Source organism: Mustela nivalis, assembly GCF_964662115.1.
Source record: "Mustela nivalis genome assembly, chromosome: 1".
In the NCBI taxonomy this organism is placed as follows: domain Eukaryota; kingdom Metazoa; phylum Chordata; class Mammalia; order Carnivora; family Mustelidae; genus Mustela; species Mustela nivalis.
The window spans coordinates 13,695,492-13,756,439 of record NC_139020.1 but is presented as its reverse complement, the minus strand read 5'-3'; the positions used below and the strand labels follow the sequence as shown (position 1 = coordinate 13,756,439).

The 60,948-nt window shown below is 35.2% G+C and overlaps 2 protein-coding genes across 2 annotated transcripts; both read right to left on the bottom strand.

Annotated features, from left to right (window-relative positions):
- Nucleotides 1-5,074: 5,074 nt before the first annotated feature.
- Nucleotides 5,075-21,438, bottom strand: LOC309847700 (keratin-associated protein 19-5-like; the record flags this gene model as incomplete). The annotated part of the gene is made up of 2 exons (XM_082698386.1): nt 5,075-5,309; nt 21,290-21,438. The coding sequence occupies 2 exons, from the start codon at nt 21,436-21,438 to the stop codon at nt 5,075-5,077; spliced, it is 384 nt and encodes a 127-aa protein (XP_082554512.1).
- A 6,378-nt stretch (nt 21,439-27,816) lies between these two features.
- LOC309845179 (keratin-associated protein 19-5-like) lies at nt 27,817-28,279 on the bottom strand. Its single transcript, XM_082692836.1, has one exon. It carries the CDS (start codon nt 28,134-28,136, stop codon nt 27,933-27,935), a length of 204 nt encoding a protein of 67 aa, XP_082548962.1. The 5' UTR covers nt 28,137-28,279; the 3' UTR covers nt 27,817-27,932.
- Between the last annotated feature and the right edge of the window lie 32,669 nt (nt 28,280-60,948).

The window sequence follows — 60,948 nt, the reverse complement described above, 5'->3', positions numbered from 1 at the left end:
AGGTGATGCAGGAGCTAGGATAAAGGCAAATAGTTGAGAAGAATTCTGGATTATTTAGGGAATGACACACACTAATACAGCCGATGTCTACTGAACTCCACATCTCGTGGACCAGTTCTCTGATCCAAGCTCTTTTGCAAGTTGACTTTTAGCTTAATTGTCTTAGATTTCCTTCCATTCTAGCACATTGAGAGCTGCATTGTTTTCTTCATAATAAAATTATGGCCATCCCAAGACACATAAGGAGCCATATCAAACAAAGAGCTTTTAACAAAGAGACTAAAGGGTGAAGGGAAGCTTGGCATCCTGGAAACCAATAGATGAGAAGGTATAGCCATGGTCCAAGAGACACATGGTTACCACAGACTTAAGAAAAATGGGTAAATAAGTCAAGCAGAGAGAGTCAATTATCATTTGGTCTCACTTATTTGTGGAGCCTAACAAATAGCATGGAGGACAAGGGGTGTTAGAGAGGAGAAGGGAGTTGGGAGAAATTGGAAGGGGAGATGAACCAGGAGAGACTATGGACTCTGAAAAACAATCGGAGGGGTGTGAAGTGGCGGGGGGGTGGGAGGTCCGGGTACAAGGTGGTGGGTGTTATAGAGGGCACGGATTGCATGGAGCACTGGGTGTGGTGCAAAAATAATGAATACTGTTTTCCTGAAAATAAATTCATTAATTTATTAAAAAAAAAAAAAGAAAATGGGTAAAATGCTGTAAGTATATTAAGGACGTCACACAAAAGTTACCAGTTGCTTGCAGAGATGAGAGAAGAGATACAGGAAGCCTCTACAAGTTCTGACCTAAGTGGCTGTATGGGTCACAATAACACTGTCAACCAATTGGACTATAAAACCTATAGATGTTTCCTATAGCCCATAGCAAGGTGCTTGGTGGATAGATACATAACCAAATGTATAACAATATTAAGCCTCAAAGTCTTCAAGTTCATAGTTAGAGCCATAGAGAGATCCATAGCTTCACCCTTGTCCTCCACATTCTGGAGACCAGCAATTATATTTCTTGAATTATAAATATAAAAAAAAAAACACTTTTATTCAGACTTAGAAAATTGACCAGTTATACTGTTTTTATTCTATTCAGATATATGATCAAGTATTTACTAAACTGTCCTTTAATATTAATAGAGCAGCTTTTATTGGTTAAAGAGTTTTTATATTGATTTTTTCTAAGATTTTATTTATTTATTTGACAGAGATCACAAGTAGGCTGAGAGGCAGGCAGAGTGAGGGGGATGCAGGTTCCCTGCTGAGCAGAGAGCCCGATGCAGGGCTTGATCCCAGGAACTGAGATCATGACCTGAGCCAAAGGCAGAGGCTTAACCCACTGAGCCACCCAGGCACCCCATTTATATTGATTTTTATTATTAGATTGCCTATAACCCATTTGAAGTCAGTAATGAGATGTGATTATGATTATTATGTCTAAAACTATTTTCAGTGGAGGTAATACATTTTACCTTTTGCATCTAAGTTTCAAGAAATTATTCTCTCTCTCATTCTATCCTTTAACATTAATCCTGGATCCTAAATTATGTGATTCCTATTCACTAGCACCCAAGGGGCACACCTAACACTGTCATGGCTTCTTTGAAATGAGGACATTTATCTTTAATCGAGATATTTTCCCCCTGCTCACACTCAGAAGAATGTAACATCTTACTGAGGTAAGAGATGTAAACAAAATTTCTCCCAGTAGAACTATTTAGTGACTGCAATTTAGAAATGTGTTTCGTGTTCCCAGCTTCCAAGTGTCTAACAATGTAACCCAGAACATCAACATAGCTTTTGCAATATGCTTCTAAAAGCCATGACATTCAGGAGAATCACTAATTATGTTTGGCCACAAATCAAATTTAATAGCATCTGGACAGTTCAGATCAAAAATCAAAAAGACCTTCAAATAAGGGCAGCATTTAAATCTAGTATGCATGATATATAAGGTCAAACTCAGTACAGTGTACTGTCCGTCTGGAGGTAATTATGTTGAGCAATCACATACTCTGTGTTCCAAGTAATGGTTCTTTAAAAGGCCTATAATTTCTTATGTATGTTTGTCAAGGCAAACTTTATATGTACCTACACCTCTTATAGAGCACACATAAGTGTGCAAACTAGTTCACATATTGTTACATTTTAGACAATGGAAAATAAACAACCAAATTTATAAATCATATAGAATAATAGCTATAGTTATCATTATTATTAATCTATACGGATCATGCATTGTACTTTTTGGTTAGAGCATAAACTAATCACCTGAAAATTTTTTCTATTTTATCACATAGATTTAGAACACACTGTTTTAGGTATGAACATACTAAGCTTTATGCATTAATAGTGAGATTAAATGAATGCAGAAGGGATCTTTTGGAGATCCTTTGAATTGACAACTTCTAGTTTCGCAGCTCTTGGGCAGGTAATCATCTGGTTCTCAGGTCATCCTCACATAAATATGGAAAGCATATTCTGTAAGTCACCAGACCCTGATCTATGAATTCTTCTCTTTTTTTTTTTTTTTTCTCTTACTTTCCTTGTTAGGTTTTTCTGATTTAAAATCTAAACTTTTCACCCAGGTAAAAAGGTATCAGTTCTTGCTGTGGCAAATTGTTCTTACAGTAATATTTTCCCTTTCAGTTTACAGAAGGATAAAAAGAATTTCTCAAGACATAAGTCATAGGGGTCCAAGTATGAATCTGAGTGGATTCAGACATGTCTGGTCATGTCAGACAAACTGGTGAAACAGGCTGTTCTGGGCACTTTAAAAGTTGGCTAAGAAACTTTCTAAAAGAGAATTCAATCTGTGCTCACTGTTGATGTACCAAGAGGCTTGTTCCAAAGGGTGAACTGATGTAAAAAGCCAAAAAGAAAGTTCCTCATGAGAGATTGAGGAATGACGAAAGAAAGAGCCAGGTTGTTTGGCCCTGATGGAGCAATGGGGCCAGAGTTTCCATCCATGGGAGACTCTTGTCAGTAAAGCATCTTGTATGTGCCTGAGGTTTGACTCTGTTCATTCATGAGAAGATCTACAAAATATTAAGAGCCTTCTGACAGAGTGTAAAGAGAAATCAGAAAAGAACCCTCCCATACACCTTTATTTCCATAGAACACGGTACCAGTGAGTTCCAGTGCACCATGACAATGCTAGATAGAGCAGCCTTATAAGGGACAATAGCCCTCAGTAGATACCAACTACAGAAATATAGTTCCTACCCAGGAAATGAGTGATACTTTCCAATCTCCTCCCTTGCTCATATACAAAGTTTATAAAAAAGCAAAGACATGTCTGGCCAGCCTGGTGGGACTAAGAAGGTATTCAGCAAGGGAAGGCATGGATAGGAAGACCACAGGAGGTAGGTATTAAGGATTACACTTAATGTGATCAATCACTACTTTGTACATTTGAAACTAACAATACAGTGTATGGTAACTTACTGAAATTTAAATAAAAACTTTAAAAAAGGAGATATCTAGGACAGTAAAAATATTATGCATGGTGGGCACCTGGGTGGCTCAGTGGGTTAAGCCGCTGCCTTCGGCTCAGGTCATGATCTCAGGGTCCTGGGATCGAGCCCCACATCGGGCTCTCTGCTCAGCAGGGAGTCTGCTTCCTCCTCTCTCTCTCTCTGCCTGCCTCTCTGCCTACTTGTGATCTCTCTATGTCAAATAAATAAATAAAATCTTTAAAAAAAATATTATGCATGGTATTATAATGATAGATTCATGTCATTATGTATTTGCCCAAACCATAGAATGTATTACACCAAGAATCAACCCTCATGTATGGGCTGGGTGATGGTAATGTGTCAATGCAGGTTTACAAGTTATAACCAATGTACCACTCTAGTAAGACATATTGATACTGGGGGATGTTTTGCAGGTGTGGAAGCAGAGGGTATGTAGGAAATCTCAGTACCTTCCTCTTGGTTACATTGTGAAACTAACACAATGCCTTAAAAAGAAATAAAATATTTAGCTAGTAGCAATGTCACACAGAAACATGTACTCCAGAGGAAATATGAGAATGACACAATCCTTAGTAGTTCCAGGAATACTTTTTCTCTTCTTTGAAGATTTTATCTATTTATTTGACAGAGAGAGAACAAGCTCAAGCAGGGGGAGAAAGAAAGGGAGAGCTCCATGTGGAACTCCAGCCCAGGACCTCGAGACCATGACATGAACTGAAGGCAGATGCTTAACTGACTGAGCACCCCAGGTGCCCTGTTCCAGAAACACTTACAGGACATTTTAGAGGAGTGATACACACACACACACACACACACACACACACACACACACACACATATGTTAAAGGAGAGATAGGGCAAGTCATTTTCATTAACTTACTATTATTCCCTATGTGTTCTCAAGCTTGTATAATGTGGTGGACTATAAACTGTTGCATCATACTCTGTATACCAATAGCCACAGATCTTAATGCTTCATAAGCAATTTTTTATATTAGTTGCAAAAGAAGCTGATACATAATAAAAATTAAAACATCAAACAAAACCAATTTAGATTTTGAGAAACCATTTTATTGGACAAAGCAAAATACAAAGTTTCTTTAAGACCTTCTAGAAAGATACCATTATGGTAATGGTGGCAAGAGAAGTAAACCAAATGAGGAGGGAAAACTCAGGTGGCTTTCTATATTGAATATTAATTTAAGGTGATGGGTTCTGGGGACACCTGGGTGACTCAGTCGGTTAAGCATCTGTCTTCAGCTCAGGTTGTGATCCTGGGGTCCTGGGATTGAGCCTCGCATTAGGCTCCCTGCTCCATGGGGAGCCTGCTTCTCTCTCTCCTTCTGCTTGCCATTCCCTCAGCTTGTTTTCTCTTTCTCTGTGTCAAATAAATAAATAAAATCTTCAGAAAAAAATATGTTGGGCTCTGGATGTAAAAGCACCAAATATTTGTAAAGCAGTTTAACCATTAAATAGCTATCAATTTGTTCTAGAGAATATAGGTTAGATGTTTTGGGAATTGAAGTACAAAAATAGGACCAAATAAATGTGGAGGCTTTCCCTTTGCATCCAGTTTCAACAATAGTTTTAGTAAAAGGTAGAGAATCCATATCCTCCATAGCACAGTGGGCGGCCACAGCCATATCTTCTGGCTCCCCAGCCCCAGCCCAGTGTGGGGAAGCTGCCACATCCCCAGCCACTGCCACAGCCCAGGCCACCAAAACCTCCACAGCCATAGCCCAGGCCACCGAAGCCTCCACAGCCATAGCCCAGGCCTCCGTAGTAGTTGCCGTAGTAGAAGCTCATGGTGTCAAGTGTGGTGAGTTGGTTTGTGGTTCAATGCAAGAGTCAGAGTGTGAATGTCGACCTCTTTACAAGGAGACTTATATACTCTGATCAGAGAACGTGGCAAAACATGTGCCCCTCCTTTGGTGTCATTCCATGAGTTATATTTGCCTGACACAATTAATTAATCTGTGGTCCCCCGACCACAGGCATAAGAATGTCTGAACCTGCTTGGCTACATAGTTAGGTTGTGGAGCAGAGCTTGCTGCTATAATCTTAGAATGATTTGTTATTTCTTCAAAGTATTGACATACCAAAGCCTAAATAAAATACATGATTGACAGTCACTTGACATCAGTCACATTAAATATTGTTGAATTTCTAATTAAATATCTTCTCCTCACTGACATTTGAGGGTTGTTGTAATTGGTTCTACAAAACATACACACAGAATAATAAAGTCAAGTCTCTTAAGTTTATCAATTTCTTTAAAAGGCATATGTACTTTGTATCATGAGAAACAAAGATGCACCGCTCTTTGGAATATAAAAGACACTTTCTGTCAAGACAGATTTCATTCACTTGCCATGTGTACCAGAAAACAACCACCACAAAAGGGCACCTGACTTCTAGAGTTTTAAATTTTGGGCCATGTACAATTAATAGATTTATTTTCAGCTTTAAATGCCAGCATACTTGTTTGGGTTTAAATATGGAATTGGAATCACTCATGGAAAGCTTATCACAACAATCAAAAATCCATCTTGTGGGAAGCCTTCCCACAGTACCTTTTCTTTCTTTCTTTCTTTTTTTTTTTTTTTTTAATCCTGGGCCCTTTCTCCAGAATATGTTCTAGTCTCCCGCTACCACAAGTGCAGATTATTTTTGCCTCCCTACATCATTTTCCTGTCTTTCTCTGCCCTTCATCATTTTTCTACGTATCTTAGATTTTTTTTTCAAATCTTACTCCAAACATCACCCAAATTTCTTCCTCCATGATTCACTGCTGCATTCAGGTATAAGTGTGAAGTGGGGAAAATGGTTTTGGCTCTAACTCTATGTTCAAAAGAATACAGCATCCTTCTTCCTAGATCTCCGTAGTCAATATCATGGATTTGCATCTGTCTTCACTTTGGTTAGTCTGGGCCCGTTTTTTCCTCTATAAGTAATTTCTAACTTGTCTTTCCTGAGATATCAACTAGAACCTTCTAGGATATTGACAATGTTGTTAAAACTCCTAAAATCATCTTAAATTTTAGAAGAATTTGTACAACCTGGAATACATAAGAAATTTCCTACATGTGTGGAACGATTTTAAAGAAAGACAAGAGGGGTGCCTGGGTGGCTAAATTGGTTGGGCATCTGCTTTCAGCTCAGGTCATGATCTCAGGGTCCTGGGATTGAGCCCCATTTTGGTGGAGGGGTCTCCACGCAGAAGGGAGTCTGCTTCTCCCTCTCCCTCTGCCCTTCTACCCTGCATGTGCTCTCTCTATCACGCATTCTCTCTCTGTCTCTCTCAAATAAATAAATAAACACTTTAAAAAAATAAAAAGAAGAAAATAAGGAATTACACTTTGGAAACAGATGGCCTGATATTCACAGAGTTCCTCACCTGAGCCCAGAGAGTTAGTCAGTGATACCTAAAGCCCTATGCAAACGTGCCCATACCTTGACACTTGGGACTCCCGAAACTTGTTTTCTATAACAATAACCATTTGCTAAGCTTTTGCTGAGATTTATAAGTAATATGACACAGTCTTTGGATGGATCTCTCCACTGACCTGACCTAGTATCTAAATAAAACCTGGTATCTAAATAAAACCTGGCACTCAGTATTTTTTGAAAGAGTTGTATGACTTTCACTGGTATTAAAGCAAGGATCATGCATATCATAACCAAAGCAACTGATCTGCTGTTGTAGGAAATGTTTTACAGCTGACATGAGTTCCAACAGGCTTTCTGGTTTCAGAGTGCCACTAACCCCAATATTAGCCTTTAATCTCCATGCTATTCTAACCCAACTGCATTCCATTTTTATTCCTCATTTTAGAAATCAGCTAATTGATAGAATGAATATTTTCATTTTTAATGAATCATTTAGAACTATGAATAAATTGTATAGCATTAAGGATTCCACAGTCTCCTTGTATAGCTCTGTCAGAGCATGTAACTATGATTGAAAGCTTTTAATTTTTTTTTTAACATTTAAGACTATCTCTACTTTATAAATGGAAACAATATGGGACACAAATGAAAAATCTCATTAACAATAAACGTTAAATGTATTTTCAAAAAAAATAACCACAAGACTTTGTTATTCATCACTTATAAATGTCCATCCATTATAAAAAAAAATAGAAGAAAAGAAAAAAGAATTTGAAAAATATGAAACAAATTTGTTTTTTCCCCATATGCATAAGTGAAAAATGTACTTTGGAAATTTCTTTGGGGGGTATTATTTTTCATCCATTCAGTGGATCAAAAGCAGATGTGGATCATCACTATTATTATTATCATTATTATTATTATTATCATTATTATTGTTGTTTTATGTTTTCATTCATTGCCCAAGTTGCTATTCGCCTTGTTGGATGGAGGATTGAAAAATGTTCTCACATTTCCCTAGCAGTGAAGAAGTCTTTTATAAATTCCAAACATTTTATCTCACCTCAGGTGCAGATTCATATAATCTAAGCAGAACAAAATTATAATATTGATTATACTAAAAATGTCAATAGCAGTAATAATTGTATTGATTACTGCTCGCAGGGCCCAAAGTGCCAGTCCTTAGAGGTAACTAACCAAATGGAAATGTCAAACTCCACAGAGTGATCCTTCAGTAGAGTAAGTGACTTGGCTCTGTTTCCCCTGCTCAACAACCCCTAGGCATCACAGACTGAAAGAAGAGGTCATCGTGGGTTTTTATGTTAGTTGGTTTTGTTACCTCAAGTTGAATTTTAGCACTGCTCATTGCTTAATTATATCCAAAGGCAGATAACCTACAAATTGACGGGTGACGTTCTCTATGTCAGAACAACAAAAGTGTTAAAGAAAATCTTAATCTAAGTAAAGAGATCAATTTCCATAAAATCAGTTGTGACAATTTAGCTTTTCTTATAAGCATGACCAGAACTTTCAAAATGGTTTATTTGACAACATTCAAGAAGAAAATAGATAAAAAGAGTAGAACCATAGTACAATCGAATTCTCTAGTCTTAAAATGGCTTATTCTGAGGTTCCCTGCCAGCAATAGCAGATATGGGATAGCATTACAGAGTTTAATGTCCCTTTCAAATCTGTAACTCTGTAGTTTCATTTTATCCCTTTTTTATTACATTGGCCCAGCTTATACTAAGTATCAATAGGTTCAGTTTTAGGAAAAATTTAGAAATTCTGAAGATGCTATTCAGTTTTAGGAAAAACTTAGAAATTCTGATATTTTACCTATTTTATTTCTTATTTCTCATACAGTAATCCCCTCTTATTCACAGGGCATATGTCCCAAGATTCTCAGTGGATGCCTGAAACCACAGATAGTACCAAATCTTACGTAGACTATGTTTGTTTCTATACATACATCCCTGTGATAGAGTTTAATTTATAAATTAGGTACAGAAAAGATTACCAGTAGTAACTAATAATTAAATAGAACAGTTGAAACAATATACTGTAATCAAAGTGATGTGAATGTGGTCTCTGTCTAAATATCTTTATTGTACTCATCCTACTTCTTGAGATAATAAAATGTCTACGTGATGAGATGACATGAGTTCAGTGCCATAGGCGTTGGAGGTAGCGTGAGGCTGCTTTTGATCTTCTGACCATGTGCCTAAAGGGGAATCCTTTGCTCCCACCTGTGGATGACCTCAGGTAACTGAAACCACAAAAAATAAAACCACTGATAATTAAGGGGGGGGGCGCGCTACTGTCCAATGTCCATAAGATGGTCATTTTTGAAGGGATGAATGGGATATAATTTTTAAAACAATTATTGAATGGTATTTGGGGTCAGTTGGAGCCACACAACATTTTGCCTCATAATGATATTTCTGTTTGTATATTATTCTTACTGGACTACAGATACTTCAGTGTGAAGATGATGATGATTATGATGATGATGATGAGCAGTGTCCCCATGAGACAAGTGAGATGAGTGAGATGAATGACCCAAGTTCATGTTTGATTATCCAGTTTATCATTAACTTTTATGTCTGTCTTATTTTTGCATGCATAACAAATAGATGAAAGCAGACCATGAATACTGGAAGATCATATATATTTCAAAGATTCATAGGAAAACAGAGCTTATTTTCTATGAAAATTTGGCAATGTAGATTATGAGATTTGTGGAAAGTTTGCTCTGATTGGGGTTGTAATGGTGTGGTTGTCGAGCAACTACAAATATCTAGATGGAACACCATTGTTTTTATAAGACAAAATAAAGGAAGACAATAGGCATGGAAGATTAGTTGCAAATTTTGAACTCCATTAAAAAATAGAAGTTAATAAATATGAAATATGTAAAACAACTCTATTTTTTTTAATACAGGAAGATTTAACACTCCACAGTTGATTTTTTGCTGCCAAATTCAATTTTGAAATATATACTAAAGTAAAGAAAAAGAATAACATTCTATTGTTTTGAATTAGTAATTCTCAAATCAGAGTTCTTTTTTATACATTAATATGTACACACACATCTGTAATTGTGTGTACTGTATTTCTAATTATTTTCTATTTCAGGTTAGGTCATTTATTGGTGTTCAACATAAATCACCTGTTAGTGCCCAAACTCGGGATGCCAGAGGACATTATGCAGATACCTTAAAATAATAAGTTCTCTGAAATTCTCAGATTTCTCTTGGCAAATAACCCAGGGTAATCTCAGTGTGTTGACTGAAGAATGTGTGGTCAATCTGCTCATGGCAACAGATTTCAGGTTATTAGGGTAGTAGTTTAGTAGAAGCTAGAGAATCCATATCCTCTATAGCATGATGGGCAGTGGCAACCATGTCTGTGGTCTCCCCAGCTCCAGCCCCATCTGTGAAAGCTGCCATGTCTCCAGCGGCAGCCACAGCCTGGACTACAAACCCCCAAGCCACAGCTCAGGCTTCCGTAGTAGCTGTCATAGAAAATCGTGGTGTCAGGAGTGGTGAGCTTGTTTGCTGTTTAAAGCAAAATACTGAGTGTGAATGTCATATAGCTGTGCTTATATCCCCTGAGCAGAAAGTGTGATAAAACATGGGGCCATTCCTTTGTATCATTACAAATTATTCATTCACTTGAGGCAACTCATTAATCTGTTTGCTGACACAAGGAGAGGTGCACACTCATTAAAATTTCTGAGCTTGCTTAGCTGCCTCGTTAGAACACCCTTGAACTCATTACATTCTTTCTGTTTTAATGAGAAAAGAAATCAGTCTTCAAAATCACAAAATAAAAATTCCCTGCATAGAATTCTTCATCACTAAACATATTGCATCATTCATATTTGATGGTGTTTTCTCATTATTTTCTCATCTCCCATTTTTGTAACACTCTCTAGGTACTTGTATCTTACTTCCATCTAGATTAAAATATACTGATCACATTTAAGATTCTTAAATATATCAAATTCTCCAAATGTCAAGTTTATTTCTCAAGTTGAATACACACACTCACATACACACACACACACACACACACACGAAAACTATTTTGACTTTATACATCAGTTTGTAAAACATACTTTTGGTTAATCAACATAGGAAAATGTATTTCAGAAACTGAGAGACCACCCAAGAGACTAAATTTACTTTTATAGTCAATCAATCAATCAATCAATTTGTAAGCAGTTCAAAAATATTTTCTTTATACACTACTCATTTTTCCAGATCAGGCCATCCCCAAAGTATTAGTTAAAAATGCAGATGACCTTGCCTCATGGTTTATATTAATCCTTTTTATCTTTACCTTTCTTCATAATCCATATGTCATATCTTTTATCCAACCTCTCCTTAAATCTCCTAATCTCATTCTACATTCCTCCCCAATACATACTTGCAGCAGTTAGGACTTTTGTTCTTACCCATGTGTTCCATTCAGTATTTCATCCCTCTATTCATATCCCTAATTTCATCATGGTATCTTTATTCTTATATTTTCTTTACAATTATGTGTGTGTCCACCTTTTTATTTTTCTCTCAGGCAATATGCAAACTTTTTTATGCTATTACTTATTTATTAAGGCTTTAGTTAGTTGGTTTTTTTTAACATATATACTCTTAAAATCGTATAACATTTTTAACAGAGTCTCTTAACTTGAAAATCCCCAAGAATGAATGGGCAATCAGGAAATAACTGAATCAGGAAACACGGAAAGTAGAGGGCCTCTGCTCACTGGTTGCTCAGCTCACTCTGTGAAGACAGTAAACCAAATCCAAAGTTTAAGCCCCACTGGAGCATGATCAGATCTTGGACTTGGGTTTTTAACAGTGTGTTTACTTTATATGACCTTAGACATGTTACAGAATATTTTTTGTTATTGTTGTATTGAATTGTTTTGGCTTTGAAATTTATAAGTAACATTTATAAGTAACAATTTATAAGTAACATTAAATAAATGTAACATTATAAGTTACATTTATAAGTAACATTTTATTTATTGAAATGTAATTGATATATAATATTACACAAGTTTCAGGTATACAACATGATGTTTTGATATTTGTATATATTGTGAAATGATCACAATAAGTCTAAATAACATCTACCACCATACACAGTTATAATTCTTCTTGTGATGAGAACTTTTAAGATTTACTCTCCTAGAGATTTTCAAATATGCAGTACAGTAGTATTAGCTATAGTTACCATGCTGTATAATACATCATTATGACTTACTTATTTTATAACTGACTTATACCTTTTAAACCCTTTCACCCATTTTTACTATTCCACCCCCCATCCTCTGCTTTTAGCAACCACCAATCTATGAGCTCAGTGTTTAGTTTTTTTAGATTCTGCATATATATGAGATCATACAATATATGTCTTTCTCTTGACTTACTTCACTTAGCATATGCCCTCAAGGTCCATCCATGTTCTTATAAATGGCAAAATTACCTTCTTTTTTTATGGATGAGTAATACTCCATTCTATGTGTGGTGTGTGTGTGTATTATTCTTTCTTTATCCATTTATCCATTGATGGACCCAGGTTGCTTACACACATGACTACTGTAAATAATACTGCAAAGAACATGGGTGTACAGAACTTCCTGACTTAGTGTTTTTGTAACATTCTAAAATATTTTATTTATTTATTTGAAAGAGAGAGAAAGTGAGAAAAAGAGAGCATAAGCAGGCAGAGGGGCAGAGGGAGAGGGAGAAGCTGACATTCTGCTGAGCAAGGACCCCAATGCTGGGGCTCATCCAAGACCCTGGGATTACGACGTGAGCAGAAAGCAGACACATAAGACCCTTAAGCAACTGAGCCACTCAGGCGCTCCAATACCATTTTTGATCATTCATTCTCCCAGCTGGATTTGTTAATTGTTCTTACAAACAAAAACATTTGATGAATTAATGAAAAATTGTATTCTACAAGCTATAACTGATAGCAATTCTCTAAGATAGAATATGGATTAAAATGGTTTTCAAGTTTTAAAGGAATATTTAACCCAGTATTTGCCCTGACTGTTAAATCCTTTTGCCTTCTTATCAAAATTTATTCTATTTCTACTTTCCATTTTGAAAAAAAGTTGGAAAAATTTTTAATTCTCAAAAAGTCATTTTGAAGCCAAACAACCACAAATCTAATGCATTTAAGAATCCCATGAATGGTGGGGCGCCTGGGTGGCTCAGTGGGTTAACGCCTCTGCCTTCAGCTCAGGTCATGATCTCAGGGTCCTGGGATCAAGTCCCTCATCAGGCTCTCTGCTCAGCAAGGAGCCTGCTTCCTTCTCTCTCTCTCTCTATCTCTCTCTCTCTCTCTCTGCCTGCCTCTCCATCTACTCGTGATCTCTCTCAGTCAAATAAATAAATAAAATCTTAAAAAAAAAAAAAAAGAATCCGGGGCGCCTGGGCGGCTCAGAGGGTTGGGCCGCTGCTTTCGGCTCGGGTCATGATCTCGGGGTTCTGGGATCAAGTCCCACATCGGGCTCTCTGCTCAGCAGGGAGCCTGCTTCCCTTCCTCTCTCTCTGCCTGCCTCTCTGCCTACTTGTGATCTCTCTCTGTCAAATAAATAAATAAATAAATCTTTAAAAAAAAAAAAAAGAATCCCATGAATGGTTAACTAAATCTGCTAGATTGTTTGACTGTGATGACTAATTTATATGCTTATTTCTAATGCAAATAACTATGTCCATATAAGATAAAAAGCAATATATTTCACAAATTTTTTAAAAAGCTCAATAATGAAATCTATCCTTATTCAGGTATTTTCCAAAGAAGAAAAGGAGTATGTGATTAAGAACAAAAAGTTGTCTCCCTCCCAGTCCCATCTGTGAAGTGTGTAAACCTGGTGATTCACAGACCTGTACCCCTGGGGATAAAAATATATGTTTATAAAAAATAAAAAATTTTAAAAAAAGAACAAAAAGTTGTGAAATAATACCATCAAATATATAAAATAAATATTTTATTGCTTTTTTTTTCCTGAGTTAAAAAATAGAAAAATGATAATATCCTTTGGATATGAATTATCTTTGAAAACTGAGAATGTATATTTTTTGAAAGTTTTTGTTTTTCTCTTAATTTGGTGGATTCAATGACTTAGATAATTCTTTGTCATTCTCTTTTCATGGACTTTCTGCAAGGAAGCAATGACTTGATGTGAAACTCAGATCCTGTACTGATGTATGAAATGATGAAAATATATTCTCCACTGGCCAAATTATAGTTTTTATTTGAAAGTTACGAGCACTTTTTCTTCTTTAATTTGATTTTTTCAGTGTTCCAAGATTTATTGTTTATTCACTACACCAAATGCTCCCTGTAATACATGCCCTCCTTAATAGCCACTGCCAGACTCACCCAACCCCCCACCCCTGCCCCTCCAAAACCCTCAGTATATTGTATTTTTTCTCAGAGTGCCCAGTCTCTCATGGTTCATCTCTCCCTCTGGTTCCCCACAACTCACTTCTCCTCTCCTTCACGCAATGTCCTCTGTGTTATTCCTTATGCTCCACATGTAAGTGAAACCATGTGATAATTTACTTTCTCTGCTTGACTTATTTCACTCAACATAATCTCTTCTAGTCCTGTCCATGTTGATACTAAAGTTGGGTATTCATCCTTTCTGATGGAGGCATAATACCCCATTGTATATATGGACCATATCTTCTTTATCCATTCATCTGTTGAAGGGCATATTGGTTCTTTCCACAGTTTGGCGACTGTGACCATTCCTGCTATTAATGTTGGGGTACAGATAGTCCTTCTGTTCACTAGTCCGTATCTTTGGGTCAGTTGTGCAATTGCAGGGTCATAGGGAAGCTCTATTTTTAATTTCTTAAGGAATCTCCACACTGTTTTCCAAAGTGGCACTTCTGTTATAAATTCAAAATATTTTTCCTTCACTCAGACAAAAATTAATTAAATCATAAAATAGGGTGTAATAGTATATGAAAATGCACCTTACTAAGAGTGTCATAGACAGTGTTTCTCAATCTAATTACATGGATGGCTGTTTTTGTGTTTTTTGTGGTTTTTTTTTTTTTTTAGCCCTAGAGGAAATGTTTATAGACTGCAGAACTATTACCTGTTCAAATGTGAAACAATGGAGCTCTACTCCTGAGATACAACTGTATCTCATTTGCTGTGTACACTGATAGTCCACAACATCCAGACTGGATTAGCTAAAAGGCTAGCTGATAACTGATGGCCAAGAAAAGTTATTTTTATGTAGACTGAATAAGTCTGTGCCTTTGAAGGAAGACTTCTGATAGAGATAGAGAGATGCGTAGAGATATAGATGAAATCCAGATAAAACTAACATTGAAAGTAAGTTTTAATTCTCTATATTATAACAACAAAATGTTACAGAAATGGTTTTTCTATTTAAAAAATTTAATCCTTCACATCCTCATAAGGCATGTATGTTCATGGAAGCTCAGCAGAACTTTCAAAATACAGGGAGAAAATACAGGGCAGAGAAAGCTACATTGTTGCACCTAGATTCAGAAGACGTTGGCCTTGGTCCTGATTCTGTTACTAGAGCTTACCTAACTCTGTAGAAGCCTATTACTTTTCTGAGGGCGTGTGTGTGTGTGTGTGTGTGTGTGTGTGTGTGTGTGTGTTTACCTGCAAGATATGATGCATAGCCTTGCTGTCATTTAATGTCTGGTTTTGGCAAGACTATCTAATTGAATCAAATATATTTTACCAATTTTGGCACATTAAAAAAATCTTAATTTTTGCTGTTACCTGAGTATATCATTTGATTTTAGGAAAAAAAATTGGTATTTTCTTATATCTTTTTTCTTATTTCATCAGTAAGATCTCCACTCCTGTTTATTTGTATCAAAGAAAATTCAGATCTATTAGAAGACTCTGTGGATTTAGCTGTGTTTAGCATCAGTTTAAGCTAAAAAATAAATTAGTTCAAAATTATGTCTGGTTGTTTCTCCCTTATTGAGCTAAAAAAATTCTTCAGTATGAGAATGGTGGTAGAGAAGAATGCCATGTCTAGTTGTGAAAATACAGTAAGAATGTAAGAGAACTAAATAAAAAGTCTTAATTAAAATGCTTTGAGTTAAATGATCTCACAGGAAAAAATTTACCCCAATTCATTACTGATTTATAGGTCAGCTGCTTGATGCAAATGTCAAATGAAATAATGTGCTGAAGAGTATGATACACAGGATGAGATTATTCAAATTAAAAAATTCTTGGAAAGGCCATTTATTTTATAATTAGACTAGTGAAAAATATTTGATCTATTATCATTTGATTGTCCTTAAAATAAAAAAGCCAAATGAATTCTGAATAAGTGGAAAGATTTATTATGCATTATTGTGAATTCAAAATGTGATTTGACTTATATAAAACACATATATTTGATAAATAAATACATAGATATATTAAATTGCCTTAGCTTTTTGTTGTTCACTTAAATCTAAACATTATCTAAATAAAAGCAAGAGTCTGAAAAACAATCTGAGGGGTTTGAGTTTGAAAAATATTAAATTACAACCATTTAAACTTTTTTTTTTCATTTCAGTCTAGAATTATTAGTTTTTACATCTAGTTGTATGCATATTTGTGAGGTATATGAAAAAAAAAGTTTCTAAACCAGGGAGATTGCTTCCCTCATTGATAAATGAGTAACATTTTCCTTTCAGTCTTGTAGAGTCTTAATGTACAGAGCAGGCAAAATAACTATTGTGTCTCCATCACTCACACTTAATCAGGTAATAGTTCCAAAGTCTGCGGATGTGTCTTATAGGGCTAAAAATAAAAACAGTATATCATTTTCATGTACTTGAGTCCATGAACAAAATAAAAACCATATTTCATTTTCAAAGTTGATATTTCATTAGAAGGGGAACAGATAATTTAATCAGTTATAAACGGAAAAGAAGAGGATGCTTAAATTATGAGGTAGATATAGGAATATATTGAAAAGTCCAAAATTCTGAAAAGATAAATACATTTGTGGAAATAATCCCAGCATGATATTAAATGTTCAGATACTGCACTCAGTTTTGTAAGTTTAGATGTTGGGTTACTGACACAGGACTTTGTTAGAAGCCAGAGAATCCATATCCTCCATAGCACAGTGGGAAGCAGCTGCCATATCTGTGGCCCCTCCAGCAACAGCCATGACCCAGTCTGGGGAAGTTGGCCCATCCCCAGCCATATCCACAGTCCAGGCCACAAAAGCTTCCACAGCCACAACCTAGGCCTCCATAGTAGTTGGTGCAATGGCTCCTGGCATCAGGGGTGGTGAGTTGTTTTTCTGGTCAAAGATTTTGAGTATCAGTGGCAACATGTCTAGAGTGACACTTATAAGCCCTGAGCAGATCATGTGGTAAAATACATACCACCTATTTTTGAGTCATTCTATGTGTTACTCCTGTTTGACACAATTTTGACATATGAAGAGCCCCTCAAACTCATAAAAGTGTTTGAATTTGCATTGTTGTCTAGGCATGGTGTCCTTTAAACATATTGCATCCTTTTTATGAGAAAGAATTGTTGTATTTTCAAAGTCTGGACATCCCAGACAAAATAAAATTCCTTATAGCCAGGGATATTAAATAACACATTTGGTAGTGTTATGTTTTAAAATTAAATATTGCATCATCTCTGGCTTATCTTGAATTGTTATGCTTCACTTAAGATTAAATGAAAGAAATCGGTTAAATTCAAGGTGCTAAAATTTTCTATATCCCTTCAAAGGCATCTAATACTTCATGGTAAAGTCTTTTTTCAAAGCTAAAGAAACATTTGGAAGTCTGGAGGCATTAGCTCACCTGCTGTGAACACCAGTATAGAACTTCAGGGGGAAAAAAGAAGTTGAAATAAAACTATCATTTTTCTCTTATTTTATAACATTGGCCACCATAAAAATATTCTCTTTTCTGATTTTGCATTCTAGTTTGGAAAATGAACATTTGGATTAACAACATGAAGTAATATTGCTCAAATATTAAAGACAAATCAGAGTAATCAAAAATCATAAGCAACATTAAAGATTATTCAAAATTCCTTTTTTTCACATCTAGACTCCCTTTCTGGTTTATCTTCTATCGAAAAATAGATTACATTTACCTCCTGCCCTATAGACACCTTTTCCTCCTTTTCCCCTAATCCATTATTTACCTTCTTATCCAATCAGTGTTCAAATATCACGTTGCTTCAGTTCCTCTTAGTTCCCACTAGGGTGTGGGAAATAGGGGAAATAATGAAATATATACAATTTCTCTTTGGCTTCCCTCCATTTTTTATACAACTCATACTTAAGTTCTTCCATATATATCTTCATTCTTACCATAATATTTTTGCCTTTGTATTCTCTTTGCCTAAGTTTTTTGTCCTATTTTATTTAAATTCAATTAATTAACATACAGTATATCATTAGTTTCAGATGTAGAGTTCAGTTATTCATCAATTCCATGAAACACCCAGTGCTCATTACATCTTTATGCCTATTGTATGTTTTGTTTTCTGTTTCAGAAAATAGCTAATAGTGTCTGCTAAGATATGAAATACTTATTAAGATCTTAGATGCTGAGAAAAAAATGCCTAATTCCCTGTGAAAAAGAGGTTTTAACATTGGAAATCTCCAAAAATATAAGTACAATGTAAAAATACAGGGTAGAGTAAAAGACCCACTGAAGGCAAAAAGTCCTTCAGCTTACTCCAAGCAGTTAATCACTTAAACCCAAGACTGACCTGAATCCTGCTTGAACCCCACCAGATACATTTTTAATTTGAATGAAACATCTAAATTCTTTTCAAACTCTCATGGCTTCAAATATACCATCCAGCTTTTTTGAGCTTATAAAAATGATGTATTTTCCCAGCTGGACTTGTTGACTGATGAACACCTACTAGCATGCTGCAGAAAACCAGTAAGGATGAGTTAAACGGGCGAATGCACTCTAAGATTCTTACAGGTAAAGATCACGTCTTCCCTAGACATGGATATCTCTATAAATGCATCTGAGGATTCAAAGGGGGAATTGTCTCAAATAGTTTTCCTGCTTTCGAGGAACATAAAGCCATCATTTCATTTGCTGTTGTTGTTGTTGTTTAAAGCATAGTATAAAATATCCACGTCCTAAGTGTACAAGTTAGTGATATTTTGCGTTTATTGACAGACCACCTACATCGATCACACTCAAGATCCCCAAATTTTCTCTTGACCCTACCAAGTTAGTATTACTCTCTAGAAGTTTGTCTCATCTGGACATCACATGAATGGCATCAGAGGGTATACCAGCAGCTTTTCTCTCCTGAATGATTTTGTTCATCCCTGTCTCTGTGAAATACAACGTTGTTGCATATAACTTTAGTTTTTCATTACTGCAAAGTAGCCCATTGTATGACTAAAGCACAATTTATTTACTATTTTGCTCTGGTAAATCTGTATTTGTGTAGTTTCTTTCCTTCCTTCCTTCCTTTCTTCCTTCCTAATATGAATAAAGCTGCTCTATACCTTTTACTAGTGGTTCTTTTTGTAGACCGAGGTGTTCCTTTACTTGGGGTATGCATGGGACACACATTGCTAATTTATGCTATATATATATTTAGCTTCAGTAGATTCTACTAAATAATTTTCCAACATAGTTGCTAGATTTGCAATACCACCAGCAGCTTATGAAAGTTCTAGTTGTTCTACAACCTTACCCATTGGTCATTTCAGCATCTTAATCTGATCATCTTTAGGGTACATAGTGATATCTGAATATTATTTTAATTTGGTTTTCCTGATCAATGATGACATTGAGAATTTTACATAAGCTTATAAGCGGCTTAAATATCCTCTCTTTTGAAATGCCTGTTCAAGTATTTTGTCCATTTTTAAGTGGCCTTGTTTGCTATTAATCAATTAATCAATATTTTATAATTGATTAAGAGGAACTCTTTACATTTTTGGGTGTTGGCATTTTGTCAGATTTATATATTAAAATTATTTTCACTTAGTATGTGACTTAAATTTTTTCCACTTTAAAATCTCTCTATATATAAACATAATGTTGTAACATAATAACATCTAATTTATTCATCTTTTTCTTTTATGTTTAATGTTTTTGGTTCTAATCAAATTTTTGACGACCTTACACAGTGTTAGTTAATTATTTTTATCTCCTTTTTTTCAGAATTGTTGCATTTTCATTGATCATTCTAAAAATAAAAATAGTTGATAATTTGAATATTTCATGCTCATTCAGCCAAGCTGAAGCAATAAAATTACAAATAAGTCAAACAGGTTTCATTCTGTATGTCACACTCTGCCTATTTGACTCTGACAGCTATGCCTCGGTTTTGGGGGTTGGTGAACTGGCTGTGATGTGTTCTCCTTAACATAAGCAATAGCTTTTCCCTGGAAATAAAGATGTGCTGGAGCATTTCTCCAAATCTAGCAGAGGAACATAAAAACAGTCATTTCAAATTCTAATAATATAATATTATACTAGGAACGTCAAATATCTGCTCCAAGTGATGGTGTTGATTATTCTTCTTTATAGCTACGGAAGGCATTTCTCACAAATCTGGAGAAATGTTATTAATCATTAAGAAATTAGAATAGCTATTGTTTTACTCTGTCAAGCTAAATAGTATAGTCATGCGGTAAATTCATCAAGTTATTACTTTCCCTGATCTAGCCAGTGCAAAGCTAATAAACTATGAGTAGTTTGACTGAAAGGGTAGACCTTACTATCTGGCTAAACAAAACTATTTTTATGTTTAGTAAACAAATCTGAGTCTTTCAAATCTACCTTAAATATTTTACATAGCATTTGATCTTAGCATTGCTTGCTAATTATTTTTTTTTTCAGATCCAGCTAAACTAGATTAGTTTAGCTTCAAGATTCTAAATCAAAACTAATAGCACTAACCAAAAATAGGTGGTTATGTGGAAAGCAGATGAGTCCTCATAAACTCTATTTTATATTGCTATGATAATTGCAGGAACGTGTAACCAGAATTTCAAGACTATTTCTTTGAAATGATGCAAGATGGGAAATGCACTGTGAAAGATAAAGTCAGAATTCAGTTAAATAAATAAATAAATAAAGTAAGCCATTTGTTCCATTTTAAATTAGGATAATTTATTTCAAAGGAAACTGAGAAATTCTACAGTTATGAAAGTGCATGTAGGGGATACCAGAAGCAGGCAAATAAAAGATGATAAATATTCCTAGAATCTAAGGTGCAAAATACTTTTCATCTTGGCTTGGTCCCAGCTGATGTTGCTTCGTTCATGTTTTGATTAATTTGAGTTAAACACATTGTGGCCTCAGACATTGGACTTCCAGGGCAGGATTTCAGTAGAAGCTAGAGAATCCATATCCTCCATAGCACCGAGGGTGGAAGCAGCCACATCCGTAACTTCCCCAGCCCCAGCCCAGCCTGCGGAAACTGCCACATCCCCAGCCACGGCCACAGCCCAGGCCACCAAAACCTCCACAGCCATAGCCCAGGCCTCCATAGTAGTTGCCGTAGTAGCTCATGGTGTTAGGCGTGTTGAGTTTGGTTTGCTGTATTCAAGGCTAGATCTTGAATGTGAATGTCAGCATGTGTAAAGGGATGCTTATATACTTTGGTTAAAGCATGTAAATAATCACGTGTATACACTCCTTTTGTGTCATTTCTCAATTATCTACTTGACACAATTCATTCATTCATTGTCCCCTGACATAGGGAGAGGCCCCAACACTCATTAAAATGTTTAAGATTGCTTTGTTGCCTAGTTAGGGTGGCCTCTAAAAGTTATTGCATCACTTTATAAGAAGGAATGCAGTATCTTCAAAGGCTGAACATATCAGACCCTAAACAGAATTCTTCATAGCTAGGCATGCCAATCATATCTGCTGGTGGTGTGTTTCTCAATGAAATGTTCTTCATCTCTGTTTTGATTTTGTTTTTGTTTTTGTTTTTTCTAGATTGCTGTACTTCATTTACAAGTTGAATCAAAGAAATGGGTCAAAGTCAAAGCTCTATCATCTATCCTATCCTTTTAAAGCATCTTACTCCTCAGGCTAAAAAATGAGTTATCTACCTCTTTCAGAGATAAGGAAATGGAAATATTTGAGAGCCAAGAAGAATCAGCTTGACTGTTGTGATATCGGTAAGGAATTTTAGGAAATAAATACATAAATAATCTATGTTTTCTTTGATTTTAGAACATTGGTTACATAACTGATACACTTTTTACTTTTTATATTACTTTGAAAAATAATAACCATTTTTGCTTGTTATAATTGATGAACTAATATTGATATGTAATTATTAACTAAAATCCATAGTTTATATTGCATTCTTCGTGTTGTACTGTTCCATGGGCTTTGGCAAGGATGGGGCAAAATTGTTCACAAACTGAAGGCAAGTCACTGCAATCAAATCTTTATTTCAGAGTAGCTTTCAAAGCTGACTAAAAGTTATCCTTCCAAATCCTAATCATCTTCTCTGGTATGAGATCTACCCAGGTTGCCTCCCAAAATGCAGATCATGGGGTACCTGAGTGGCTAAGTCAGTTAAGCATTTGCCTTCAGCTGAGGTCATGAACTCAGGGTTCTGGGATCAAGTCCCACATTGAGCCCCCTGCTCTGATGGGGAGTCTGCTTCTCTCTCTTCCTCTGCTACTCCTTCTGCATGTGCTTAATCAAGCTCTCTCTCTCTCTCCTTTCTCACTCTGTGTCAAATAAATGATTCTATTTAAAAATGCAGATTGTGGGACACCCAGGTGGCTCAGTGGGTTAAGCCTCTGCCTTCGGCTCAGGTCATGATCTCAGGGTCGTGGGATGGAGCTCCACATCGTGCTCTCTGCTCAGCAGGGAGCCTGCATCCCCTTCTCTCTCTGCCTGTTCCTCTTTCTACTTGTGATCTCCCCCTATCTCTGTCAAATAAATAAATAAAATCTAAAAAAAAAATCTCTTCTCTATTTTTACATTCATTATTTCCTCTCATTTCTTCATCCATATATCTAATATTGCATTTTATCTCTTATTTTTTAATTAACAGAATGTTTTTAGTAACTTTTAAGTTTCAGAAAAATTGAGCAAAAAGTACAGTTTCTATACCCTACACACACGCATGCACACACACATTTCCCCCATTATTAAACATCTTGAATTAGTATGGTATATAAATTACAATTAATGAACCAAGTTGACATGTTATTATTAGTTGAAGTTTATAGTTTATATGAGGATTCACTCCTTGGGTCACACTATTCCATGGGTTCTAACAAATGCATAATATCATCTAATCATCATTAAACCACTAAAAATCCTCCCTTTCTTCCCTCCCTTTCCCCAAACTCTTGCAACCACGAAACTTGCTCTCTGCATTGTTTCACCTTTGCCAGAACGTCATAGTTGGAATTTTACAGTATGTAGCTTTTTCACATTGACTTCTTTCACTCAGCAGTAAGCTTTCATCATACCTCCACATTTTCTGCAGCTTGATAGCTCACTTCTTTTTATCATTGGACAATATTCCATTGTCTAGAGGTGCCACAGTTTGTTTACCTGTTCTCCTATGGAAGGAACCTTGATTCTTCCAAGTTTGGACAATAAAGAATAAAACTATAAATGTCTGTGTTCAGGTCTTTGTGTGGACCTAAGTTTTCAGCTCATTTGGGTAAAACCAGGGAGAGTTATTACTGGATCTTATGTGCAAGATTATGTTTAGTTTTGTATGAAACTGGCAGACTGTCTTCCAAAGTGGCTGCACCACTGTGCTTTTGATCAGCAATAAATGAGGGCTGCTGTTGCTCCACAACCATGTCAGCATTTGTTGCTGTCAGCGTTTGGAATTGTAGTCATTCTAATAGGTATGTTAAACTTCTTTTAGAGTATCATTGAGTCTCTGTGCTCCATTAACCATTAATAGGCTATGACAGCCAGATCAAAATGTAAAGTATGTGAAATTTCTCTTTGCCACCCATCAATTTTCATTCAGTCTATAGTCAATCCATTTTCTTCCTTCCACTTGCACCTTCACTTCTAAAACAACAGTTTCCCACTTGTATTCCCTTTGCCTAGTCTGTGCTCTTTTTCTTTTCTCCTTTTCTTCTCGGGAAATACCATACTAATCTCTACTAAGATAACAAATATGTGTTGTTAAGGTCTCAGTGTCAAAAAGATAATCCAAATTCAAAGGCTCTGTCAAATTCAGTAAGATTCCCTTATACGTTGGAAATGCCTTCAGAATCTCAAAAATGTAGATATAATGTTAAAAGATAAAGGGTGGGGAAAAGATGAGGGCAAAAGTCACTCAGCTAACTCTAAGAAGTTAGTCATTTGTCAAAGCTGACCCAAACTGGTTGGTTCTTCCAGTAGTACCCTTAAATTTAGGCTTGAATCTAAGTTCTTCAGAATCTTATATGACCTCAAATATAGTATTCAGGTTTTCTTCCTTTTTTAAATTTAGTTTTATTTATTTGTGTGTCAGAGAGAGAGCACAAGCATGGGGAGCAGCAGGCTGAGAGAGAAGCAGAATCCTTGTTGAGCAAGGAGCCAGATACAGGACTCAATCACAAAACACTGGGATCTTGACCTGAGTGGAGCACAGACATTTAACCCACTGAGTCACCCAAACATCCCAAGTTTCTTTGTTTTACAAGTAATTTTCAAGTGATGCAATTTCTCAATTGGATTTGATTATTTTTCTTTAATATCTACCATGTAATAGAAACACAAAAAATAAGTCCTGAAAGGATGAATGAATTTTAAGGTCTGTAAACAAAAGCACCATGTTTCTCCCAGGTACAGGTAACATCTGGCTGCCTCTAAACAAGAAGGATTTAAAAGAGGAATGAGCTCAAATGACTTTCTGTCTTTAGAGGAATGTATAACCATCGTACATTTGCATTGGTTCTTTGTTTTCAAGCATAATAATGAGTTCTATATTATGTATAAATTTAGGCATAAAATTTGATGCATCCTTGCACATAAGCATGTACTATCTATTCCAATCATACCTTAATGCCTAAAAATGTCTCTATTGTTCCTTTTTGGTCAATATCACTTTCTGGAAATAACCATCTGTCTAGATTTTGACAACAGTTTCTGTAGACCCTATCAATAATTTTCCCAAAAGGGGAGCGAGCAGGGTACCTTGATGGCTCCGTTGGTTGAGTAACTGGCTTTTCATTTTGGCTCAAGTTGTGATCTCCTGGGTTATGATCTTAGGGGTCATGAGATGTAGCCTGGTTTGATCATAGGGCTCCATGCTCAGCAGGAGATCTACTTGAATATTCTCTCCCTCTGCTCTTCTCTCTGTGCATGCTCACTTTCTCTCTCTCAAATAAGTAAATACTTAAAAAAAAAAACAATGATTTTCCAAAACAGTTGTTAGATTTGCAATCCCACCAGCAATAAAGAGTTTCTGTTGCTCTATATCTTTGACAATACTTGTCATTTTCAGACAATTTAATTCGATCATTCTTGTGGACATGTGACAATATTGGAATACTTTTTTAATTTTTTACCTGACAAGTAATGATATAGGGCTCCATTAGACATGCTTATTGATCACTTAGGTATCCTCTTTTTTGAAATGTCTGTTCAAGTGTTTTGTTAGTTTTTTGTTCAGTTTTTAATATTTTAGTATTGATTTGTAATAGGAGCTCTTTATGTACTTGAATACTGGCATCTTGTCAGATCTGTGTTCTGGAAATATTTTTCTTCCTGTATATGCTTTTTTTTTTCCTTTCACTTTAAAATGGTGTCTATATATGAGCAGAACTTCTTAATATAATGAATGGTCCTGATTCATTCATTTAAAAATATTTTATGCTTAATGCTTTTTCTTATCTTAATTAAGAAATTCTTGGCTCCCTCACAACTTATTCTTTAATCTCCTTGTCTGTTGTCTTCAGAATTTGTTCCACTTTTATTGTTTATGCTAAATTAAAAGACAGTTGTTAATTTGAATATTTCATTCTCATTAAGTCAACAAGAAGCCATAAAAACACAAATAAATCAAGCAGGTGTAATGATGTCACACTCTGTCTATTTAACTCTGACAGATCTCTCAGTTGTGCTGCTGATGGTCTGATGATGGATTTTCTCTGAACTAGGTGACAGCTTCCCATGGACGGAAATGTGTTCCAGCACTCTTCTCTTAATTCCAACATGAATCAATACAATCTAACATTAAGAGGTATACTAATATGCTAAAACTGCATTATACTAAGAGTGCTAGTTTCTCTAATTAGTTATATTGATTATTGTTTTTCTTTATATATATAAAGTCTTTCCTCAGACTCTGATGCTACTTTTCAATTAGAGAGTAAAATAGTTTTATGTGAAATTGTGTTTTGCTCACTAAAATGAAAGAGTTCAGTCCTCTCATGGTGACACTAAAATATCTTTACCTTGATCTACTCACAGTGAAGCTGCAATACTTCTCCTGAATTGACTGAAAGGACACAAGCTGACTTAGCACATTCATCCATGCATTCAGTAAACAAGTCAGATTTTCACGTGCATTGTAATAAGTTTTTAAAGTAGAGTTTGGATTTAACCCTCTTACTAGTTATTGTTACTCAAATACAACTAAATTAAAAATTAATAGTTTAAGATTCTACATCAGAATATTTGCATATCAAAATAAATGGATGTGGTCAATCAGCTGTGATAATTAAGCTCTTCAAAGGTGCATGACCAGAGCAAGATGCTTTATTTAAGAGCACTCAAGGAGGGAAGTATGCAATCAGTGTGGCAGTACGCATGGTAAAGCAGATGCCTCTCTTCAGTAAGAACTGTTCCAGTATTAACTTGTATTTCTCATGCCATTCTTGATCCTTAGCAACTCATTTCACTTTCTGGAGTCCTTTCCCAGCCAAGATGGCATTATAGTAAGCTTTACAGGGCCCCTGCCAGCTTCATAATTCTACTGGTTTTACTGAATTCGGTTAACTCAAACAGAAAACATTCACTTGTGTTTTACTACCTAAATATATAAAATTTAGAAGGGGGAGAGAGGGAGAAATGATGATACTTCATTCTGTATTTTTCATAAGCAAATACTTATGTGAAGTACTAACATTAAATGCTCACTCTTTGAAGGTCAGCATTACAAGACACTTGTTATAATGCATAAAGCTTCAGACCAGGAATATCCTTGATACAGATTACTTCACAAGTGATGACAGTGATGTTTAAGTTTCCATGATGAATAGCAAAATATTTCAGTGTACTGACAGTACAGAAGAACAATGCCATGTCCCACCATGGAGGACCATGGGGAAAATATGATACTATATATATATATAGTTATATATAACTATATATATATATTTATATGATATAAAATATCATATAAAAATGTTTATTTTCACTGTGCATTTAGAGATATATTTTATTCTATCACTACTTTTTCTTCTTATTAAAATGGCTAAATAAAAATAAATTTTGAACAAAACATCAAAGTGCTTACTCTGATGTCAGCCTCACTTTAGATACAAAAATATGTAAAGTTAATAGATCAGTACCAAATTCGTATACCAATGTTATCTAACTAAAAGCATTGAATAAGGTTTGGTCTAGTGTCCAGTGGAAAAAAATATTCATTCCAACTGAGTGTTATGGATTGGAATATATCTATCTAGCCATATGGGTGTATGTTTATATCTCTCCTAGGACTTTGGTTTTTTTGTGGAGTAATTTATTTTCTTCATTGCCAGTTGGGTGCAGTTACAAATAATCACTTTGATATTTTGAGTTTCATAAAAAAATGAAAGCCACATATGCTATTTCAAGTTCAGTTAATTTATTGCAAAAGGAATAGAGAAATCCCACAGTTCCAAAAGCCGAAATAAAGGACACCAGGAAACATGAAAGAGACCACTATAAAATGATAAATATTCCTGAAGTCTTAGATACCAAATGTTTTTGATCTTGGCTTGACTCTGGATGATCTTGTTTGGTTTGGTTATTGTAGTCAAATTTGGATAATCCTTTTGTGGCCTCAGATGTTGGGCTTCTGGAGCAGGATTTTAGTAGAAGCCAGAGAATCCATAACTTCCATAGCAAGACGGGCGGCACCAGCCATATCTGTAGCCTCTGCAGCCCCAGCCGCAGCCCCAGCCACAACCCGGTCTGTGGAAGCTGCCACATCCCCAGCCACGGCCACAGCCCAGGCCACCAAAACCTCCATAGCCGTAGCCCAGGCCTCCATAGCAGTTGCTGTAGTAGCTCATGGTGTCAGGGGTGATGAGTTTGGTTTGTTGTTCAAGTCCAGAGCCTGAGTTTGAATGTCAGCATGGGTAGAGAGATGCTTATATACCCTGAGCAGAACATATGATAAATCACATGTATACTTTTCCCTTGTGTCATGCTGCATATTATCTGCAATGTTGTAACTCATTATTCTACTGTCTCCTGACACAGGGAGAGGCCCTCATTCCATTAAAATACCTCGGTTTACTTAGCTTCTTATTTAGAATGTCCTTGAACCTATTGTTTAGTTTTTATGGGAAGAAATGCCTACCTCTTTAAATTTTATACATTCCAAACCCTACATTGAATTGCTTATTACCAGATATATTACATCATTTACATTTGATGACATTCCTTTTATAGTTAAAAATTTTCTCCTTTCTGTCATCTTCCAAGTGGATAATTCCATCTCCAACTAAATTCATAGATATTTGTTTAACTTACAGCTGTTAAATCAATATTTTTCAAAAAGGAAATCTATTTATCAAGATGAGGACTGAAGAAAGTACCTCTGTTCAGAAAACATTTTTTGAAAAAGAAGGTACATGTTGATTTTTATCATTTTAATTATAATAACCTTTATAATATTTTTGGCTTTAAGAACTATCTTCAGCAAAGAGAGAGACAGAGACTCTCCAAGCAGGCTTTCCACAGAGTTTGGAGCCTGACCCAGAGCTCAATCCCAGGACCCTGAGATCATGACCTGAGCCAAAATCAAAAGTAAGCCACTCAACCAACTGAGCCATCCAGGAGCCCCTTAACTTACATGATTTTGAATATACAATTGAGTTTTTATGAGATTCTCAAGTATTTTAACAAAGGTAGATTTCCTCAGATGTTTTAATCCTAAACAGCGAGTAGGAAATCAAGCACTGCTTATGGAACTAAAGAAGAAATTATAAGTAAACGGATAGTAGCTATCATGGCTACAATAACCAGTGCAACTCTCTGACTCCACCTTAGCAAACTATCATTTTAAAACCAAAATGTGGTTTGATATGTCATAACCCAACATATCCCAAGTATCTTTTATCCAAATATTATTTTAATATTTCTCACCCTAAACTAGAAATAGTTGATAAGCTGAATTTTTCATTCTCAGTAAGTCCTTTTAAATACATGTAACCATAAATAACTCAGACAGAATTAAGGATATCACCTCTTGTTCATATAACTCAGCCACATCATGTGAGAGTGATTAATGGTTTCTTTTTGTTCATTTGGATTTGAAAGAGATGTGTCCACCTAAGATAGAGCACTAAAAACAAAAATGAGAAACTTCAACAGTCAAATAAGAAATAAAAATAGTTTCAAGGATAAAATGTGATAGTTTTACACAAGACCAATTTTACTGTTAATGAGCAGCAAAATATCTAAAGTATTATAAAATACATAGAAAAAATGTTTGTCTCTTTTTTTTCTAAGTGAAAAATTATCAAAATGAAAGTACCCATTGAAAAATAAAGACTGTATATTTCTTTGTAGAAGTATTGTTTTATGTTCAGTTGCTGTACCCAAAATAGATTATTTCTTTTTCCTTCTTTTCATTCTTAGGAAGTTTCCTTCGAAATACATGTTAAATAACACTATGATAAAGGGTGGTAAGAAAAAGAAAATCTGTTTTCACTTGGGATAAATAATAGTCTTTACAAATCAATAAAGGAAACTTCTGTTGTAAATTCCCAAGGTTGTCCTGTAACTCAGACATAAATCAAAAAAACATAAAAGTGTAGGTCACTAAAATACACTACATTATACTAGGAATGTCACTTTTTTTTTCTCATTTTAAGTATACTGATAATTTTTTTCTCTGTCACTTTGTAACATCTTCCTCAGGCTGCAAAGGTACTAAATTCAAATTTGAATAGGTAAGGACATCAGGAATAAAGTTTGGTCATGCCTTTAAAGAACTTTGGCTCCAAACTTTATTCCTGATGTCCTTACCTATGAAAATACAATGTTTGATAGTACAAGTGACAGGAGTTGACTGATTTTTTTCAGGTTGTATAAACAAATCCAAATCTTTTTAATAAAATACCGTGATGAGGATTAAGTTTTAACATTATTCATTCTTCATTTGCCTTGAATTACAACAAAATTACAAATTGAGAAGTAGATTATATACAATAAAATAAAATTTTCACAATAAAATGTAAAAGAAAACACAGTAAGAGGTAGTTAATCTAACAGAGGGAACTATTCCCCATAAACTCAGCTATAAAATTATAGCTATACATGGAAATATGACAAGAACTTTCCAGATGGTATTCAAATTTGAAAATATATAATGGAAGAGAATCAGCATGATGGGGTAGATCACCAGGTTTCAGTGAACTGGTTTTTGATCTTGGTTCTGACACTTGTGGTATTTGTGACTCCAGGCATCACTTAACCATCTGGAGTTTTTGCACTTGTATGATATAAGGGGCAATACAGCACAATCTCTAATTCTAGGTCAGCTCTCACTTCTGCTGTTGTCCTTTTATTATTGGATTTCACTAACTCAAACAGGAACAAAAAACTTTATCTTGTTGCATTACCTGAATATTCCATTAAAATTTGAAAAGGCAAAAATTTTATTACATATTTTACATACTCTACTATGTAAAATACCACCAACAACATGCTTGCTTTTGATGAGTAATAATTGATTGGAAATCTACTTAAAAAACCCTTTGGATGAATGATGACTCTCATCAAGGAAAGCTACAGAGTGATATATTTCCTGGTTATATCTAGGTGTTTACATTTCATATACAGTTGCAAAAGGCTTGAATGCCATGAAGATGATAATGATGAAAGTAAAAAAGAAGAATATCAGGACACCTAAGTGGCTCAGTCAGTTGACCTGATTTCAGCTCAGGTCATGACCTCATGGTCATGGGATTGGGCCCCATGTTGGTCTCTATGGTCAGAATGGAGTCAGCTTGAGATGCTCTTTCTCCCTCCCTCTGCTCTTCCCCACACTTGTGCTCTATCTAAAAAAATAAAATCTTAAAAAAAAGAAGGTCACTGCATACTACAGAGGAACAATGATATGGTAAAAATCTAAACCAAATATATTCCTAATACTACATATATTTTAACTAACTAATTTGAAGTAATTTTAATACATTTGTAAAATAATTATTTTCAGGAGAACATCAAGTAGAGGAAACAGATAAAAATATTATATATAATCAAGAAATTAATTTAAAAAACATTTCTTTTCCTAGAAGTTCAGAGAAATATTTTGATCTATCACTCTTCTTTTCTTGTCATGAAAGAATTAAAGAAGGACATATTTTGAAAGCAGGATGAATTATTTATTCATTTTAGACTGCATTGATAAAAGGAAATGCATAAAATGTTAAACATATAAATTATTTTTGATTTATTGCCACAAATACATCACAATTGTTAGACTTCATTTTTTATTCTTGTTTAATTTTTTTAAAGGTTTTATTACATATATTTGACAGAGACACAAGCAGGGGATGTGGGAGAAGGAGAAGCAGGCTCCCCACAGACTGGGAACCCAATGCGGGGCTTGATCCCAAGACCCTGGGATCATGACCTGAGCGGAAGGCAGATGTTCAAGGACTGAGTGACCCAGGCATCCCGATTCTTGTTTAATTTAAATCTAAACATTGTCTGATTAAAATAAAGAAAAAATCAACAGGTATTTGAGAAGTTATCATTCATTTCAATCTAAATGTATTGTTCTTTTTTATGTCTCTATTTGTGAGATAAATATTTAATATACAAAAACATATATCAGAATCTTTATTGAAAGTTGAGTAAGATCTATATTTAGTTACATATATAATTAATAATAAAGAATTAAACAAAAGCTGTAATTGCTCTTTCAAATTAAAAGAATTTATTAAAAAAAATAAGGGAGACATGATAGATACAAAATTGTGTAACTCTAAATATACTGGAAGCATTAGGTGCTATTTTGATAAATGGACCATTGATAAATGGAGCAAAATCTTGGTTGACCCAGAGATTGAAATCAGATTCTGAAAGTCCACTCATTAAACTAGATATTAGACTCATAAAGAAGAATTTTAATAGAAGACAGAATCCATATCCACCATAGCAAGTTGGGAGGCAGCAGGTATATCTGTAGCCTCCCTAACCATAGCCACAGCTCCATTTGAAGAAGCTGCCACAGCCCCACCAATGCCACAGCCCAGGTCTCTATAGCAGTCACTGTGGTAGCCCATGCTATCAGGGGTTGAAGGCTTGGTTTGCTATGGAAGCTGTTTCTTGAGCATGAATCTCAGCATCTGCACAGATGTTTTTATACCCTAAGCCATGGATGTGGTAAATCATCCCAAATACACCTCATTTTCCTCCCACAGAAGATATTTCATGAAACAAGTATTTCTGGCTTTTTTGTTTAATATGCATGGAGTGATCTCCAACTGAAGTAAAAGTTCTAAGTTAATCTTTAGTTCAGTTAGCTCAATTCCTTTTATTAAGTTGTTTTTATAATGAGAAATATCTATTTGCAACTTCAAAGACTATTCCAACATTAAGATTCATATACACTCCCCCTTATTTTGGTTTCTGAGGATCTCCACAACTCAGTCAAGGGCTGCCTGACAACATCATCTGATGATGTTACTTTACTGCATATGCTGTCTACTTTTTCATGGAGATGACAACCTCTTATTATTTGAGGTAAGCAGGACACTAATGTTATTCTTAAATCCATGCCCCATTTGAGACCATAACCACTTAGATGTCAAATATTCAGACATGTTGAGATACAAACAAATTTTACTTTATTTTTATGCCATTCAGAGCCAGCGTCGAACCAGTTACTTTTACCTTGTCTCATTAGACATATTTCTTAATCTTTGAGACACAATATTCTAAATTTTGATGCCTCCTTAAAGAAAGCACTTCCAAACTTGAAGGAAAAAACAGAGGGAAGAAGAAAGGGAGTGAAAAAAAAAACAAAAACAAATATATATTCTTTGTTTTCTGTATTTAATTCTAGTCAAAACAAATGGTACCTCAGTTTAATAAATGTCAATAATCCTTTATAATTATGACCTGAAAGATGTCAAGAGGGCATCCTGGCAATTTAGGAACTTCTTTCTGGGATCCAGGATTATAGCATTATAGAAAAAATACATAGCTCTACTGATCTTTTTGTGCATGAATTAGAAAGGGAAACAAAAAATGTAGACAAATAGTCATAGTTATTTCTCTCAAAGACTAATCCAAGGATATTTTTAATATTGTGTATGTGTGTGTTTAATTTGGACACTCATATTAAATCCATCAACCCAAAGGATGAGAAAATTAAAAAAAAATATTTGTTAAGGATTTACACATAATGTTAATGGGGTACTTGATATTTTATTACCTGATATCCATGTGTTAAAAACCTGCTACTTAATGACTAGGGGCATATTTAAAGTTCTTTGGAGGAGAGATTACCACATGACTCTGAATAATTATGGTGATTTAAAAAGGCACAAAGTACTTAATGCCATTGCTTTATTCAACAATTCAATTTTGAATTCTGTTGAGCTATATCAAAGTTATAGTTCTATGTATATTGACCAGTCAATCAAAGCATTAGTACTGGTTCCACCCCAGGCGGGACTAATACAATAGAATAGAAACTAGTCCAATTTTCCAAAGACCTTCTTAATATCAAATGAAATATAAGTCCTAAATTGAATTCTGATTTCTATACTGAAATACAGTTGTACTGCATAGAAGTCAACAATTTCTCAAATAAAAAGTTTACTAAAACTGACACAAGAAGAAATAAAAACCTTAATGAGTATATCTCTTAAGGAAATAAAGTTTGTATTAAAAAGAAAAAAAACAGACTTCTAACAAAGAAAACTCCAGGTTCACATTGCTTGAGTGGTGAATTTTAGCAACTACTTAAATAATACTAATTATTGCAAGAAATAGTATTAATTTTGCACTAATTATTTCAGAAAATAAATGAATCAACAATTCCAAAATTCAATTATATATGAAAAATTAGAAAATAAAATGCAAGAATATCACTAACAATATCAGAAAAATAAAATAAACATAATTTAAAGATATGTACAAGACTTAGATTTTGATAGTCACAAATTAATGCTGAAAGAAATTAATAAAGATATATATATACATATAGACCTATATAAAATGTTTATATATTAACTGTAGAAAGAATACCTCCCAAATTATATATTAAATAAAATCCCTAATTGAAATGACAGTATAATGTATATATTTACAAAAGAGTCTAAAGTGTATAAGGAAATCCAAAAAACCTAGAATATCCAATGCAGTCTTTAAAAAGAAAAAAAAAACTTTACATTAACTGATTTTAACACTTAACCTGGAATAATCAAGAAAGTGTGCTATTGGTGTGAAGATACATAAGTAAGTTGATGGAAAATATTAGAGAGTCTAGAATTAGGCTTTTTTTTTTTCCCCGCAAAGATTCCAAAACAAACAAAACACTGAAACAATGGGACATTTCTATGGAACAAGAAGAAAATGACCTTTACTTCTTCATAGTCTACACAAAAATTAATTCAAATGTATAATAGAACTAAGCATAAAAGCTAAAACTTTAAGATGTCTAGAAGTTTTTCTGTTTGTTTTAAGACACAGAAAGCACTGACCACAAAAAACAAACAAACAAACAAACAAACAAAACACTGTGAAGTGAAATTCATCAACTGCAAGCCACACACTAGGAAAAAAAAAGTGTAGCTATAGATATATAGTGCAGACGATACAGATAGGTATCGATATAGATTAGAGAGAGAGAATAGAGATGATAGAGGTAAAGATAGAGATAGAGACATCCATCACACGTAGATCTCCTACAACTCAAATGTGTAAAGACAAATATACCCAAAACCTGAGAACATTGACAGGAAGATATACAATAAGCAAATAAATTGGGTGACATGATTAGTTATCAGAGTTATCAGGGAAACCACAATTTATAACCACAATTATATAACACCACTCACCTACTAGAAGAGCTAAGATTAAAAAAAAAAAAAAAAAAAAGTTTTACTTACTCGGTAGACTATGATTTAGATTAATTCATATAAAATTTAAGTTGATTTTAAAATGTTTCAATTTTTATTAGTATGACTTCTAATACAATTTCCAATATAATGTCTTCATTGGAATTATCATCTTATGATATATTCTCAAGAGAGTTTAAGCCTAAGATTTTGGCACATAGTACCATATTTCAAAAAATTCTACTAGCATGCTTAATTTAAAGATTCCATTAAATTTAATTTAATGGAAAGAACAAATGTTTTTGGGAAATCATCAGGCCCAAAAAGTTCTGGCTGATAAGCAGATTAAGTAGTCCTCCCCTACAAATAGCTCATGAGGCAGCTAGTGAAAAGAGCATGAATAACACGGCCTGTGTAATAGGATTGTTAGAGTCTTTGGTCACATGGTTCACTATGAAGCACTCACACAGGTCCTAGATTTCAATTTCTCTTTGGTGATTCAGAATACTCTTGATAGAACCAGTGGCTAAGTGGCTAAATAAATTAAAGTTATAATGAAGACTATTTATAACCAGAATCTTAGCTCAGGGATTTTAGCATTCCAAATCACTGCCATAAATTGGAGTTTGCTCCAATATAAATTTTGATTAAGAATTCAAAAAAATCTAAGACATATTTACTATTTAATAAGTACATTCAATGATCACTGACAAGACTCCTTGAGATGGAAGTCAGGATACTGACTCACAAATACAGAAGATGGAAAAAAAATACCAAGCCAGAAAAGACCAGCAACCTCTCCCTCTCAAGCTAAATCTATATTTGTTTTTCACTGATTTAATAATGGAAATAAATGATATCCTCAGGAAAAGAAGCAGTTGCCTTCATTTGAAATATCAAAAAACAAAGGAAAATTATTAAGATAAATGACCAAAGTTAAGATCATATTGTAATGCCACATTAGACACATTTATTGGAAAATGATTATAGTGATCTCTCCCAGTGTAAAATACACTAAAGAAATTTCAGATGAAAAATGAGTGTCTTGAGAGTAAAAGGAGAAATAATGGCTGTGGCAAAATATCCAATATTTATAGAATAAGTTTGAATTGCTATTGAACAGCTGTACATACACAGACAGATCTTAAATCTTATGCCAACAAGTTGGTAAGCCTCCAATTTATCTTCTCTGCCTGATATAAGCTGCAAATAGTTTGATCAAATTAAACATTTGAGAAGTTAAATCTTATTGTTGGATCATTCCCCAAGAATTTTAGGTCTGAAAACTTAGTAGAAACCAAGTGTCCAGCATCTTCCACAACAAATTGGATGGCAGCATTATATCCACAATTGCCATACCTTGTTTTCAAAAGCTGTCACATCCAAGGTCATTGCAATAGTCCTGATGATGGAAGCTGGCATCCAGGCTTCCTGTTTCCAGTGAGTCAGTGAGTTCATTGTGTTGAATTGATGTTCAAAGACATTTAAGTGTGACAAGTCATAGGTCCTCTCTATATAACAGTTATACCAAAGGACATATGGAAGAACACCTTAGTAATGTGCTTTCTCTTACAAAAAAAGGGAGCCTCACATCGACCAAAACTAAGCTTGCTTTGGTGGATTGGATCAATTAATATTTTCCAATTAGTGCTATTAGGTTTTAATTATGTTTACTACATATTCGCTTTCAGTATAAATTTTTTATTAGATCTTCAAGCAAGATTACCAGGCTTCTGATAATCCTGAATATATACATATTTGGGAGATTTGGTGCTTGCTCCATGAATGATATTATCATTTTGTTTTTAGGAGAAAAAAATCTATAGATACATTTGAACACCCATTTTAAACTTTGTCTTTATCTCTCTTCTGCCATTGACTATATCATGTTTTGTTGTATATATCTGAAGACAGGTCAGCCTCTACAGCTTATCTGTAAGCACCAGATAACGTCTATTAAGTCTATATAAGTTTATCTTTTTATCAGTTGAATGCCTAGAACATAAATTATGTGTTCAATAAGTCTTATTGAGTGAATAAACCTTCATCTGATTCAATTATACACACAGATGTCCACAACCATGGCAGTGTATTTGGTACTCTTAGAAGCAATAGGTTTCTGATATTTACCAGAAGTTTATTCATGCCCACTTTGGAAAAGTCAAACTTACTTTCTCTGGCATTGCAAGGATAACATCTTGATCCAAACTTGAGTTTCTCTCCTCTTTCCTACTATTTAAACTTCAGACTAATTTACTAGAGACAAAATTCCTGAAAGAATGCTTCCTTGAATCTGTTAAGAGCATATCAAAAATTGAATTATTTTAGTGCCATAATTTTCCCATTTGCCCTTTTTTACACCGGAGGGAATGGGGAAAAAAGCCTCATCTGAAGCCTAAGATGCGTTTGGAAGAGAGTCAATATTACTGTGACTTTTATCTGAAACATGAAAATGTTAATACTCATAACTTGTAGCTCTTTTAAAAAATTAAGTACCATCAGATAAGCAAGTCAAAAATTCCTTGGAATATGTTGGCTCAATCGCCTAAGTGGGTCATGAATAAGGAAGCAACCATAAGAGGACAAAACCCCACTCTAAAAAGGAAGTTTATCTTCTTGATTGGATATGTTTGTTTTTAATCAGCTGGAGGTTGGGGAGAGAAGAGGAGAATTCTGATGTCACTAAAAGCTTCATTGAAAAATTGCTACAGAAATGGAAGCAATGATGATACATGAGTAGTTGAATGGTTTAGAGATGAGCCCATGATTGTTTCCGCAGTGCAGAAACATCAATAGATTTTTCAGTAGAAGTTAAATCCACATCTCCTAGACCAAAGTCAGGACCAAGACTTCCATAACTAGAGCCTAAGCCACAGATCAGACCATGGGGGCTTCTACAAGCACATCCAGAAACCAGAACCCAGGCCACTGTTGTCAACATTCAGGCCTCCATAACAGCTGATAGTGTGGGTTTGGTTAAAGGCTGTCCAAGTTCCTCCTAGTGTGAACTCGCACCTGCAGAGAGGCTCATATACTCCCTCAGCAGTCCATGTGGCAAACCATGCTGATTTACTTCAAGTTTATTCAAAACCAATACTGTTCGACTATAGAAATCCAATTAAACGATTCTTTTCTTAATTAGAAAAGACCCAATTAAGGAAGCTTAAATTTTTAATTTGATTTTCCTGCTGAGTTTGCTTTCTACAAAACCTATTGCCCATAATGAAAAGAGTTCATGGGCCTTGCAAAGTCAACCATGACTTACTCCTCCACGAAGTCAACTATAAGCCAGGCTTGGAGGCCTCAGGCAGCCCTCTGATGATGTCACCTGGAATAGTGTCTTCTTATTCAGTCCACTTCCTTGGCCACTTATTTTTCACCAAATTTAATTGTATACATTATTTCTATCTATTCATTGTTAAGACACCTGTTAGATCTATTGCTGACTGAAGTTATAATACTATATAAAATTGGAATTAATTGAACATGGCAAGAGGACAATTGTTTAGCAACAAATACATATTTTTTAAAAATTTATTTTTTATTTATTTTCAGCATAACAGTATTTATTATTTTTGCACCACACCCAGTGCTCCATGCAATCCGTGCCCTCTATAATACCCACCACCTGGTACCCCGACCTCCCACGCCCTGCCCCTTCAAAACCCTCAGATTGTTTTTCAGAGTCCATAGTCTCTCATGGTTCACCTCCCCTTCCAATTTCCCCCAGCTTCCTTCTCCTCTCTATCTCCCCATGTCCTCCATGATATTTGTTATGCTCCACAAATAAGTGAAACCAGAAGATAATTGACTCTCTTTGCTTGACTTATTTCACTCAGCATAATCTCTTCCAGTCCCGTCCATGTTGCTACAAAAATTGGATAAGGAAGATGTGGTCCATATACACTATGGAGTATTATGCCTCCATCAGAAAGGATGCTACAAATACATATTTTTAAATCTTTTTCCCATTCAAGTTCTGTAAACTCGTGTTACATTTTAGCATTTATTTTCTGAATCACGTTTTAATCTTTTGGTAACACAAGAGTATTTGAGAGGTGAAGATTTTGAGCTGGACATTTTAGTAGGCAATCAATGAGACCACTATTTAATATTTATAATTTATTTCCAGTAATAGCAAGAAATAGCTTCATATTCTTCTGTCAATATTACTTTAATTCCTTATAGCAAAAAGTAATAAGAAATAATTAGCATTTCTACCAGAGTTTTTCTTTACATTTTACAAGGTCAAACAATTTTATATTTTTTACTATAAATCTTATTTGATTATTAAAATGGAAATTGTATTTCATTTATAGTCCATTTACATAGAGATATCCCTTCCTTTCTTTCTCCCTCCTTCCTTCATGCTTTCCACTCTTGCTCTTAACTGCATTCTAATACCATATATATGTATATTATATATATAATGTCATATATATATACACATATTTTCCCTCAATATTTAGAAACTATATAATATTTAGGGATAATAAAAGATAAATAATAACTTTTATAGAATTTATCATGGAAAATATATAGAAAATAATACACGTGTTATAATTTGATATTATCATAGTCGTGGTAAAATCTAAAATTCTAAAATCTGGAATATTAAATTTAAATATTTAAGAGATGCAAAGGTAAAATGGCAGAGTGGCCAACTGGCCTGGTTTTCCTGCACTGTGTCAGCTTGGGCATTAAATGTGCAAGTACCGGAAAACTCTCAGTCATGAGTAACCTAGGATGGTTGGTCACCTAGAAGTAATTCCCATCTAAGAGGGTCAAACCAGCAAACTTCTTATAGACATGAATGCATATATATGCATATATATGCATATATATATAAAATCAAATCTCTCAGAAATGTAAATAAAAACCTAATAGGTTGGGGAAAAAGAGAAAAAAAATCTTTTTCTGAAGGAATTTTAAGTGGCATAGTACATAGCATATACATAGAATAGAGTTAAATAACCCTTAAAAAGGTGGGGGGCAAGGAGGGTATTGGTGTAAAATGAGGCAAAAAGAAGTCTACACTTCTAAAAAGGTTCTAAAAAACCTTATATGTCCATTAAAGTGTTTTTATTTTATCTTCCAGTTCTGAGGTCAAAAAACTGCAGCCCCTGGGGTCAAATCCTGCCATACTTGTGATTGTAAATAAAGTTTTATTGAACAAGCACACTCTTCATTTATGTATTGTCTGTGACTGCTTCCCTATTACTACAACAGAATTGAGTAGTTGTGCTAGAGAATGATTGGTCAGAAAACCTAGAATGTTTACAATTTGCCACTGACTCCTACTGTATGTTTGGGAAAGCTCACAGGGCAATTCAGAAAGTGGAGGGATGTGATTGATCTTATTCAGTCCTTTTATTTTAGCAAAGATGCTGCTCATACTCCAGGAGGTTATTGACCTAAGGAGATACTGAAGCAGCACATGGATTAGTTAGCTGACTTTTATCCTTTGACTGTCTTTTATCCTACCTAAACCACCATTCAATTTTTAAACTTCTTCCATACTTCTTTGAAATGCACAAAAGTGGGATGAGAGTTGGTGGAGAATGGGAGAAATAAGTCTGTTTGAGATATTAGAAGTTCAACAATGTTTCCTTGTTTGAACCTATGGGAAAAAGAAGTACTTTAATATAATGTAACACAAGTCTGTCATTTAGAATCAATAAGAATAAAGGAAGTTAATTTGAAGAAAGGCAATTTGGAGAGGAAAGTATATCAAAAGTTTTTTCTAAGTTAATTGTTGTGAATAAAAGGCATGTGTATATACAAACCCAGTGTGGGGAAACATTTTATCCCCTAAAGGGAGAACAGCTGAGTTAACCCGTATAAAGTAATCCAATCATAGGGTAAAGAATCTAGGTTCTCATGATTAACAATAGATTTTTGTTACCTATTTGGTGCCTGGTTTGTTTGTTGGTTTGTTTGCTCGTTTTTTTACCAAGTTGAGGAATTTCTCCTCTTTTAGTTGGAGGAGAGTTTTTAACGCAATAGGGAGTTGGGTGTTTAAGGTTTTCCCTGCATCTAGTGATATGATCATATGATTTTTTTAGGTATATTACATTACTTGATTTATAAATGTTAAACCAGCTTTCTATACTTAGAATGAATCCTACCTCATCATATAACTCTTTTTATAGATTGCTAGATGAGATTTGCTAATATTTGGTTGGAGATTTTTGCAAAAAAATTCATGAGAGACATTGTTCTTTAATTTTCCTTTTCTACCAATGCTCTTACCTGATTTTGGTATTAGTATAATGTCCTAATAGAATGAGTTAGTAAGTGTTCCCTCAGCCTCAGTTTCTAAAAGTGATTATGGAAAAGTCATATGTTTTCCTTAAATGTTTGGTAAAAGTCCCCAGTGAAACTGGAAATGTTCTGGTCCAGGTGCTTTCTCTTTTGGAAAGTTTTTATTTATGGTTTTAAAAATTAATTTAATAGATATATGCCTTTTTAGATGATCTATTTATCCACACATGAGTTTAGACCATATCTTAAAAGTATTTGTTTCATTTTACCTAAGTTATCAAATTTATGGGTGTGAAACTACATTTCTTATTATCTTTTTCAGGCCCATGAAATCAGTGGTCATGACCTCTATTTAATTTCTAATATGAGTACTGTGTCTCTCATCTTTTTTTCCAGGGCTAGGTATGATAGAAATCTATCAGTTATTGCATCTTTTCAAAGAATTGGCTTTTGGATTTGTTGATTTCCCCTATTTTTCTGTTTTTAAGCTGATTGGTTTTTTCTCTAGTGTTTTTTTCTTCTCTGTATTTTTCTTTTGCTTCCTTTCTTCCTTTGGGCTTAACTTTTTTTTCCTCTAGTTTCCTAAGGTAGAAGCAAGGTTATAAATTTTAGAGCACTTTGTTTCTTTTCTGATATAGATATTTAATGCTATAAATTTCCCTCTAAGTACTGTTTTTGCTGAATCCTACACATTTCACTAAGTTGCATTTTTTTTCATTTAGTTTAAAATACCTTTTCAACTTTTCTTGAGACACATTTTTAATTCATATGTCATTTAGGAGTGTGCTATTTATTTTTTAAACATTTGGGGATTTTCCAACTATGTTTTCATTATTGATTTCTTTTTTTATTTTTTAAGATTTTATTTATTTATTTGACAGATAGATCACAAGTAGGCAGAGAGGCAGGTGGAGAGAGAGGGGGGGAAGCAGGTTCCCGCCCAGCAGAGAGCCCGATGTAGGGCCCTATCCCAGGAGTCTGGGATCATGACCTGAGTTGAAGGCAGAGGCTTTAACGCACTGAGCCATCCAGGTGCCCCCATTATTGATTTCTAAATTAACTTTATTGTGGTCTATGAACATACTTTGTGTGTTTTCTATTTCCTATTAAATTTCTTAAAATTTAAGATGATCCCAAATGTGCTATCTCGATGAATATTTCCAGCAAGCTTTTGAAGAACGTGTATTCTACTCTTATTGGATGAAATATTTTATAGATATGAATTCTGTCAAACTGATCATGTCATCTATATGATATTCTTCATGTCATCTATATATCTCTTAATTTTTTTGCTTGATTAATCTATCAGTTACTGATAAAACATGTTAAGTTTTCAGCTACTGGACAGGATTTGTCTATTTCTTTCTTTCTTTCTTTCTTTCTTTCTTTCTTTCTTTCTTTCTTTCTTTCTTTCTTTTTTTTTTTAGGATTTTATTTATTTACAAAACGGAAAGAGAGAACACAAGCTAGGGGAGAGGGAAACAGACACACTGCTGAGCAGGGAGCCCCATGCAGGCAGCTACCTGGGGACCCTGAGATCATGATCTGAGGCAGATGCTGAACCAACTAAGCCACCCAGGCACCCCTGAATTTGTCTATTTCTTCCATAAGTTTCATCAGGTTTTGTCTCAGTTATCTTTACATTGTTCTGCCAAGTGCATACAGTTTAGCATCATTTTGTCTCCTTTGTTCTTGTTCATTTTCCCCTTTCTGGAGTATTTTTTTTTTAAGATTTTATTTATTTATTTGACAGAGAGAAATCACAAGTAGATGGAGAGGCAGGCAGAGAGAGAGAGAGAGGGAAGCAGGCTCTCTGATGAGCAGAGAGCCCGATGCGGGACTCGATCCCAGGACTCTGAGATCATGACCTGAGCCGAAGGCAGCGGCTTAACCCACTGAGCCACCCAGGCGCCCATTTCTGGAGTATTTTTATCTGCAACAAGAACCCTAGTTTTCTTTCTGTTAGTGATTGCATGGTGTATTTTCTCCATCCCTTTACGATAGTGTGTCTGAGTCTTGATACTTAAAGTGTGTTTTTCTTTGTAGGTAACATGGTAGTTGAGTCTTAGGTGGGTTTTTTTTTATTTCTTTGTTTTTAATCCATGAGGACAATCTTTATCTTTTCCATGATGTATTTATATCATTCACATTGAAAGTGTTTATTTGTATAGTTTATATAGTTGAATTTAATGTCCGTGTTTGTAACTGCTTTCTATCAATAGACTTCTGGTCTTTCTTTCTTCTCTTGTTTTTCTTCTTTCTCTGCTATTAATGAGCATTTTATATGACTACACTTTATCTCCTCTCTTAGAAAGCATTTCAATTATACTTAGTGTGTGTGTGTTCACCCTAGAGTTTACAGCACACATTTAAACTAATCTAAGTTCATTTTCAAATAGCAGTACCACTTCCCAAGTACTATGGATACCTGGTAACAGAGTGTTCCAAATTCTGTTCTCCTGCCTCTTAAAACACTTCACTTATCCCTATGCTATTTTACTAAATACATTGTTACTGTTATTACCTTAAGTAAACAGTTACATTTTAGATCAGTTAAGGATAAAAAGAGATTCTACCTCACCCTGTTTGATTCTTTCTCCATTCCATTCTGTCTCCAAGAAGACAATGAGGCTATAAAGCAACTGAAAGTGTTTATTTGGGCCTATAGGAATTGCACACCAGGAGACAGTCATCTGAAATCAAAAGTGTGCTCCAAGTTATAAGCAGAAGGTGCAGTCTTATAAAGGCAAAAGAATCCCACAAGGTTACATAAGTTTGTGTTGTAAGAATTATGATTGCTGCTGGCAGATTTTAAGTTGACTATCTGTGATTGGTTATTTAGCTAATGGGTGTTTCATTATCTATTTCAGTCCAAAATTGGAAGGTGTGTTTTAACAGGTGGTGAAGCTGAAATTGACAAAAATTGGAAGTTCTTGGTGTTTTGTTAATTGAAGCAGGAGACCCACATAAACCCTACTTCCTCAATAACTTTGTGACTGTTTTGAGTGACTCTCAGCAATGCTTACTTTATTTTTGGAAATGTCTCACATTTTCTTTATGTAGATCCAAATTTCTCTATCATCTTCATGCTTAAAAAATTTCTTTTAGTATTTCTTTACAGAGCAGGTTGCTGGCGATGGATTTCCTTAGTTACTGACTCAGTTGGTTAAGCAACTGCCTTCGGCTCATGTCATGATCCCAGGGTCCTAGGATCGAGCCCCATGTCAGATTCCTTGCTCAATAGGGAGCTTGCTTCTCCCTCTCCTTCTACTGCCAGCTTGTGATCTCTCTCTCTCTCTCCCCGTCAAGTAACTAAATAAAATTAAAGAAGAAGAAGAAGAAGAAGGAGGAGGAGGAGGAGGAGGAGGAGGAGGAGGAGGAGGAAGGGAGTATTTATTTTTCTTCTTCAAAGGTTGATTTCTGGTGTAGAAATCTAGGTTGGTGGAGTTTTCTGACAATACACTAGTATTTCATCTTACCCTCTTCTTGCATGCATAATTTTATATGAGAAATCCACATAATACTTACCATTGTTCCTCGAGAATTTAGGTTCTTTTTTTCCTAAGAAATTTCTGCCTTAGATTTTCTCTAGTTTGAATGTAATATGTCTAGGTATGGGTGTTTGACAGATTGCTTTATTTTGCTTTGTTTTATTTGGGTGGATATTCTTAGAACAATCTAGAGATATGATTTGGCATATTAATAATGTTGCAAGTTTCAGCCATTATTGCTTCAAATATTTCTCTTTTTTTTTATTTGGTTCTCTCTTCTCATTTGACATTACAGTTACATGTATAATACACATTTTAATATTGCCCCAGTTTCTTGGATGTGTTATTGGTTTTTTTTTCCATGTTTACACTTCATTTTTGTCAGTTTATTTTGATCTGTCTTGAAACTCATTGATTCCTTCCTGAGTTGTGCTGAGCCCACTGATGAACCCCTCATTTCTGAGGCTACCTTTCTTATTTCTAGCATTTCTTTTAGATCCTGTCTTAAAGTATCCATCTCTCTGCTTCCCTCAATGTAACCATTTTTGTAAGGCACTTACTTTCGCCATTAGAGCTCTTCACATATTAACCACTGTTATTTTAAATTTCATGTCTATTAATTCCATCTATGCCATCTATGAGTCTGGTTCAGATCATTGCTTCCTTCAGAATCTGTTTTTTCTTGCCTTAGGCATGTCTTGCAATTTTTTTGTTGAAAGTTAGACATGATGTATTGGTTAATAAAAACTGAACTGAAGGAGAGAGAATTTCAGTGTAAGGATTTATGTTAAACTGGTTAGGGTTTTGGCTTTTTAAAATATTTACTGTACAATAAATGCCAAAGTTTTCAAATTCCTTTAGTATTCTCTTTGTTTTTGTTGTTTTCTCTGGACTTTGGTTTCTCTATGTATCACCCGCTCAGAGTCAGTCTGTGTCTTACAGTCCCTCTTGTTTGAATTCACTTGAATTTATTATATTGAAGCTGTATTGGTTTGATGATAAGATCTGAGGAAAGGGACCATTTTATAATCTTCTTATTAAATATCAGGTTTTAAAATATATATATCAGGTTTTATTTTTTTGGGGGGGGGGAGATCTTAGCGCTGTGAACTTCCTAAGTTTTTCTCCAGTTATACAGTTCATTAACCTTAAAATAAAACTGCCAGTTATTTTACCAGCAAAAATGGGTTTATTTGGGCATAACAGAGAATTACTATCTGGGACAAATAAGCTATGACAAAACCATAGGCAAGTACAGCACACAAAAGAGAAAAACATTATTTTATGGAGAAGAAAGGGGCAGTTGGGAGGGGTTGTTTTGAACAAATTTCCATTGAGAAAAGCAAGAGTTCCCCTAGGGTGATGAGGGGTTTTTCATTCACTGAATTGGAGGGAGTGGCTGATGTCGTGTAGAAGGTGCAATGTATATCTTTCCTTTTGGGGCATGTAACTGATGATTCTTTCCTGTTGAGATTCTTTGGTTAGGGGTCTGTAACTCTAAATCTCGTTATATTTTACATAGAATGGTAAGTGTCCCCTATCAGACTCTCCTCCTAGCTTCCTAAGTCCATGTTAGTGATAGTCCCTTATGTGAATTCTTCACAAGCTTTTTCCACCTTTTCTCTAGCTCTTGGCTGCCGCATTCTTCATGGATTTCCTCAGAGCCCTGTCTTCTGTGGACAGTACACCTCTCGCATGAGGTGAAACAAGAAGACTGGAAGGGACTGGACGGTGAGAATTTCTCTTTCCTCAGCTCAGGTATGGTTTCAGAATTACTCTCTGAGAACGTGGCTTTTTAGTTTGTTGTTGTTGTTTTGTTTTTGCTTGTTTGGTTCTTGTTTTGGGGTTTTGTTTTGTTTTGTTTTGTTTCTTTGTTTTGTTTTGTTTGGGGGAGGAGGGTTCTCCTAGAGATTGGGCCTTTTTATCCAAAAGACTCTGGGCATATCTCACACTAGTTACTCTTCCCTTCTTACTTCCAGAATCAAGAGGACATATTTCTTGGTTGTTCACAGGGAAAATCTGCCCACTGAAGTATGGGAATGGCCTCACATTGTTTCCCTGGTAGTTTCTCATTCCTATGCTTGCCTGTATGTAGCCTTTAAAAACTTGGGGGGCGGGGGGGGAAGAACATCGAATATTCCTACCAGTTTACAATTCAAGCAGCTTCTTCTCCTTATAAACATATTTTTGAAGCTCTGTATTTTTCAATGTATGGGTCTTTCTAGTTTGGGGATGGGAGTCTGCCTAGTGACCTTAGTTCTCTGACATATCCAAAATAATGTCTTGATTTTTATTTCGGCCAGACTTCTTGCTGTAAGGACCATAGTGAAGATTTCCAAGCTTTTTACATGCCAGGGCTGAAACAAGAAGTCCTATATATCACCTTTAATTTGTGCTAAAGCCATTTTCTAATAAGCTCACCTGAGGGTCATCTGACTCCTTAGAAGAATAAAACTTTATACTGTAATTTGCATTGCTCATGCCTGGACATCATTTCTCATACCTATAAGCATATCTCATTTTTTTCAACCTTCTTATTTGCCAAGGATAAAATACATCATTCAAAACTTAACCGAGGCCTCACATCTCCTGCGAAAAGTTTTTACCCAAAGTTGAGTTTAAAAATTATTATGCTGAAACTGATAGTTCTGCTATGTATTTTCTCGCCTCAAAAATGACAGAATATTTAATCCTCCTTGAAGAAATGGATTCTACTGTGTAAGCCTGATAATTCACAGACCTGTACCCCTGGGGCAAATAATACATTATATGTTAATTTAAAAAAAGAAAGAAAAAAGAAAGAAATGGATTTTAGGTTGTTCGTCTTCATAGTTCCAGTGGTTACAATTGTCTCTAGAATGTTATAGAAAAAAGTAATATGTTTACTAAATTGAACAGAGTACATAAATGACTGACAGATGATCCAGTCTCAACACATTTCATTCTGAATGGGGAGATAAATAGAGAAATTTATTTTAATACATGGAAGCATGTGTATGTTTAATGATAGAAGTACAAATAAAAATATACCCAAGTCTAGAGGAAGGTGTCACTTATAACAAAGAAAATAGAGGCCATTGAGGAATCAGAAATTGACCTGTGTTTTGAGATGTATAAAAGATCAGTAGACACTGGAAAAAATAAAATTTATTTAAGGGGAAAAAATGAAGTTAGGAAAAAGTACTGAGGCATTCAAGGAATAAGCATGTGCGATAAGAATATATTTTTCCCAGCGTATTTTAACCTTAATTCTTTGGACTTAACATGTTCATAGAACAGTGATAAAAAATGATATAATGCAGAAAAATAAAACTGATAAAAATGTTTTAAAATAGTATTGTATCCAAAACCCAGTATCTGTAAGAACTTCACCTAGAAGAATGAATAAAAATAAACTTTTTTTTCTTGATAAACTAAGGACTTTTATTTATTACTGAGCAGAAGCTACACATTGGAAACCTGTGTTTAATAAGAGCCTTTTGACAATGTGGGCATAGCAGAGCATTTTCCTGACAGTGCAATCGGTGAAGATGGCTGAGGCTGAAGTTCCTGCTAAGACAGTCTCTGCACTGGTACTCATTCGAGAGCACACATTCTTCATCATTAGACTGCTTGTGACAGATTCTTTCCTTGACCAAACTTTATTGAGGCTCCTCTGAGCTCTCTTGCAAATGGGCCTCAGCCTTGGCTGCAAAAACTGCAGCTCTCAGCCCTGCCCCTTAAATGACTGCCGGAGGAGACTCAAAATGCCAGGAAAATTTACCGTTTATTCCAGCCCAAACCTGACTCTGGGGCTCTAACCTCACTTTTCTTAGAAGCATTTCCTTCAAGAAATTGCAACTGTAAATCCCTCCTCCGCCCTTTTGAGGTGTACCTTCTACAACCCAAGACTGTCTTAAAGATCTGGGAGCCATTTCTTCTAAATGCAGACTCCCAAAGTTCTGCATTGCCTCCAGTCCCTGTGGGAGGGTATGGGCCCAGCTTCAATGGGTGTCTTGCTCCAGTTTGCAAAATTACCTTCTGTCCTGAAATATGAAAAGTTTGTTTCTCCTCTGGAGAAGCACTAATGAGCAAACCCAGATGGCCTAATCCCATTACCTAAGCACCCCTTCCTGCTTTTTGGTAATTTTCCACAACTCTGACTCTATTCCAGCCCCGGCTCGTTCAGCATCCTTACTCCCTCTCTCATTCTCCCTCTGCACCACCCAGTCACCTCTCTGCACAGAACGAAACTGAGCTTAGTTTTGTGAAGTCTATTTTCCCTACTGCAGCAGTACTGAGTAAAGTCTTTATCCACTGTCCAGCCCTATCTCTCTTTGACCCTGCATCCCAAATAACTAGCTACAAGCCAAAGAAGATAAATACAGTACGATACTTATCATGCAGAAGAACAGACACGTTGAGACGACCTATGGCCATGTGCAATTTCTGAGGTCCTAGGAGTTCAGCAAGTCTTACCAAAAAGAGTAGAGTCTAGAGGCACAGAATCTTCCTTTGAGAGAGAGAAGGTAGAAGCCACAGCCTCCAAAGCCGTAGCTGAAACCAGAGACATGCACAGGACACTAAGATTGAATCTAAGGACACCATGGTAGTTGCCATAATAATTCATCTGCCACGTATTGAAGATTCAATTTGATAGTAAAAGGAATGTTCCAGGAAAGAAAATTGCAAAGAAACTAGTACATTTTTACATTTGCAGTGAAAGATGAGGCAAGCCATAACCCATGAACTACATTCTCTTTGAAAATAAATCTGTGGCTTAAAAAAAAAAAAAAAAAAAAAAAAAAAAAAGTACCATTAGGCCATATCTTTATTATTTCAGGATAGTTCCAAACATCCCTGAAGCCAAGTTTTCATCTGAATTTGCTTTGTTGAAGAATTAGAGAATCAGTCTTTATATGGAAAATTAAGCTTTAAGTTTAAAGCTAATGACTATATAGGTTTCTATATTTAAATGTTACAATCATAATCCCTTGCATGAGGCAGCTGCTTCCTAGCATTGGTTGAAAATTTGGGTTTGTCAAATGATAGTTCCTCACCTTGGCTGCTAGAAGGTTCAATTTGTGCCAGATATTATGTTTTCTTTCTTTTTAAAATTCAGTGAACTAGCATACAAATTATAAAATTGCCGTGTGTAATTATATAATTTTGAAGCACAAGACATAATTTATTTAGAGAATACAACAAAAATTTGACCATTCATTCATTCACCTATTCCATGAAACATTTTAACTTCCTACAAATTGTATTGGCCAAATTCTGTTACCTTATATTCAAACCCCGTTCCAACACAACCCAACTTACTTCCCTTCACTAGCTTCCATGAAATGTCTATTCTAATCAGAAAGATCAACCAGTTGTCTTTAAACGTAAATTTTTATCTACATTCTAAGCTTATTCTCACATCTTTCTACTGAATGGTCTTATATTTCCTACACCTGTGAAATATATTCTCCTTACAACTTCTTTCAAGCATTTCAGGCCATAGTAATCTACTGAACTACTCTCTTTCCACACTACTAACTGAATCCTTATTATATGAAAGGTTATTTGTCAAACTTTCAGACAAGATGATGAGAAAGAAGGAAATGATCATTTCACAGTCCGATAAAGTGATGCTTTCATTACAGTCACAAGAGGGATGTGTGCGTGTGTGTGTGTGTGTGTGTGTGTTTCTACATGTATATGTGTTGCATGTGCAGGTGCAAAGTCAGAAGTTTTGGGGTTTTTTTTGTTTGTTGTGTTGAAAAAACAAAGCTAAAGTAGGCGGAGTTGTCCTGCAAAAATCAGTTTTGGTAAGGTTTAGATTAGGCTGCATCACAATTTGTGAAAGAGAAGAGAGAAGGAGACCCTATTAAATGCAGTGGTTTTAACAAATACTTAGGAGAAATACTAAGCAAAATATTAATGTAAACAGAACAGAAAACTTCTGCAAAAAAGATTGAAGATTGAGAAGTATGGTATTACCAGACCAATGAAGACTTTTACAATCCACATTTTTACAATCCTTTTTTACAATCCTTATTTCCTGTCATTTATATAAATTCTGTGGCTTCACCTAGAGTACTGCCACAAAAGATCTGACTCTTTAGAAATAATTTTCTGTATCAGGATGATTTGCATATGAACATTAAGATACTGAAAAATTTGGAAATAAATTGTGCTTGAGTGAATGAAAATAAATGAACCCATTTTTATGTTTGTGGAAAATGTTTATTAGAGACTATGCCCCCAAATTATCACAAAATGGGTTACAGAAAGAGGTCACATGTCAGTAATGTCATAGCATTGAGATTGTCCAGCTTGACTGATGAAGATCCCATTCAGGAACATATGTCTCCACCCACTCAAGATATCAGTCTTCATTGTTCTCTCAGAAATTTCACTGCTGATTTTGAAGGGAAAAAATGACTAATTCCTTAAAAATTATTAAAAAGTGAAAAGTGGGTAATAAAAAGTATTAGAAAAATCCAGAAGACCAGTATGTCTTATAGAAAGTGGGACAAAAGTAACCACAGCCATAACCACCATAGCCTCCAAGGCCACAGATGGAACCATAACCACAGCTCAGACCACCAAAGCCACCAAGGCCATATCCAAGGCCACCATAGTAGTTGCTGTAGTAGTAGCTTATGGTGTCAGGGCTTGAGGATTTGGTTTGAAGTTGAAGTGAGTTTCTTGAGAATGAATATCACCACCTGTGCCTGGACTTTTATGCTTCTTCATTCTGGGTGTGGTAAACCATAACACATGAGCTTCATTTTTTTCAAAAACCCATTTTGGTTGAAAACAGTACTATTATGCCATACTTTTCCTATTAAGGTAGTCCCAAAGACGCATGCATAAATTTCTCTTTAATTTTCATTCCTCCAAACCAGCCTTTGTATTGAATAGTTATTTTCATGTCTTCGAAGCCTATGTTTTCATATATTTCTATATCTACATCATAATAATCAGGCTTCTTGGGTATCTGGATAGCTCAGTCATTAGGCGTCTGCCTTCAGCTTGTGTCATGATCCCAGGGCCCTGGGATCAAGCCCTGCATTGGTGGGAAACCTGCTTCTCTCTCTCCCATTCCCCTGGCTTGTGTTCTCTCTCACTGTATCTTTCTCTGTCAAATAAATAAAATCTTTTTTTTAATGTAATAATCAGGTTTCCTTACTTTAGAGAACTTGAGATTTTGATATTTGTCAATGTTATGTCCATTTTGCCTCAGATAGGATTCTCTTCAATGATGATTTCTCCTTCATATTTACGATTAAATAAACTAGGGTAAATTTATTGAATAGTCATAATGATTGTAATGTCTTATTTTTCAGAAAGGAAATAGGAACGAGTATGTGCTTTTACTTTCTTGTTTGCATGTTTATATAATAAATTCAGCACTTTCATACTTGTAAAGATAATATTCATAATTCAATACTCTTGTCATAAAATAAATCAAGCCTTCTCTCTCAAGTTTTAAACTTGCATTAAACCTCCGTTCTACCTAAGTGAGCCTCTTGAATCATTTCTTAAAACTTCAAATGTCTTTCTCACTCAGGGCTTTAACTCGAACATTCTCTCATTCCAAAGTAACCTCCTTCCCTCTCCTTCTACAAACACCTACTAACACACTACTAGTCTTCCATATTGACACTGCCTCTTGCAAAATGTTTTTCATTTTTTAACTGGTTACTAAGACTAGTTTTAAAGCACTCTGTGGTCACGGAGCTGATGCCTAATGTGATGATTTGTAAATATGTATTTGTTGATTTTTTAAATTTGTTTTTTCTTGAAATGCCAATTTAAATTTGTATATGCTTTTTTGAAGAGTTATTTATACAAAGGGATGCTTCATATTTCAAATTACACAACAGAATCACAATTAAAAGTTTCTATTTATATCTTATTATGAGGTAAAAAAAACTATGCTAAGCTTTTGGGCAGAGAAATGATAGATGATAAATATATAAATAATCACTCCATGTACTTATTTAAATCCCACAATTTCATTGTACTCACAGAGGAGTTCTTGCGCAAATCTCTTCATGTTGTATGTAACATGCAAATGTGTGTGTATTTGGTGTGTGTTCATGAATATGTACATGTGACTATTTTCTTATGAACAACATAAAGGAGTGTATGGAAGAGTTAAAATGACAGTTACACTGATTTCAAGACTGAGTCAGAGAAATTAGCTATTATAGTACTGCCGTGTCTTATAAATAATTCCGAGAAGTATAAAATGAGTTGCATCAAGAAGAATATATAAGAATTCTTTAAAATAAGAAGAAAGGAGGAGGCTTCAGAAAAGAAGAGTAGTTTTAGCTCATGACCCAAGGCGGAGGTATGCACGGTGTGTCCTCAGTGAGCAAAACACTATGTGACTCATGTACAGAGTTTAAAAAATAATTGATGATTGGAAAGAATATTAATGTAAGACCAAGGTGGATCTTGCATACATTATATACTATAGTTTTGTTTAGGGCAATGGCAGCAAAGTACTGATGTTTTAGGAAGACATATTTTCTCTGCAATGTGGATTGTATGATGAATCCTTGAAAGCAAGAGGACCACTTGAGAAGCTCTTGCAATAACCTCTTATGGAATAAAATAAGAAAAATGGACTGGGAAGGATGAACCTAACATATCTTGTTAAAAATCAATAACATGTGAACAGATATTTAGAGACAAGTATAAACCTTATAAGCCATAGTTATATTATTTTTCCTCATGTTTAAATGTATTGTTTTATACCTCTTCAGATTAGCTTTATTAAATATATATATGTATATATATATACTTATATATAAGGCTCTAAGATTGCTCAGTACATTTGTTTAAAATGCAGAAATTTAAATAATTGTGATGGAATTCATTTCTTTGGATTTCTAGTCAGTCATCAATCAGTTGGAAGGGAAATATGTTTGTAAACATTCAGGAATAAGAACACACCCAGGCAAATTAACTATAGATATTTATTTATTTATTTTTTATTTTTGAGAGAGGGAGAGAGAGCACAATTTACAAACACACACCTGTGTGTGTGCGGTGGTGGGAGAGGAGGAACAGAAGGAGAGAGAATCTCAAGCAGACGCTCATGCTGGGCTCGATCCCAGGATCCCAAGATCATGACCTGAGCCTAAACCAAGAGCCCAAATCTTGACCTGCTGAGTCACCCAGGTGTCCCTGGGCAACTTAGTTATAATAATAAAAAGAAAACCTTATAAAAATAAATTATTTGGTGCCAAAACCTACTCTGGAAGGTCATTTTGATTCTTTCACTCAGCATTTAAGATATAGTTATCTGCTGGCCAGGGAGTAATTTTGAGGTGTTTCTTGGCAATTATAATTAATATATGAGTAGAAATTACATAGAAGTATAATTATAATATTCTTTCAATAAGGTATTTTCACTTAGAAATCAAGTGACAGTGTAGAGGCAAATAGTGTTAGATGAAACTTTCTTTTCTTGTAGTCACATATTTATCTATTTCTCTGTTTCTTTAATTGAGGGCAGCAGTTTCATTCAAGCCTCTGACCCTGAAAATGTGGACTCCACTCACATTTCTGTTCCTTATCATCACTCAGATAATCAGTCTGCATGGCATTTTTTGAAATTTATCTCCTTAAATATTTAAAAATTTTATTTTTATCTCCTTAAAAATTCATCTCCTGTGCTTTCTATGCTAATCCCCACTTGTGGACACCATATTTGAGTTGGGACTTTCTTGCCAAGTGCCAAGATTCTGGCATTTTATCTGGCTTTCATTGATTTTTCTTTTAAACTCATTTTTTTCTATGCCACTACTGTTTTTAAATTTGTGACAATATGAAATAAACATCATTTTACTTAATATTTAAGGATGTCTGCCCTGTGTTCACTCTAAATAACCCAACACTGACCCTAAATCTCCAGTTCCTTCTTTATTCTCTGGGTAAAATTTTCTTCTTCCTCATGACAGTGCATATGCATCTCTCTGTGTTGGCTATACCCTTTCTCTAACTTATTATTTTTAAGATTTTATTTATTCATTTGAGATAGAGAGATCTAGAGAAAGAGGATAAGCAGGGCGAGAGGCAGAGGAGGGAGGAGATTCCACACTGAGCAGGGAGCCTGATGTGGGTCTCCATCCCAGGAACTAGAGACCACGACTTGAGCTGAAGGTAGACGCTTAATCACCTGAGACACCCAGGACCCCAGCTGCAACTTATTTAAAATAACATTTTAGCAAGGTGCACATGAAGTACAATTCCATTCAGTATCTTTACGTCCTATAGACCATCTTACAAAATAAAACTCTTAATTGACTTTGAAATCATGGTATGAAGAAATCTTTAAATACAGAAAAGTGGATAGTACAATAGAAACATATTCCATAAATCATTTGTAAAATGTAAAAAAAAAATCAAAACGGGGAGCCTGCGTGGCTCAGTTGGTTAAGCGTCTGCCTTCTGCTCAGATCATCATGTCAAGGCCCTGGATGGAGTCCCACATTGGGCTCCCTGTTCAGCAGGGAGGCTGCTTCTCCCTCCCATCCCTGTTCATGCTCTCTCTCACTATCTCTGTCACTATCTCTGTCTCTCTCTGTCTCTCTCTCTCTCTCGAATAAATAAATAAAATCTTTAAAAAATCAATTCATAAGTGACTCAATCTCACAAAACAAACTGAGGGTTGCTGGGGGGAGGGGGTTTGGGAGAAGGGGGTGGGATTATGGACACTGGGGAGGGTATGTGCTTTGGTGAGTGCTGTGAAGTGTGTAAACCTGGTGATTCACAGACCTGTACCCCTGGGGATAAAAATATATGTTTATAAAAAATAAAAAATTAAAAAAAAAATCAATTCAAGGCTAATTGTTTCAAGTGTGGCCTCACATGCTTGGCTTGCTGCTGCATCATGTTGAGATGTGCTGCTTTTTTGGATCCATAAATATTCCAGTAGATCTGGTAGGTGAAAACATTCTTTCTTTAAAGAAGTATTAAGTGTATGATTTTTAATTATTTTATATTCCCTGGGATTTAAGACTCATTATTTAAAGTTTTCTGTCAGGCTGGATTTACCAACTGTGTAAAAAAAACTGCTAATGATCAATTTGAAGAGTCCTGTTTCTTTCTTTCTTTTCTTTTTTTTTTTTTTTTTTGGTCAAGTTTTTATTTGAAGTCTAGTTAACACACAGTGTAATATTAGTTTCAGGTGCACAATTTAGTGATCCCACACTTACACACCACACCCAGTGCTCATCACAAGTGCCTTCCTTGATACCCATCACCCATCTAGCCCATCGCCCACTCACCTTCCTCCAGCAGCCCTCAGTTTATTCTTCATTAATACTCTGCTTTATGGTTTGCCTTGAAGAGTCCTGTTTCAAGCTTGAACAGTGAAACACATCATCCAAATCATTCTTCAGTTTCACTAAGTCATCAAACATGTCAACACCAACAGCGTGTGAACACGTTACAGAAGTTCTAGTGAGAGTCACTGGAGACCCATGAAGACTTGTGTAACTTACCTACTTAAATGAGAGTTATATTGGTAATTGCATCATGTTTAATTAAAAGATGAAGGGGCGCCTGAGCAGCTCATTGTTCAAGCGTCCGACTCTTGATTTCAGCTCAGGTCATGATCTCATGGTTGTGAGATCAAGCTGGGCTCTCTGCTGGGTGCGGAACCTGCTTAGGAATTTCCCTCCCCCACCTTCCCAACCCCTGCTCATTCTCTATTTCTCTGTTTCTCTCTCTGCCTCTCTATTAAAAAATAAATAAATAAAAGATGAAGATTATAGAACTGAAGTCACTAAAATATGATATAAAAATGAATAGCAGTCTCAGGTTTGAGGAAAGACTATAAAGAAAACACCTGCAATAAAATCCCTCTCATGACTAAAATGAGGGGGGAAACGCCAGTTTTCAACATGAGTTAGAAAAATGACAGAAACATTGATTCAAGCTTCATTTTTTTTTACAAGTTACGAATAGAAGTAGGGTAAAACCCCAAAAGTTAAATAGTTACATATCACAATGTTAAAATAATAAAATAAATTTGAACACAGGAAAGTTTTTCAGTTTAAAAACAAAGGCTAATGGTGTAGGCAGCGTGAATGTTTGGGGACATGGGGTTTGGATGGGGAAGAGTCAAACAATGTGTACCCTGTCATTGTTTTCCAGGGAAGCACCTGGTAGAGGGGCCCCCTGAACAGTATTTGAGCAAAAAAGGCATGCACAGCTCTTTTTTACGAAGCTGTTGAAAATAAATTTTTAAAGAGCAAATGTACTCAAAAATATTTTCCCTGATATGCTGAGGTCAAAGTACTTATTACATTAAGCTAATAACTTTGTAAAAGAAGTATTCTTATATTCATAAGAATAAGATTATAGTCAAATACATGATCCTACAGGATATTGAATCAAAAAGGGAGCAATATCTGAGCAAGTTATCACATGAGAAGCACATAGGAGTTATAGGCTAACAGTTAATAAGATCAGGAAGTAAGAGAGGAAATAACTGAATAGGGAAGACAGGTTTCAAAGAAATAGATTGCTCGAATATGCTGAAATTATGAATAACAAGTGCATTTTGATGGACAAACACGAATGAAACAAGATTTAGAAAGTTTACAAAGTTTATTGGAAAATATGCTCATCATTATCACAGAAGAGATAAAGAAGGAAGCTTCATGTCAATAACACAACAGAAGCGAAGATAGCCTGGGTGATGAATTCTGGATCAGGGCAATCGATCATTGCAGATGAACAGTGTTTTCAGTAAAATCCAGAGGACCAGTATCTTCCATAGAAATAGGGACGAAAGTAGCCACAGCCATAACCATAGCCACCAAGGCCATAATTGGAACCATAACCATAGCCCAGGCCATCAAAGCCACCAAGACCATAGCCAAGGCCACCATAATAGTTGCCGTAGTAGAAGCTCATTGTGTCAGGGCTTGAGGAATTGGTTAAAGGTTGAAGGTGACTTTCCAGAGAATGAATATCACCACCTGTGCCTGGACTTTTATACCCCCTCAGTGTGGGTGTGGTAAACCACAACACACGAGCTTCATTCTCTTTAAAAACCCATCTTTGGTGAAAAACAGTACAATTAAGCCAAACCTTTCTTATAAAGGGTAGCTTCAAAAATGCATGGAATGTTTTATTTTTTCCCTTGAAAATATTTCAGTGTTCACTTTCCTTTTATCAGAATTTTAAATTACACATATTTCTACAGTTAAAATATAATTATTAAGCTCCCTTGCAATCCATAGACCATTTCTGGCATTTTTCTAAGATTTTTGTCATTGCCAGATATCTTCTTCATGTTTCCTTAAACTCAATTTCTGTCTATTTTAACTATTATATTTTCTGTCTCTTTTTCTCTTTGACTTTTAAAAAACCAGGGTACTGAGTATTGAATAATCATCAATGATTGAATTAATCCAAATTAATCCAAAAATTAAAGACAGCTTATTCAGAAAAAAAAAGTAGAAAATATTTACCAGTCTTTTTTTTTTTTTTTTTATATTTTTTTTAACTTTTTATTTTTTATAAACATATATTTTTATCCCCAGGGGTACAGGTCTGTGAATCACCAGGTTTACACACTTCACAGCACTCACCAAAGCACATACCCTCCCCAATGTCCATAATCCCACCCCCTTCTCCCAAACCCCCTCCCCCCAGCAACCCTCAGTTTGTTTTGTGAGATTAAGAGTCACTTATGTTTAGTCTCCCTCCCAATCCAGAAAAAATGATACCAGTCTTTTTTGTTTGTATTTTTTCTGGGATCACATTTCAATCTCTTTAATTTATAAAGACAAACTCTATAGGAGGATTATCGAAGACACAATATAAGTAATTCTTGTATTAGTTTCTTAGGACTGCTATAGAAAGTTACCACAAATTGGGTGTCTTAAGACAAGAGAAGTGTATGTTTTCACAGTTCTAGAGGTTAGAGGTCAAAAACCAAGATATTGGCAATGCCATGCTCCCTAAGAAGTCGCTAAGAGAGGACCATCCCTTGCCTCTGCCCAGCATTTCATGCTGCTGTCAGTTCTTAGCATTTCTCATCTTGCTGCTATATCACTTGATCTCTGCCTAGATCATCACATGTGTGTGTGTGTGTGTGTGAGTACACATCTCTGTTCTCTTATAAGAACACCACACACTGAATTCCAACCCGAATTCCTGATTCTAATCCTAATCCAGTATGACCTCATGTTAACTGCATTAAGTCTATAAAGACCCTATTTCCAAATTAATTCCCATATACAGGCACCCAAGATAAGTTAAGACTTCAAGGTTTCCTTTTAGGGGATGTAATTCAATCCTTCAACACTGCCTTTCCTATGAAACATGCCTCTTCTGTCAGATGGTATTATAACAATTTAGATAAGTTGAGTTTTCAAGAAGTGCCCTTCCTGTATAGTTCTAGGTTAGTCCTAGGTTTGAAAGAAATATTTTGCATGAGATTTGGAAGACAGAAATTTAACAAAGGCTTAATTTCTCAGACCTACCTCTTGTGGGGCAGGAAAGCTAGAGGTTGTTGGGTAAGAGAAATCCTCTTCCCCAGGGCTCTTGTAGTCCCTTGCCCTTGGTCTAGACGTCTACACTTAAGGAGAAGGCTCTGGACGTGTTTCACAAGGATTATTCTTCTTCTTCTCCCCCAGTTAGAGAAAAGAGTGTATCTTCCTCAAATGTTCATGGGAATTACTATAGATAAAGTCCATAAAAGTGTGGGTCCCTCTGAGACTGAAGCCCCTAGGAATTCCTCACTTTTACACTAACCCACACTTAACCTCCAGCCATTTATCACAATCACAGTTTAAGAATTTATACCAGTTTATTACTTCTGTTGGTAAGCAGATCTCAGCTGTAACTCTGGATTCTCTCATCCCTCTGGATTTTTAGGGGTGGTTTGTCCTGCAAACTCAGTTCACTATTAGATTCTATAAAAGTCATTGCTTTTTGGTATGGCCAGCCATTTCTTGTTGTAAGGATTAGAGTGGCAAGTTCTAGGCTCCTGCTAGTCAGAGCTAAAATGGGAAGTTCTAAATGTTTATTTATAGAAAATAGAGGAGTTATTTATAGTTATTTATAGAATGGAAGACTCTACATTATGGGTTACACAAGGAAAGGATTACAAATGAAATGAAGATTCAGTCAAATGATCAATTGTATTGAATATATGGAATATGAAAGTTATTTCACTCTGCTTTGGAAAAAGTAGATGATAAAAGGGAAAGATATAAATGACCATTTGTGGTTATAGAAAGCCTGCCTTTTTAGCTGTGATCTCAAAATATGTGTGTCTGGGGTATACCCATGGTTTTCTGAGTATTTTAGGCTGGATGCAGGGAGGAGGTGAGGTGGGGTAGAGATCGAGTCACAGGAGTGAGTCTGGAGAAATGGAGATAGAGACCCCTATCTCAAAAGCAGTTAAAAAGAGCTTAAGATTTCCATGGGCTAGCTTCACTCATCGAAGAAGTTTATAGAAGGTGGGACACACCAGATAAGAAGGATGTGAAAGACTCAATAAAACATCAAAGGGAGGAGGAGAAACCAGAAGGAGAAAATGACTTTAGCTAATGATCTGAGGCAAGACTAGGCTCTGTGTAGCCTCCATGAGCAAGGAGCAAAGCTGATATAAACACTATTAAATATGTTTAATGCTAAATGTGTAAACAGGTTCCCATACAAGAAGGGAGTGAGCAGCAAAAGACAAATAATGATCTCATCTGTATGTAGAATCATAGATCAGAGAGTAGAACAGTGGTTATCGGGAGCTTCTGGCTAGGCAAAATGGGGAGATGTTGGTTAAAGGCCATAAAGTTTCACTTATAAGACGAATAAGTTCTGGGGATCTAATATACACCATGGATGCAGTTACAGTACTGTATACTTAGACGTTTCTAAGAGAGTAGGTCTTAAATGTTCTCACCCCACACCCCCAGCACACATACACCCTCAAGGTAATTATATGTGGTGATGTAAGTGTTAACGAACCCTATTGTGGTTTTGTTCCACCATACGTAGTGTATTAAATCAGCATGTTGTTCACCTCAAATTTA

What these genes read in the sequence shown, in the direction of transcription:
- LOC309845179 (XM_082692836.1), bottom strand. Translation starts at nt 28,136, where the DNA reads ATGAGCTACTACAGCAACTGCTATGGAGGCCTGGGCTACGGCTATGGA.